The sequence below is a fragment of the Capricornis sumatraensis genome, chromosome 4 (assembly GCF_032405125.1).
Source record: "Capricornis sumatraensis isolate serow.1 chromosome 4, serow.2, whole genome shotgun sequence".
In the NCBI taxonomy this organism is placed as follows: Eukaryota; Metazoa; Chordata; class Mammalia; order Artiodactyla; family Bovidae; genus Capricornis; species Capricornis sumatraensis.
In genome coordinates, this window is record NC_091072.1 from 79,870,442 (window position 1) to 79,942,530 (window position 72,089).

General features: G+C 40.1%; 1 protein-coding gene across 1 annotated transcript; it reads left to right on the forward strand.

The window, feature by feature from the left end:
* The first annotated feature begins 9,828 nt into the window (after positions 1-9,828).
* DBX2 (developing brain homeobox 2) lies at positions 9,829-45,893 on the forward strand. The gene is made up of 4 exons (XM_068969705.1): positions 9,829-10,228; positions 26,661-26,756; positions 38,050-38,237; positions 45,555-45,893. Exons 1-4 carry the CDS (start codon positions 9,829-9,831, stop codon positions 45,891-45,893), a joined length of 1,023 nt encoding a protein of 340 aa, XP_068825806.1.
* The last annotated feature ends 26,196 nt before the right edge of the window (positions 45,894-72,089 follow it).

A 72,089-nucleotide genomic window follows, 5' to 3' on the forward strand; every position in this document is an offset into this window, starting at 1 on the left:
AACGAATAGAACACAGCAAAAGTGATATTTCTGAGATTAGATTACAAAAGGCTCTGGTTTCCAACTTGCTGAATTTCCCTCATTTGCTCTTTATTTTGATGGAAGCTTTCTGCCATGTTGTGAACTTCCTTATCTAAAGGCCCCTATGGTTAAAAAAAAAATTTAAACTAAAAGAGGTCTCTGGACAGCAGGCAGTGAAGAACAGAATCCTGCCAACTACTACTGAGTGAGCCTGGAGGCAGACCCTCCCAGTGAAGTCTTTCAGTGACAGCCTCAGCCAACACCTCAGTGGCAGCCTGTGAAAGACCCCGGGCCAAGGACTCAGTTAAGCTGAGCCTAGATTTCTGAAACACAGACATTGCGAGAAAATAAATATATGTCCTTTTAAACTGCTAAATGTTAAGGTAACATGTTGCACAGCCATAGATAACTAATAGAGGGGAGTTTCCCTCAGGGTTCAGCGAACTACAGCAATGGGCCAAATCTAGCCCACCACTTGCTTTTGTCCTATCTGTGAGCCAAGGGGCTTCCCAGGTGGTGCTGGTGGTAAAGAACCTTCCTGCCAATGCAGGAGACCTAAGAGGTGTGGGTTTGATTCCTGGGTCAGGGAGATCCCCTGGAGGAGGGCATGACAACCCACTCCAGTATTCTTCCCTGGAGAATCCCCATGGACGGAGAAGCCTGGCAGGCTACAATCCATACAGTGGCAAAGAGTTGGACATGACTGAAGTGACTTAACACATACACCCACGTGAGCTAAGGATGGTTTTCATATTCTTATATGGTTGAATTTGAATAAAAAGGATAATAATATTTCATGAATTGAAAAGTTACGTGAAATTCAAATATGCCCATAAATAAAATTTTATTGGAACATAGCTACATTGTCTGTACTGTCTTTGGTTTGCTTTTGTATTGGAACTGCAGAGTTCAGTAGTTGCTCAATGACTTGAAGATAAACTATTTACTATCTGACCCTTAACAGAAGACATTTTCCACTCTTTTTCTATCTTCTTTGTGGCTCCACCCCTTCTGGTTTATCTCTAAATGTTGTACTCTGTCTCCATCTCTCTTTCTATACACACACACACATATAGAAATATTATGCATATTATAACATATGATAACATTGTATATTAAACATATAAGATGTTATATATGTTACTGTCTTCCTATTTGATGCTTGTGCTTCTGTATCTAATAAGCTCCTCAAACTTAACATGTCGAACATAGGAGCCCTCTGCTGCCAGCTACCTCCAAAAGTTGATTTTCTTCTATTCCTCCCCATCTCAGATGATGACATTATCATCTACTAATCTGATCTAGATAGACATTGAATGACCCTTGATTTCTCTCTGTTGCTCATTCTGTACATACAATCCAGCAATAAGATCTATACATTTTATTTCCAAAATATATTTTGGAATATATTCAGTCCCTATCAGTTAGTTCCTTAAACACAGCATCCATTTCATTTTTTCTTATAATTTATCAATGTGCATGTGTGCTCAGTCACTTCAGTGGTGTCTGACTCTCTGCAACCCTGTGGGCCATGGCCTGCCAGGCTCCTCTGTCCATGGGATTCTCTAGGCAAGAACATGAGGGGTTGCCATTTCCTTCTCCAGCAATAAAGTATGAAGTGAGTGAAGTGAAGTCGCTCGGTCGTGTCTGACTCTTTGCGACCCCATGGACTGTAGTCTACCAGGCTCCTCCGTCCATGGGATTTTCCAGGCGAGAGTACTGGAGTGGGGTGCCATTTCTTTCTCCATCATTTATCAACAGTATATACTTATTTTACTTAATTAATAATGTATTTTCTATCTCTTTAACTAGAATTTAAACTCCCTGAGGAGAGACCATCTCTGTCTTATTCACTATCATATCTCTAGGGCGTCGTCCACTGTAAGTACCAGGGCAGTTGATAAATGTTTTTTAATATATAAAGTGGGAGATACTTGCTATGTGGCTATAGTTCAAAAGGGCATCAATTCACCTTTAAAAAGTTGTACTTATCTTTTGGTTAACTATAACTACATTTAACAAAAGCAAGCAAACAGCTTCAAGTCTTAAAAAATGGGTAATGCTATGAGGAAACTAAAATTGAAAAAGACACATGTACAATAATGTTCTTTGAAACATTATTTATAATAGCTAGGACATGGAGTTTGATTCCTGGGTCAGGAAGATCCCCTGGTGAAGGGATAGGCTACCCACTCCAGTATTCTTGGGCTTCCTTTGGGCTCAGCTGGTAAAGAATCTGCCTGCAATACGGGAGACCTGGGTTTGATCCTTGGGTTGGGAAGATCCCCTGGAGCAGGGAAAGGCTACCCACTCCAGTATTCTGGCCTGGAGAATTCCATGGACAGTCCATGGGATCGCAGAGTCAGACACAACTGAGTGACTTTCACTTTCACTTTCAGGACATGGAAGCAACCTAGATGTGCATTGACAGATGAATGGATAGAGAAGCTGTGGTACCTTCATACAATGGAACACTACTAAGCCAGAAAAAGGAGCACACTTGTGTCAGTTCTAATGAGGCGGATGAACCTGGAGCCTATTATACACAGTGAAGTAAGTCAGAAGGAGAAAACCAAATATCATATATTAGTGCATATATATGGAATCTAGAAAGATGGTACTGATGAATCTATTTGCAGGGCAGCCTTGGAGACACAAAGAAAACTGACCACAGACACAGGCAGTGGAGAGGAAGGTGAGGGTGAGATGAATGGAGAGAGTAATGTGGAAGCATATACACTACCGTATATAAAATAGATGGCCAATGGAAATTTGCTGTTTGACTCAGGAGATTCAAACCAGGGCTCTGTAACAACTAAGACAGGTGAGAAAGGGTTGGAGGTGGGGGGTGGGAAGGAGGTGAAAGAGGGAGGGTATATATGTACACCTATGGCTGATTCATGTGATGTATGGCAGAAATGAAACCAATATTGTAAAGCAATTGTCCTTCAATTAAAAGAAAAACAGTGATGAGGGGAGAAGATTGTTCCTCTATTTTTAACTAGAGTAGTTCACTACACAACATATTTTGGGAGAATAGTTATGTTATCGTAATGACTGAAGAAGTAAAGACTGTAATTTATACAGAAACATTTGTGCTACTGTTTCAAATGTCTAAAAATCGGATGTCAGTGATCTGTGCCATACAAAAACATCACTAAAAATTATTCAGTGCTATCTCAGTTTAACAATTATATTAGGCAAAGCAAGAAAAATCCAGATAATTAATAGAAATAAATGAAAAAAGCTGCATGGGTATCTAACTAATAATTGCATTGCTATGAGGTTTTGTTACTACTCATACAAATCAAAGATAATTCCTTCTATGGTCAACTGAGTTTATCATATTTTCTTTTGATTTTATAACCCAGTAGTAGTAGTATACGTATGTTTTGATTTCTAATTAATGCAGAACATTATATGATTAGGATACTGCAGTGTACCTTAAAACTATTCACATGTGCGCACTGTCTCTCCTTACAGGAGGATTTCACTTGCTCACACTACTGAACACAAGCATGGCCACGACTCGCTTTGGCCAGTGAAAAGTGAGCAGAGGTGACATGTGCCCCCTTTGAGCAGAAGCTTTAAGAGTCAGTATATGCTGTGCTCTACTTTCTTTTCCTTCAACCAAAAGGCCAGAAATACTTCCGATGGAGGTTGCTCTGTCGGTTTGAATTCTTGAAAAAATTCTACGTGGAGGACAGCTATGGCCCACCAGAAATGGACATAAACTTTCACTGCTCTAAGCCATTACAATTTTACAGTCATGTGTTAGCAGAGCAAAACCTAACCTACCCCTGTCTTTAAACATTATATACATTTGTAACAAATACAGTAAGATCGTACATTGACAGAGTGTTGCCTGGGAGAAGCCATTTTGGATTCGTAAGAAGTCAGAGCTATAGAATATTTTAAAGAAATCGAAACTCATTATTTCCAAATCTAATATTAACCTAACTAGAAGACTAATTAGTAGTTACACTCTGTTAAAAAGGTGAGACTTTGGCAGAACCTGTTTAATCAAACAATGCAATCTATAATGAAATATCGCAATGCAAGAAGAAATGAAAGACCCTCGTGTGTCGTTTAGTTAAGCGATGTGCCATTTCACAAGTTTATCGCTGGTCAAAGTGTGTAGCTAAAGAAAGAACGTGTAGCTAGAGCAAAGGTGTTGGATTGGGGCTGGGGGTAATTAGTAGATGGAATGATGGAGAGTGCAGGAACTTGAAAAGCAGGGAGGGTACTGAAGTGACATAAGGAACATCACTGGAGAATTATACCATGTGATTTATATGGTTGACTTTCAAGCAACGCTTACTATAGAAGCTTTGTAATATTACTCTAGTTTCCAAATAAATCAAAGCTATGGAACTCAATAGAGGACGGGCGGGAGGCTAGAAACAAACTCTAGGGATTAATTTTTGTTTACTGACCTAAAACACTTGTTATATTTTGCATGAAACAAATTCTCACCGGAGAAATGACACTCTGAAGGCAAGGTAATTAACATATCTAAATTTGGTTCAGAGAGCCTGATTCATAGCCTTAGAGTGGAGCTTCACCAAGGGATTAAATGCTCTGTGTGTACTTCATAATTTTGGTAGTAAATGCAAACAACTTAATATTCATTGGAAGGGACAACTGGAAGGGACTACTGTGGTGTAAACATTGGAGAATATGACAAAATTCACCATGCAGGGTGCATCCATCCTTTTGTCCAAAGCTGTAATTCAGGGCCAACCAGAAAGCTTTGCAGGATTTCAATATGAATAAGAGGCACCTGTGACTGTGAGGACACTGAGCTAATGAGAGACGGTTGAAAAGCTGCTGCTCAGCAGCACTCAGGGTAATTTCCTCAAAATCTTTCAGTGGTTCTCACATTTCACTTCAGGCCAAACAGTACAAGCGGAGATGTGGTTAGAAATGATCAATGAGCGAGGAATGCCAGAGAAACTGAATGGCCTGGAAAGAAACTGGGAAGTCTCCCAGTTACAGAAGAAAGTCAGTAAAATAGAGCTTGGAGGTAGAATGCAGGGCACGGAGATGAAAAATGCCCGAGGCATGGCAAAATAATATACCAATGCCAACACAGCCGGCCAGGAAAGACATGTGCAGGAAAAGCAGGACAATCAGAACACGAGTCCTGCCAGATCAACACTGAAAACATATTTATAAATCTGTGCCAGACTTTTAGAATTTATTTCAAGGATCAGAGAAGTGTAGAGGAATGAGATGGGGTGGAAGGAGCGGGAGAATATTTAGAATTCAACTGAGCAGTGATTATTGAAGTGGTTGAATATGCCTACCTCTTAACATATTCCTGTAGTTTTCTTTAAAATATTTTTTCCCTCTAACTCAAGGATTAGGATGTAATCTGTCCAAGGCTCTGAGGCAGGAGTGGGTATTGAGCTACAGTTGGCAGTTACTGGGGAAAACCTGTTTCTCCCTGAGTAAGCTTGTACCAGCGAGGTTTTCAGGTTACTAAAAGGGGTACCATGGGTTCCTGAAGCTTCCTTTTTGAGAACAGAATCTAGCTCCTCACCGTGACTTTTTTTTTTTGCTTGCACCACGTGACATGTGGGATTTTAATTTCCCTACTAGAGATCCAATCTGTGTCCCTGTATTGGAAGCATGGAGCCTTAACCACTGGACCAGCAGGGAAGTTCCACATCTGTTTAAAGATGTTTGATTGTTGGGAGTGGGTGCTCAGAGTCTACCAATGAGAGGTCAGCAGTTCATCCTAGACTTCACCATATCTATGAAACAGCTATGAAACAGCTTCTCTTTCCATCAAGCACAGAGATGCTCCTGCTCAAAGGGAAGAATTCTTCTGATTATGGAGGGATGGGAAGAGCTTCTTCAGATGCCATTGCAGAGGTCCAGGTCTTAATGGAGCTGTTGTAAACATGTGTTTAAAAGAAGAGATTTACCCATTTGTTGTATTTGTTTACTACTTAAAGGCTTTGAGGAGACAGACTAAATGGATATACATACCACAGAGGAATTTAATTAAACAAAAAAGATGTAAAGTGAGCTAAGGAGAGGATGGAGATGAGGGAAATGCAGGCTAAGAGAGTTACTGCCATTGAACTCTAAAATTAGCTCAACTTCTTGGCATTGAAAACACATTAGGAAACACAATGGCTATATAGTTCTCACGGTCTGATAAAACTAAGCACACTGGTTCCTTACAAGAGACAAGACTTCTTCGGGCTTTATATTCACAGGTACCTTCTAGATAGCCCTCAAATTCTCCTTCTTTTTATCATCATTGCCACAAACCCAGCCCAAACTCCTGATTGAATTACTTTAATCATCTCCAATCATAGTCTTCTCCAACTCTTAGCATAGCCTCCATATCACAGAAGTGGTCTTTTTAAATGCAAATAGGAGACCACTCCTCATTGCTTTTTAAAAACTGACATACAACGTTCTGTTTTAGGTGTACAGACATAATGATTTGATATAGGGATATACTGCAAAATTATTACCATGATAACTTTAGTTAACATCTATCATCACACAGTTATGATTTTTTTTCCCTTATGCTGCTGCTGCTGCGGCTGCACCTCATTAACGACAAAGTCCAAAATCCCGAGTGCTGCATAGAAGACACAGTCTGGCCCTAGCCTACATCTCTAGTCTAATGACAACGTAGGTCTTACTTTTCCCTATGAACTCTCTCCCCTTGTTGCAGCCTTCTTTAATAGACAGGTCATACTCACTATTTTACACAAGGCTATCGTATAGGTTTTACCCATCTGAACTTGAAAGCATTCAAGTTCTTTTTTTGGACCAGATTTCAGCATAGGCCAAGGTAGTTCTTTAAGGAATGACAGCTCTGTGGCAAAATGGCTGAGACTCAGTGCATTGTCAATTATTAGGTTTTTTTTTTTTTTTCATAAATATCAGTAGCTTTTAAAAGCTACATGGGCTTCCCTGGTGGCTCAGATGGTAAAGAATCCACCTGTGATGCCAGAGACCTGGGTTAGATCCCTGGGTTGGGAAGATCCCCTGGAGGTGGGCATGGCAACCCACTCCAGTATTCTTGCCTGGAATATCCGTATGGACGGAACCTGGCGGGGTACAATCCATGGGGTCACAAAGAGTCAGACACAACTAAGCGACTAAGCACAATAGCTACTTAAGCAAATTAAGGAATATAGAGCCATTCCCATAACCTCACTACCACCATATGTGAAAGCAAGAGTCAGACTGAATTCTACGACACACTTAAACATTTATGTGCAGGCAGGTACAGAGATAGTCACATAGTATGTTTTGGAAGCTCAGTGATGCCAGCTCTTGACCCTTTCAATTTCACATTCTCTAAGAGAGATTTGCTTGAGGAAATGTGACAGTGTTCTAGTCCTGGGATGCTGCTAATCTTAGCTGGGTTTGGGCAATACGTTCTCTAAGTTAGTGGCTGAAGACAAGACTGGTTCAGAATTAAGCCTTACACTCCATTCTGGAGGTTACAGGCTTTCATGTAAAGGTGTAAAGGATTCCCTCCACATCTTAAACACTACTTATTGATCTCCTGAAAAATAATTTGTGATATCCATTGTACTAACTAAAAAAAGTCTGGTGTTAATTGAAGATAAAGATAAATGTTGGGAAAGGCAGTCTTTCATCCCCCACTTGGCTGCATAACAATGGGCCTGGGGCCTGCAGCACTTCTTTCCCAGGAGAGAAAGAGCCCACTCAGCCTGTGCTGGGCTCATCGCCTCTCTTGGCTCCATCAAACAGCCCCATCTCTTTTTAACCTTCAGCCTCTTGTCCGTAGCACCTCTTTTTTCTCATCATATAGACATAGTCATCTCTTCTTTTAACCCATGACTTTCTTTAGCTTTTCCCCCATGTTTCTTCAATCTCTACTTTCTTATTTTCTTATTTTTTTTTTTACTTTCCTATTTTCTATGGACCCTCAATCATCCACAAACAGGCTTCTGCCTCTCTTTGCTCTCCATGAAAAGCCTCTTGCCCAAGTCACTTAGAATCAAGTTATTTTTTTGGTCTGAAGCAAAGAGTTCAAGTTTACAGAGTTGCATATTAACTAAGGTAGGTGAGGATTTGCTGTGGAAATCAAATCTTTAAATTTTAAAGGTATTACATAGTAAAGATTGATTTTTTGCTTAGTAAAAGAATCCACCTACCAATGCAGGAGATTCTGGTTCAGTCCTCGAGTCAGGAAGATGCCCTGGAGGAGGAAATGGCAACCCACTCCAGTATTCTTGCCTGGAGAATCTCATAGACGTAGGAGGGGTGGGCTGCCGTCTATGGTGTCGCGCAGAGTCAGACACGACTGAAGCGGCTTAGCAGCAGCAACCAGGCTTGCCAGTAATCTCTCTATGTGGCAACATGTGGGGCTGTGGGCCTTTAAAAATCTTTGGACATACCAAATGTAAATGAAACACAAATCAACCAGGTGAATTTTCAAGAAGAAATCTATGTAACAAACCTGGCCAACATTTTAGGGACAAAATTATTCTCAGGGTAAAAAGTAAAACAATACATATTATCCCAAACTTTGAAGACATCCTTTAAAAACCACATTTTAAATAAATGCATCTAAATTGGCACAGAAGAGAAGCAGTGGGAAGTATGAATTGACAGAAGTCACAGTTTGAACTTATTATTATCAAGGTAAGATAGTTTCCAAAGTGAAGCTGCCCTGTGGCTAACTAGAACATTTAAAGACATACAAGCTTTTTTCATCTGTCCAGTTTCTATTTAGCAGACTATTAATAAATTGAAAAATACCCACATTTCTAGGAAAAAAAGAAAAAAAAAAAAAAAAGAGTAGCTGTAATCCTAAGGAATTCAGAGTTCTCACCCTGGTCTCTCTGAAGAGTCCCTGGCCACCTTTGCTTTGGTGGTGGCTTTCTTCCTGGAATTTTGACCCAAGCACCTATTTGCCATTTAATCAACTCCAACTAAGATCCCCTTTCCTAAATCAAAATTTATTAGATCACCTCTTCTAAAGTGACTCCTAAATCAAATCTTACCAAAAAAGTGACTGGAAATGAATGCTGGAAACAGAAATTTTGTAAGAGTCTTCCAAAAACACTCATTTCCTTTCCTCTTAAAAACAAACAGGGGCCACATTTCATACACAAACAACGCCTTCTTTAAAACGCGCCTTTTCATCTGCAAGTCTCAGTAACACATGTGACTTTCTCTGATGGTTATACCCCTCCAGGACACTAGTGACTTCCATTCACGTGTCACGAGTCACTGGTGGCCCCGAAGTGACGTCAACCCGGGAGAGCCAGGGGTCGTCCAACAGGTGGTCTGCCGAGCGCTCTCCAAATGTGAGCGCCTCCTGCGCTCTGTGCCCGGCTCCACGCCTCTAGGGCTGCGCAGGCTCGCGGACTATGGCCCGGGTCCCCTCGCCCCCGCACCCCTCCTCCTCCCGCTACCCGTCCCCTCCCCTCGCCAAAGCTCGGACTCTCGGGTTGCCCTTATTGTTGGCCGCGTCTGTCACTTTGTGGGCTGGGTGACACGAATGGATGGGTTGGACACACCTTCCAGCCTACTAGAAAAAAAAAAAAGGGTCCGGATCTGCATAGACAGCGGGAGGGACTCCCCCAGCGCTCTCAGAGCCTACGCTGCGGACCGGGGAAAAGCACAGCTCCCCCTCCCACGTTCACTCCTCCCCGCCTTTAAAAAAAAACAACGCTCAGCGCAAATAAATAATACCGTTCCCAGCCCGCCAGGGTCCTCGGTGTCCTCGCCTCCTCTGCCGGCTGAGCGCGCTCCAGCGCGGCGGGAGGCGAGCGCGCAGAGGCCCCGGCGCGCATCATGCTCCCCAGCGCCGTGGCGGCCCACGCCGGCGCCTACTGGGACGTGGTGGCTTCCTCCTCGCTCCTGAACTTCCCCGCCGCGCCGGGCTTTGGCAACCTGGGCAAGAGTTTCCTGATCGAGAACTTGCTGCGGGCTGGGGGCGCCCCGCCGCTCGGACTACCACCGCCCCAGCACCACGGCTCGGCAGCGGCTCTCGGCGCAGGCGCGCAGGTCCGGCCCCTGCCGGCCAGCCCGGTTCCCCTCAAGTTGTGCCCGGCGGCAGAACCAGTCAGCCCCGGCGGGGCGCCCTACGGCACACGGTGGGCGTTTCAAGTGCTCAGCCCCTCGGCGGACGGCGCTCGGCTGCCGGGCCCGGCTCCGGGGGACCCGGACTGTGCCTTCCAGCCACCAGCCCCAGGTGAGCCCGTTCTCCCCTCCCCAGCCGCGCGCTGCGCCTCCCGGGCCGCGGGCCCACCCGCCCCAGTGATCAGGAATCCGCCCGGGCTTTGAGCTTCCGAGAGCATCTCGAGCATCAGTGGAGATGCGGCCTCGGGAGTGAGGAGCGTACCACCGCTAATCATGATGTTCCTTCCCCATCTCATCCCACCAGCTTCCTCTTCCCCTCTTCTTTCTACAAGCGGTAGGGCTACCTTGAATTTCAGGCCTTTCAGTAGAAATCCTGAAGTCACCTCAGGCCTTAGCCGAAAGCTCAGCCCCACTCCCGAGATCTCTGGGCTCGCTGGACCAATTCCACTGGGTTTCCAAAATTCAGCGTCTCTACCCGCCCGCTTCTGTCTCGGAGGCCGAGAGATACCCGCTCCCTGGAAAGTTCTTGGCTTGAAGAGCCTCGCGCTCCCGCTTTGGGGGCTTTTGCCTCTCAAACCTTAGCGTCGGTCGGGGCGGTTGGAGAACACGCGCAAAGGTCTTTGGAAAAAGAGTTGCGCCAAGTTTTGGCTTTCTCCACTCTTAAATTTTGGATCGCTAAGGCGCAAGAAAATCGACGCCGGCTTTTTCTTCGGGCTGAGCTAGAACAGTTGAATTGGCACCTGGAGTAGGAAGTTCACCAAATAAATGAGAATTTACCCCCAGCTGTTTTGGTTTGCTTGTTTTAATTCCCGCATAAAACCGAAGTGTTGTGACTGGGAAGAGAATGCGGACAGTTTAATTCTATGTTAGCTAAAACTTACGGAGGGGCTGCCGAAGTTGGCCTTGAGAAAGGGAAAAGCGTCTTAGTGACTCAAAAGCTGAGATCCAGTCGGATTAATTTTTTTTTTTTTGGCTGCTTCCTTAGACGATCTTAATTCATTCTTTTAATCCTGATGGGTTTGTCCAGAATGACTAATCGACGCTTTTTCAGCAGATTTCATTGTCCCAGCAAACTGCCAGATCAAATTTATTGCTAATGACTTTATAGAACTGAACATGTTTAGAACCTGTCCTGGTCTTTCAGTTTAAAATGGTTACTAACAGAATGGAACAAATATAATTATATGAGCACCGGTCTCATTCACACAGTGTAAAACCTAAATTCTAAGCCGCATTTTTGCACCCTGGGAGAGGAACAAAGACAGTTAAAGGCAAAGTTTATGTGCCTTGGAAATCTGGGCCACTCTCTCCTTTTTGAAGTATTCGGAAAATTAGAAACGTATATAGCAAGTCCGTTTAAACAAGCACTAGTAAATAATGTCTCATAAAAGTAACATTTTCAAGAAAATTTAGTGATTTCTGTGGTTTCTGATGGCTTGGCATTATGTTCATAGAAGTTACTTTTCAAGGATTCTTAAGTTGCTCTTGATCATGATTGGCTACTCCAAAAAGCTAATTTCAACCTTTGTAGATTTTACAGGTTAGATTTAAGTAAACCAAATGCAAAGCAAATACAGATATTTCAATAACTCTGAGAAATTATTTTGTATACCTGCTCTTTCATTCAGAATATTGCAATTATTCAGTAAAGGGTATAACTACATTCTTTTTGTTTTCAAGAACATATTCATTCTGTACACTTATTGAAACATCAAAACGCAAAAATGCTTTTTGGAATAATTGAGAATGTGAGAATTTAAATTTCACTTTGAAGTATTTTAATATAGCTCTAGGCCCATATATCTCCTAATATTTTATTCAGTCCTTATTGAAGATTTGATGCTTTCTGAGGTTAATTTTTATTTGAACAAATAACTTTTTATTTTAAAAAATCATTCTTGTAAAGAGTGGATTTAATTTTTGAAACTCGAAAAATATCTTAAGAAGAAAATTAAAACCCTGTAAATTTGTGTCCACGAATATGCTTAAAAACATTTTTAAATAATTTGACAGAGAATACAGTTTTGTGCATTTTTTAATATTTTGACAGAGAATACAGTTTTGTGAGCACCACTCCAGTTTTGTCCTTCCAAATGACAGATTCTTGTCCTGCCAAATGTTGTGGGAATTCTTTTGTACTGTGTAGAATTATGAAGTTATAATGAGTGCTGACAGTGTTCGCTATCACCTGAAAATTAGATGAGGATGAAATAGTGATTGACGTCCTATAAAGAGTAGAAAGGAGATTTAGAAAAGGTACTGTTTTTAGAACGATAACAGTATTTCTTTCCGAAACATCAGTGAACAACTGGTTCTGATCTTCTGTGCATTAACTTAGTGGATCACTGCATGTGACTTTTAATGATTTCAGTGTATTGATTACCCGTTTTTTCCCTCAACCTTAATTTGTTGAGTGCACTAGTCTAAATATTGAGTAAGAAAGCCTCAGAGTTGTTTTTAAGTGCATTGGTGAAAGACAGCACCATTTAACTAGGGGATTTATGCCACTGCATGCATTTCTGCTTCATTATTTCTGTTACCCACTATTAATTATACCATATAGTTCATTCATTCAGCAAATGCTTACTGACTGTCTCCCATGTGTCCAGACTTTGTTCCAGGCCATTGGGATAATCAGGGAACAAAACAGATGACCGTCTCTGCCCCTGTGGAGCTTACAGTCCATGTTCTGTCCTACTTTATGGTTTACCAAGCATTTTCATAATTGTTAGCTGCTTTAATCCTCATAATAGGCCAATTTTTTCTACAATGATTATTCCACTTGCTAACTTTTTTTTTTTTTTTGGTCTGAAGTATCAATTTAAAAACCTGTGATCTTGTGAAAAAGAAAAATATTGCCCCAAATTCTGTGATCTTGTGAAAGAGAAAACTATTGCCCCAAATATTCCTTACACTAGTTTTTCACTGAATAGGAACTAATGAGGGCTTATGGGATAACCAATTACATGTATCTTCATAATAAATCAAATTGGGATGCTATATCAGAGCCCATAGGAAACTGGTCTTTCCCTTCGTCTCGTTATGTGTCTGAAAGATGGTGACAGTTAAACAGTAACACAGATTTACAGATTATGAATGAAATTTAGCTGTCTGTGCTTCATTCCTAAAAATTGGCAAGTCTTTAAGTATTTAGAGTTTAAAAAAAAGGAACACTCCATAGCTATATGTTGTCAAGTTGTGTATATAGTTTAAAAACTTTAAAAATCAGAGCACATTCTCCAAGATTTGAGAGGGACGTGTTTAATGTGATAACAGGTAGTGAGTAGATTCACCTCCAGACGTTGTATGTGAAAAAGAGAAGCTTGGATGTCATAGTGTATTGGTGGAAATCAGGTTTGTCAAGTAAATCCTAGTAATCATCAGAGATCCTTCCCCAGAAGTTCGTTAATGTCATCATTTGGTGGCTATTGTACTAGATTCAGATATCCATGCTTTTGTATATTAAAGAAGGTCTTGAAAATGTAAAAATCTGAACAATTTAAATTTTCTTTTAGTTATGCAACTTATTTTCTTCAAAGTGGAACAAATGGCCTTGCTTTTCAGTGACATTTGTTATTTTAAACATTTTAGATAATGTTTGAAATAAAGATAATTTCCTGAATGTAATTTAGTGATTATTAAATCTGCTTCTTGTGCTGCATATAAAAGGATTAGAAAGCAATTTTTTATTCTGAAGAGTTGAGTTAAACTGTCCTTTTTTTAAAAGTAATTTTGTCCAATGGGTTGTACCATATAGTAGTACAAGCATGGAATCAGATCCATCTTATTTTTTCTGGTACCCTATTAAGTTTCTTATTACTATTAATACCTCATGTGCACTCTGATTTTCTTGTCCACCTCACAGTCCCAGCTACTATTTACTTATTAATCTTGACTCTGTCTTAAACTACCCACACTTGTATTTTGTGTCCCAACTGGTAGTTTTTTTCCGTTTTCACTGAGATATAGTGAAAGTGTGACATAAAATAGCTTCTCTTAACGCCTTAGGCACTTTGAGGAAGGAAGAGAAAATGGAGCATCTTGTGTTCTAGGTGGGGATTCTAGTCCAGCTGAACATTTTGTGATCTAATTATGAAGCTAGAGTTTGTTATTTATTTGAGCTAATGCTACGCTCTAGCTTTGTTTTGGCAAATTAAAATCACGGAATCTTGACTGTTGATAACGCTGACCCAGAACCAAGACAAAGGCAAGGGGGATCCAGAAGAGGACAATGATGGGGCCCATGCTAGTAGCTCCTTGCTCAGACCATCCTCCTAAAAACATCCTTTGGTGGAATTGTAGATAATACCCAACAATATTCTTATTACACTTGTATTTTTTAAATAAGCTGCTTAACATATTTGGATTTATATTAATATATTAATATCTTTTGCATAGTTTATAAGGAATCAGCTCTGAATAAATTGCTGTATGGTCCCAATCTTCATAACCTTCTTCAGGTTCAGGAAGGTTTTGCAGTTCAGAGGACCAGTTGTACTAATAGACAGTCTTTTTACTTCCAGCTTTGGATTGAGAAAACCACACTGCCTCTATGTCTTGAGCCGGAATTACAAAATGGTAGCAATTTATGTGCATCTTATTTGCCTCTGACAGTAGTATCTGTCCCTCTCCCAGTCACTAAAACATGCTTCTCTACTTTGCTTTAAAAGCAAGAAATCTCAATCTGTTCACATGTATGGAAGCTTTATTATTGAGGTTTAATAATAAAACAGGAGTAAATCCAGGAGGCAGGTAGGAACATTTTAGAATTTTCCCTTTACCTCTTACTCACGTTAGGGATTTGGGGATTATTTTAAGAGGCACAGTGGCTTGAATGCCCAGAAAATTGTGTATGGATTTAAGCAGAAGTAATCAGAGGGTCTAGAGAGTTCAGAGTCATCAGGATGCCAAAGGGTGCCAAATGTTGTTATATGTTGCAGATGTATGACACCATATGTTCTGGACAGTTTAAAGGAATTGTCAACCGTGATTTTAGCTATGTTTGTTTACCATCAGTGTGGCTCAGATACTGAATCCAACACTGTACATTAGAGTCCGGTGTATTGCTCTTGGAGTGTGCCACCTCTTTCCTCTCCTTGTGCCCAGCAGAAATAGTCTCTTTTTGCTGTACAAAAACATCTCATGGGTAGTTTTGTCATTGGACAGTGATAGAAATTGTAGCAACTCGAAAGTAAGGGAACCAATATAGGTAATAGCTGCATTGGTAAAAAACTTCGAGCTTCTTTGCTATGAAAGTTTTTACAGAAGCAAAAATGTTATCATCTTTCAAATATTTAAACAAATGTGTTCTTATGTTAGAATTGGGAGGTAAATACCTTATTTACTCTTCAACCTACCTTCTGCCATCCTATTTCCTTTGTTGATATCATCCATAACTTTTGAATCTATCTTATTCTATCTTTTTGGGGAGATTTGATTTGTGGTTCTTAAAAATAGTATTTGTCCACTTAATCATGGGCTAACAGAGGCGCCAAATAAAGTTTTGTTTTGTTTTTTTTTTACCTTATTACTGTGAATTTTTTCCACAGTGAAGGTACATAATTTTTAAGTCAGTTAAAGAACTTTGTTTTCATTCAAATACACCTGGACTCTGTCAGAAACAAAAAGGCAAATTGTAAAAAGAAACAGCACGATTTCTATGTAGGAATGCTTGTTAGAATTTCTCCTTCTTTAAGACTTCATTAGATCATGCTTCCATTTTACACTCTCTTAGTAAAAAATTGGATTTTTGCCTTAACGTCTAATGTGCTTACCAGACCCTTGTATATTTTATTCCAAAATATTTTTATTTTACTTTCAGTAATGTTTCCACTTTTAATGAAATCTCTCCCTTTCATTCCTTTTAGCCTCCAGTCAGTACCTGATTTGGCAATGCTGAGTGATTTATCACTTTTATATAAAGTTACCATAACTGATTTTATTTTTAATAGCATTATTCATTTTGTCAGCCAGCTATTAGTTGGGAATATTTCAGGGGCACACTCTTTCTGTGAGTTACATGAACAGTAAACTTAAGGCACTAAAATTCTCTCTGAAGTCAGAGATCAAAAAGTCTCTATAAGTTTTTAAACTTTTGTTTGAGAATCAAAGCATCTGGGAAAAGGAAAGGGAAAAGAAATCAGGTCTTTTTTCTATATATTGCTAAAATATTTAATTGCCTTCGTGTTCTTAAATATTCCAAAGATGAACTCGGTTTTTCCCTTTTCTTCCACATGTTCAGACACCCTGCATGCCATAACCACCTGGATTTCATTAATTCTGTGGCCATCAGAAATAGCATGTACAATATATACATGCCTAACAGTCCTCTTCTTGCTTGGAGAATCCCGTGGACAGAGGAGCCTGCCAGGCTACAGTCCATGGAGTCGCAAGAGTTGGATGCAACTAAGCACACACAGCATAGCAGTCCTCTGGAGAGAGCTCAAAATTTCTTGTTCCTTAAAATTAGTTCCTCTAATACTTTTAAAATTAAATTATATGAAGGAAATAGCTATTCTTTGAGAAGATTTATGTACATTATTACTCCGCCATTAAAAAGAATATATTTGAATCAGTTCTAATGAGGTGGATGAAACTGGAGCCGATTATACAGAGTGAAGTAAGCCAGAAAGAAAAACACCAATACAGTATACTAACACATATATATGGAATTTAGAAAGATGGTAACGGTAACCCTGTATGCGAGACAGCAAAAGAGACACAGATGTATAGAACAGTCTTTTGGACTCTGTGGGAGAGGGAGAGGGTGGGATGATTTGGGAGAATGGCATTGAAACATGTATAATATCATATAAGAAACGAATCGCCAGTCCAGGTTCGATGCAGGATACAGGATTCTTGGGGCTGGTGCACTGGGATGACCCAGAGGTGGATGGTACGGGGAGGGAGGTGGGAGGGGGGTTCAGGACTGGGAACACGTGTACACCCATGGCGGATTCATGTTGATGTATGGCAAAACCAATACAGTATTGTAAAGTAAAATAAAGTTAAAAAAAAAAAGGAATAAAACCCATGAAGGCTGGTGAATTTTTTTTAAAGATTTATTTGTTTGGCTCTACTGGGTCTTTGTTGCTGCACGTGGCCTTTCTGTAGTTGTGGTGAGCTGGGCTACTCTCTAGGTGCTGTGCGCAGGCTTCTCATTGTGGTGGCTTCTCTTGTGGAGCACGTGGACTCTTGGGCTTGTGGGCTCAGTAGTTGTGGCGCACAGGCTCCAGGCAAGAATACTGGAGTGGGTTACCATGCCCTCCTCCAGGGGCTCTTCCCAACCCAGAGATTAAACCCAGGTCTCCCAAATTGCAGGTGGATTCTTTACCAGCTGAGCTACCAGGAAAGCCCATATTGAACCTACTCTAGAGTTACATTGGGTCTGAAATCAAAAGACAGTCTGATTCTTCAAAGCAGGAAAAGAGTCATTTCTGTTTGGTTATTTTTTCTTCTTTTTTTCATTTCTATAGGTGCTTTTGCACTACAAATTGAACAGATGCAGCAGAGACCACGTGACCTGCAAAGCCTAATGTATTTACTCTCTGGCCTTTTAAAGTAAAAGTTTGCCAAAATTTTCTCCAAAGCAAAAATGCATATTGAGTCAATTTAAAAATAATATATAGTTTTCTGAGCTGGTTTTTCAGCATTTCTTTAATTTTAAAACCTAGATTCAAGTCAGGATTTTTAAATGACTGATTATATGATCCTAAGCAATTCATGTAAATGCTTTGAGTCTCATTTCAAAGTGAGCACAGGTGATAGGCTCACCATGGGACTTTCAGCCACACATCTCAAAAGCCTGTTGGTAACATACAGGGAAAGATGTAAAAAACAGATTTCCACCATTCCGCCACAAACAAAATGCATGCTGGTGAAAGGTGTATTGCTGTGTAGGAAACCATCTCAGAACTTAGAGGAACAATTGATTATTTTTGCTCACGGTTTGTTGGGCTGTCTAGGTTCAGCTGGGTGGTTCTCACTTGGAATCTCATTGCAGTTAGAAGTCAGCTGTGGTCATCTGTGGGCTCAGCTGAGCTGGATGTCCAAGATGGGTGTCCATGGACTCATACAGCAGACAAGGATGCTGGCTGTTTATGGGGTGCTCAACTGTGAGCTGTTCTAGCATCCTTTGATGATTGCAGTGAACTGTGATTTCAGGGTACCCCAGCTTGACGAGAAGCCAGACTCCAGACACTTGTTGGCGTTGTGAGGATAGTGGAGAAGGTGCCAGTGGGAGTGTCCAAACAACTGGTCGTTACTTCTTGCCACAACATATGACCACAGCAGGATCCTTCCATATAGTCCCTTGTTATTCCACCACAGCTCATCCACCATAGTTAGGTGATTTTTTTTTAAGTTGCTCTGATTGTATCATCAAGTTTATCCCTATCTGACTATCAAATCAAATAAAAATATTCAGTTTTTCCTTTAAGACCTTCTTTCTATCAACTGCATTTAGCTCCTCCAACCACATTCCTTTTTTCAGTTATACATAAATATATATTTATATATATCTTGTTTCTCGTATTCTTTCCCATTATAGATTTTTATAGAACATTGAGTATATTTCCCAGTGAAGGTCCTTGTGGGTTATCTGTTTGTGGATAGCAGTATGTATCTGTTAATCCCAAGCTCCTGAGTTATTCTTCCCTACTGCTATCCCCTTTGGTAACCATAAGTTTCTTTTCTATGTCTGTGAGACTATTTCTGTTTTGTAAATAACTTTGTATTATTTTTTTTAGATTGTACTTTTAAGTGATATTATATAATATTTGTCTTTGTCTGACTTCACTTAGTATGATAATCTCTAGGTCCATCCATGTTGCTGCAGATGGTATTATTTCGGCTGAGTAGTATTCCAGTGTGTGTGTGTGTGTGTGTGTGTGTGTGTGTGTGTGTGTGTATAGCAGCCGACTCTAGTATTCTTGCCTGGAAAATTCCATGGACAGAGGAGCCTGGGAGGCTACAGTCCATAGGGTTGCTCAGAGTCAGACACAACTGAAGCAACTTAGCACAACACACACACACACACACACACACACACACACATCTTATTTATCCATTCACCTGTCGGTGGACATTTAGGTTGCTCTCATGCCTTGGATTTAGTAAATAGTGCTGAAATGATTGTTGGGGTGTCCAACCACATTCTTAATGCTCACACCTTTGACCTTGGTCCAGCAGTCAGGCTGATCTTAACCCGCCCTGTGTGTCACCATCATCCTTGCCTTCTTTTATTTTTTTCATGCCACCTTTCTCTCCTGGAATGCCTTATTTCTCTTCTTATGCCATTCAGGTACTTTCCCAGTCAAGTTTCCAGATGAAGATGCTTTTCCTGCTTAAAGCCTTCTTGACAGAGGCTTCCTGACAATTCTCTTTTCTTTTTACCTGCTAATATGTTTTAGTGCAGGTCTGAACCATGCTGCTTCTTTTCATTTGTTGTCTTAGAATCGATCCCAAATTGTGTAATAATGGTAGGAATAAAGGCTAACATTTATTGAGTGCCTGCTGTGTGTCAGGCATTGTTTTGTGTTCTATTCAGTGGTCTCATGATGACTATACATTGTAATCATGTGTGGAACTTTTGAAAAAATATTAATAGTATGTTGGGGGACCCACTCCTACCAGCCTGATTTAACCCAATTGCTGTGGGGTTTGGGCTCTGTATCTTTGAAAAGCACTCTAGATCATTCTCATGTGTATTCAGGGTTGGCAAACAGTGGTTAGGGGAACACACGGTACTATTTTTTTTTTAAGATCTTATGGCCATGGGAAATGCCTCAGATTTTATAGAACAAAATTGAATTTGGAGTATGGAAATATTTGTATTTCATTTATTTGATCAGCAGATCCAAATCTGTAAGTTATGGGACATTTAAAATTAGAAATTCTTCCAGGGAGGGAAGCTACCCTATTGTAATCTTTGTCATCCCAGCACACATGCGTTATATGGCACTTGATAGATAGTAAATATTATTTGCATGGGATTAAAAGGACAGAATCAAACAAGTAGACACTGCACTTGATTATTTTCTCATGAACTGTACCAGACTATTAAGACCTTTGCTTTCTGTCTCTGAAATACTCAAAGCAAAAAAAAAAAAAAAATGGCCTTCTGTCATTTCTTGATGAGCAGAAAGGTAAAGGATGACGTAACGTGCTTTGTCTTGTGATGGAAGGCATGTTTGCATGTGGATCACATAAATGAATTACTTCCAGCTTGTGTGATAAAATAAATCATACGTTATTCAATAAGTGATATTTCTTAGGTTTTATAACTCATGACAGATAGTTGTCATTCTTTAGAGATTTTTTGGGGGGGTCCTCTTAAGATAGTCTGTTCAATTGTGTCATATGTAAAGGTCAGAAGTTTAGATTTCTTTATCCCCAGTACCCATATGCCCGGCAATTGAAGGAGGTCATTAAAATCATCCTTTTGAAATTATTTAATTCCCTGTTATTCTTTCCCAGAGGTATGTTTTGATCCTTTGGTTGCCTTTGTAAGACATCTTGGAACCTTGTCTCTTTTTCTTGTCCTTCTTCAAATGTTCTGCCCAGTCGGCATAGCATCACAGTGGTTCCTGAAATTTATTTGAAGGTTTTATTAGTGGTCTTTAAGATTCTTCTTTTGAAATGTCAGCCTGCACCAGTTAGTACCACAGTTTGCTATGACAATAAAAAGAATGTGGTTTCACCCTATTTAGATACACTCTGTTCTCCATTGGTAAAGAAAGTGAAAATAAAAAAACAACAATAAAATGTTTTGCTTGCTTTCCAGACCACAGAATTTTGAAAATGATTTCTCTGTAACTAGGCTTGTAACCATCCTTGACTATGGGGTGCTTTTGTCACAGAACCATCTAGTTAGGTTTAAAAAAATCAGGCCAGTTCACCATTAAGTTGGCTCTAAGTTCCCATCTTAATTAAACATTCAAAATAATTAATAGTTTGATTCTGTGTTTTCAGATAAGTCAGAACATGTGATTAAGAAGTGAAAAGTTCACAAAGTTTTCTCTGCATAAGCGAGTTTAGTCATTTGGATTCAGACAGTTTTGTTCTAGAAATTTTAAATCATTTGTTTGTAACTTGAAACAGATTCCCACCGAACCCAGAAGGCAGATTTGTTGGCAGAATACAAAATTTGGAGTATCCTGAAGTGGTGTGCTCAGAGAACCTAGCATCTTGCTGCAGGACCCGACAGTGTGCATTCCCCCCACCCCCATGGGGAAAGCCGTTGGTTTTTCTCTTATGGAGAGCTGGGGAGATACAGAAATGTCTGCCTCTTATTAAGTAACTGCCAGTATGTGTGCCTGACGTCCTTCTCTCTCATGGCTAAGAACTATTAATACATATTATGCTAAAATACCTGTGTTTCCCTTGTCTGCTGAGAACAGTCATCGTCACATTCCAGATGCATGCCCATTTGAGGATGAATATTAATAAATGAAATAACAAGTGTTAACTTCATAGCCAGTCTAGTGCCTATGTGTAATAGGCATTCCTATCATATATATTGTTTGGTAAGCTTAAAACAAATTGTTCCTAACATGGTAAATGATAAAGTGAGTGCATCTAGATTGCACTGATGGGCTTTGAAATGCATATCATGGTCTTGAAATTGCCTTGTTTTCTGCCCATTTCAGAGTATCTCCAAAGTAGTTCCTAAATGGTTTGCTAAAGTTCTAACATATCTGTTAACTTGTCACTTTGTTTTTATCATACTTGAGTTTCCATTTTTGGCTCACTGCTTGAAAAAGTATGTGATTGACAAACATTAAAATGTAATATATATTTTTAATGTATTGGATTGTTTTAAATGGCTATTTCTTCACACCATTCAATATCCTGGCCATCACATACTCCGTTAGATTAACGTTTGACTCATGTCCAAGTAGGAGCATGTAAAAAAATGGAGCACTTAATTGAAATTCCACAGTGATTTCCACATAAACCAGCTTAAACAAGATGTATTTATGTGCAGAAATTAGGAATCAACTAATCTTCTGTGTAATATATGTGTGTCAATTAGGTGATTTTAAATGGTGAGAAAATACTTTACAATGGAACTTTAAGCCTGGTTATGTCACATGTAGTTTTTTAGCCACTATGGAGTTGCTACAGTAGACATAGCAACTGTCATTTTGATTACAGATTTACTATATTAAGATAGACTAGTATGGCATTATATAAAAAACTGTTCAATTAAACTTTTTCTGGTTAAATTTAACACTAAGAGCCTATATCTCAGAACCTCATTTATCACAATTGAATTTAATTGAACACTTGTCTCAAATGAACCGTACTGTTTTTTTTTAATTGGAGGCTAATTACTTTATAATATTATGGTGTTTTTTGCCACACATTCACATGAATCAGCCATGGGTGTATATGTGTTCCCCATCCTGGCCCTCCCTCCCACCTCCTTTCCCATCCCACCCCTTAGGGTCATCCCAGTGCACCAGCCCTGAGCACCTTGTCTTCATGCATTGAACCTGGACTAGTGATCTATTTCACATGTGATAATATACAGGTTTCAATCTATTCTCTCAAATCATCCCACCTCGCCTTCTCCCACAGAGTCCAAAAGTGTTCTTTATATCTATGTCTCTTTTGCTGTCTCACATATAGGGTCATCATTACCATCTTTCTAAAATTCCATATATATGCATTAATATACTGTATTGGTGTTTTAATTTCTGGCTTACTTCACTCTGTATAACAGGCTCCAGTATCATCCACCTCATTAGAACTGATTCAAATATATTCTTTTTAATAGCTGAGTAATACTCCATTGTGTATATGTATCAAATGAACCATACTTTAAAAAAATTCTTTGTTTTCATTTGTAGGGCTGTAGGATTAGACTGAGAAATGTTTTGGCTAGAATAGTAAAATTTGTAAATTGTACCTATTGTGCATTGTTGTATTGATATCAATAGTATCACCATATCATACTTATTTTCTACACTAGATATTGAGCAAAAAAAAATTTTGTGTGTGTTTCCAACTATTATGATAGATGCTTACGTGCACATATGTAAATGCAACATGGCTGAGCCTTTTTCTTTTACCTCAACTCACAAAATGCCAAGCAGCACAATAGCTGTAACTTAAAATACCTCTGGAGTGCTTAGTTTGAGGTGAAGTAGGTTAACAGAAATACTTGAGAATAAACATGAGACAACTTTTATTATATATATTAATATCTACTTTTCAAAGTGCTTCATATATTCATAGAAACATTAAAAAATGTAACTCTTAACTCTGCCTGAACAATGCCATATTATTATACCATTGTTGCTATTTAGTTGCTAACTTGTGTCAAAACTCTTTTGCAACTTCATGGACTCAAGCCCACCAAGGCTCCTTAGTCCATGGAATTTTGCAGGCAAGAATACTAGAGTGGGGTGCCATTTCCTTTTCCAGGGAATCTTCCTGACCCAGGAATCAAACCCACCTCTGCACTAGCAGGCAGATTATTCTTTACCACTGAACCACCTGGGAAGCCCTATGCTTATAAGATGTTAAGTTCAAATAAAGTGTTGTATCATTTCTGTGATGGTTTTTCAATCAGCATTAGAACAACTTATGTTAACAATGACAATTTTAAAAAAGTTTTATAGAACTTCAGTTCAGTTTAGTTGCTCAGTCGTGTCCGGCTCTTTGCGACCCCATGAATCGCAGTATGCTGGTGGGCTGCCGTCTATGGGGTCACACAGAGTCGGACACGACTGAAGTGACTTAGAAGCAGCAGGCCTCCCTGTCCATCACCAACTCCCGGAGTTCACTCAGACTCACGTCCATCGAGTCAGTGATGCCATCCAGCCATCTCATCCTCTGTCGTCCCCTTCTCCTCCTGCCCCCAATCCCTCCCAGCATCAGAGTCTTTTCCAATGAGTCAACTCTAGGCATGAGGTGGCCAAACTACTAGAGTTTCAGCTTTAGCATCATTCCTTCCAAAGAAACCCCAGGGCTGATCTCCTTCAGAATGGATTGGTTGGATCTCCTTGCAGTCCAAGGGACTCTTAAGAGTCTTCTCCAACATCACAGTTCAAAAGCATCAGAACTTACTGAATACCAAAATGGATCTCTTTTTCATACTTTGGTTAGTTGGCATGTTTTCAAAGTAGCATTGACATTTTATTACTTGAAAATTCAGGTATTAAAAAACTAAAACCATTGACATTGAAAGCTTTTCATCATATTGTGACCCCATGGACTATAACCCCCCTGGCCTCCCTGTCTGTGGAATTCTCTAGGCAAGAATACTGGAGTGGGTAAGCCATTTCCTTCTCCAGGGGATCTTCCCAACCCAGGGATTGATCCTGGGTCTCCCATATTGCAGGCAAATTCTTTACCATCTGAGCCACCAGGGTAGCCGTATTATAGAAAAGACCCTCCATTATGGTTAATTTGCAATTTGACAGCATTAAGGACCATGAGACCATAAAATTATTTTATGTACTTATATATTTATTTTGACATGTCCCTCAAATATCTTGGTAAAATAAATGAATGCTTCTCAGTTGGTTAAAATATGAGTCTGAAATTACTCTGTTCTTGAAAAAGGCATGTGTTTGCAGCAAAATTTATATTCACTGTATATGATTAAGAAGTGAAAAAAGTTTCCATTGAAAATAAAGGGAGAATAGTAAAAATATTTATTTTCAAGTCATCCTCTAGATGTAAAAGTTATCTGTTACAGAAGATACTATGTTTCAGAGTGTCAGGGGAACAGGGAAAAGATTAATTCCTGATTTCCTGTTTCTTAGTTTTAAGATTATTCATTCATTTATCAAAAATCTATTGACTATTTAGAATGTGTCCGACACTGATGGTTATGTGATGGTAAAAGCAAGTTACCCACCTACGGAAATCTCACCTGTGTTTATATTATATTAAACCCTACTGTACAAAAGGACATATTGTATTTAAGGTACTACACTTAACCAAAGCCTGGCATATAGTGAGTGAAAGTGAAGTTGCTCAGTCGTGTCCGACTCTTTGCGACCCCATGGACTGTAGCCTGGAAAATCCCATGGACGGAGAAGCCTGGTAGGCTGCAGTCCATGGGGTCGCTAAAAGTTGGACACGACTGAGCGACTTCACTTTCACTTTTCACTTTCATGCATTGGAGAAGGAAATGGCAACCAACTCCAGTGTTCTTGCCTGGAGAATCCCAGGGATGGGGGAGCCTGGTGGGCTGCCGTCTATGGGGTTGCACAGAGTCGGACACAACTGAAGTGACTTAGCAGCAGTACTGTAGTGGGTTGCCATTTCCTTCTTCATGGAATCTTCCCAACCCTGGGATCGAACCTGGGTCTCCTGCTTTGCAGGCAGACAGACGCTTTACCGTCTAAGCCACCAGGGTATATAGTAAGTGCTCAGTACAGGAGAGCTACTAATATTCTGTGACATCCTTTATAGCCATTTTTCATCTGCTGAGGAACAGAGTTTAAAATTTCTTTTATAAGATATATCAAGTAATGATAACTATTCTGTATATAAGTATTAAAAATGTTCTGAATAGCATAGTTTAATAAAGTGAGCAGAGCAGAATTGTATGGCAACTCCCTATACTATAAACACACATGCTTTCAGGTTAACTAGATATCACTTGAGATTAAATGTTGTTACTATTCTCAAATACTTTTAAGCATGTAAAAGTGATCAGAAAAAGCACTGTTGTCATTGAGTTACTCAGTAAATTAACTGTTTTCAACTTTGGAATCCAGCTGTCTATATATTTCAAAGCACCTTCTGAAAATAAAAAGTGGAGTAACATAATCTCTATGGAAACTAAACTGAAGTGTGTAACATACAAGTTGTTTCTTGGTAAGTTTTGTATCTAGAACTGTGCTGCTCAATGTGTTAGCCCCTAGACAAACAAGTCTATTTAAACTTTAAAAAACTGAAATGAAGAATTCAATTATGCAGACATACTGGCCACATTTCAAGTGCTCAGTGGCATATATGACAAGTAGATACATAACGGACACAGAGAGAGAGGATGTGTCCATCATCACAGAGAGTTCTCCTGGGCAGTGTTGCTCTAGGCAATTTTAAATAAAGCACTATTTGATATTTACTATGTATAACCATACAGAAAATGAACAATTAAGTTTGGTTTTGATAATTTGAGCATTTATACCATAACGTCCAAAACATGATTAAGTTATTCAGCAAGCTCTGACAGATGAAGACTACTTTCTTTATTTACTTTTAAACTTTATGTATTTATTTATTTTGAAGGATCATAGCTTTTCAGTCTTGTGTTGGTTTCTACCAAACATCAACATGAATCTCAGCTGTAGTTTATCCATATCCGCTCCCACTTAAACGTGCTTCCCACCTCCCTTCCCATCCCACCCCTCTAGGTTGTTAAGACTACTTTAAAATGACTTAAATTCCAGTAAAAATTGTAGCTAACTAAACACTCCGAAGATGTAGGGCTTTACCCCGCGACTTTGGGAAAACTGGGATTTTGAATATCGTCTAAAAGAAATGGCTAATCAATGCAATCAATGCTTTTTCTGCAGCGCCTTCCAAGCCTTTTTTTCTGAGCGCCCCGCCATTCTACTCGGCGTGCTGCGGTGGGTCCTGTCGGCGCCCCGCATCCCCCACGGCTTTTGCAAGTAAGTTTTTACGCTTCATCAGCAATGCCTCAGTTACTCTGTAAACCAAAGCAGCAGGATTTAATGTGCTCTGGAAAACTAATTGGGAATGCAATGACAAGGAGCTAATTCCTCGCTGAAAATCACAGCGTTCCTATTTACGAGGTTTCCAGAGATTTATCAGACCTCAGTACACTGTGCGATTGTGAGCGGTTTCTAACAGCATTGAAACCCAGGGCTGACGCATCAAGGAAAGTGACTTGTTTTCCATTGGATATAAAAGATCTTGGCTCTTGCTGAAACATGGAACGATGCTCATTTAAAGAAGAAAAAGGAAAGGAAGGAAAACTAAGAGATTGTGTAAAAATTTCCATTCGGTTTAAAATGTGACACAGAAAGTCACTAGATGTCCATGGAAAATAATCCAAAATTGCCAAGATTGTAAAAGGAGATAAATACCATCTCTTATGATCTTGAAGAAAACCAACCAGGGTTGTAGGAAGTATTTTCAAGAGAACTTTTCTTCAAACATTACATCATTTTAATAGTGTCTGAGATAGAGGGAGAATGACAACCTTTGAAACTTGAAGAGCACGCGTACGTTCACATGCACAAAGGGGGGGAAAAAAAGTCTAAGTGAAAATGAAAAGAAATAACATTCACAGTGCTCTTGAGATTTTTGGTCATCTAAGAATCCATAGGCAGGAGGACTCACGTTTGTGATAAAGAAGTCCAGCAGAGGGGTACGTGGATTTCTGCTGCCGAAGAGCAAACACTGATTCAGGTTAACAGCTCTCTCAGGTGAAAAGTGAGCTAGAAGTCGAGGCAGGCTGAAGTCCAGAGCTGTATCATGGTTGAGTTCAGATCTCTGTTGCCTCTCTGCATGTGTTTTATGAATGTTTTAGGAGGGCAGTTGCTCAACAGAGTGATTCCTGACAAGTGAGGCAGCAAATGCTGGCCGTTTAATGCGCTGCAGGCTTCTGAGCATCTCTTTAGGGGGCTGATACTTTCCCACAGGGCACTTTACATGGCCAAGACCCGGCCACAATGGGTGACAGACCCGTGACCAATCGCCACTTTCACTTGACTCATCCACACGCGACCTCACCACGATTTTTCACTGTGCAGATGAACTTTCGGAACCATTGCACAGGGGAAAGGCTCGGGCAGGGGTCAGTTGCCCTTTTGTATGGTCATAAAGTGAGGCTCTGTGTGTCAGTCTTTTCTCCTGTCTCACATTCCAAGTGAATTTCTGGACACCATTTAAAGCACTTGGCTGAAAAATAAAGCAGTGAATGAAACTGACTTTTATAGACTCATTCCAGCTCATCTTCCCATATAACCCTGTCCACCTGAAAGGGGATTTAGTGGATGAGCTGAGTGTATACAGGGCTTGCTGAATACATAGGGCCCATTATCCACTGTGGGGATCGTTTATTAACCAGGACTGATACACTACTATTTTGGAAGTGACCTATTAATTGTTCATTTAACTAGAATGTATTGATTCAAATAGAAAAATAGAAACCATGACTAAACCTTTTACTCGCTCCTTCAGGGTGGTCTCCTGTGAGGGTAATTGAAAAATGTTGTACAGATTAAGGAAACATTTATCACCATATATTAGAGTATTGGGAAAGAACAGCTGGAGCAGAGACTTAACACTCCAAACATCTGATACCTCAGCGTGGTGTCATCTCTGTGGAATTAATCTTTAGTCTGGTATCCGAGGGGTGAAGATTGAAAGAGTTCCCACACCTAGTTTCAGTGATTTCACCTTGGTATAACACTCATCTTCTACTTTAGAAAATCTCTGGCAGTGTAGTTTAGGTAGGAGGCAATGGGCCAAAACATTCCATGTGACAGGTGGACATTCATGTGTGTGTGAGTGTATTCATTATATAGTAGTGTTTTAATAAGAGTTTCTAGGCTGTAAAAGTATTCTGGTGCCCAGGCCAGTTTAATAAATAAAGCCCATAAAAGTGAGTCGAAAGTTATTTCCTAGACAACTCCATCTTCTCGATTGTTTGAGAAAAAATCACTCTAAGCAAGTCTCTTTATTCTCCATCTGCTTCTCGGCCCTTCCCACTTTGTGCCTTTGGTATGGCTGTTGTAAATTGTGGTGTTTATTCCTGGAAGCTTATAAAGCCCTGTGTTTATCTCTTTTATTTAATAAAACCTACAAGTGGAAAATCAGCACTGCTCAGACTGACATTTGTCTCCATTTCTAAGTTGCCAATTTAAAACAGCTTAGAGATGTCACCAGTGCTCTTAATGAAAAGGATGGCATCTCATTAGTGATAAATCTGAAGTGAATTTCTTATGTTCTTATGTATAATATTCATTGTATTGGGAGCAAGTATTAATTAAATGGTAGATTTTGGCTGTCAGTAAGAACTTTACATAAATACTCATGATACCAAGGAACAGTTGATAAGGCTTACAACTGCCCAGTAATGTTTTTATTTAAGGCATTTTTTGGCTTTTCTTCTTCTTGTTTTTAATAAGAATGACTTAATGCCCAGGAATTTTTTTTTTCCATTTGCACAAAAGAAGGAAAATGAACTGTCCAAGTAATTTTGTATTTAGTTTCAGCCGGGACAGCCAAAATTATGGTTTATACTAAAAATTTCAATAAGTAGTTAAATCAGTGGCTCTCATCATTGTTTCATAATATTGATTTCACTATTTCTAAAAGTTTAGGATCAGATCAACACATCCATAGCAAGAGAAATATCTTTTTGATTGTTTACATGATTTACTTGTTTAAAACTGAGTTAGTTCTTCTTGTTAACCTGTTAGATTTATGATTGACTTGTTGCAATGTGGAAACAATCATTCATCCAGTGTCCTTCTCACATATAATAAATAGTTTAATTAGCTATTTAAGCACAATCCTTATAGTGGGGAAAAATTAAAAGGCAGTGGTAAATTCTCTTCTTCCCCAAAGCAGTGTAAGGAAAGTCTTTGATAGTGTATTCATAAGGTTCCTTTCAGAATAGCATACAGCTCAGCTAAAATGAAATGGAAAGTTGTAGAAATTATGCAGAGAATGACTTTAATAAAAAGACTACATGAAAATGTGTAGGTGTCTTAATTATGTAGAATATCTCATTGAATTAATCAAATCATTATTTCTTTGTCTTTGAGTACCCAACTTGAATTTAACCTTTCAAGAATTTTATGCATTAAAAAACAAAGCTTAAATTTGGAGCAGCATTATGAAGATATCAGTGAGGAAATACTATTCTAGAATAAATTGTTTTAGCTTTCTTGGTAGGTGAACTTAGATTCTGCATTTAGAGAGAATTTTACTATCTTCCCTTCCCTGTTAAAACCTAAAAGAATGTAATATACTCTTGAAATTTGAATTTAGAATTTTGTTGAAGGCAGCAGGAAAGGGACCTTGTTATTATTGTAGGTTGGTCCTAAGAGTGTCACTTTCAAAGGTGGTGATGCTCTGTTGGGCATACACCTTGATAAACTCACCTGTCCTGGCTGTGTTCTGCTCTCAGCTGGAGTGGTCAGTAGGTTTAGGGAACTGAACAAGACCTATGCATGCATGCTAAGTTGCTTTAGTCATGTCTAACTCTTTACGACCCTACATGCTATAGCCCACCAGGCTCCTCTGTCCATGGGATTCTCTAGGCAAGAGTATTGGAGTGGGTTGCCATGCCCTCCTCCAGAGGATCTTCCCGACCTAGGGATCGAACTTGCATCTCTATGTCTCCTGCATTAGCAGGCAAGTTCTTTACCCCTAGCGCCACTTGGGAAGCCCCAGCAAAACCTATGGAAATCCACAAAAGGCTGCCTGAGAGCTTCTTTTATAAGGATTTATCTTTAGAACTCTTAAGATTTTCAGAAGGATGCAGAATTTTTGTGATAATAGATAAATAGTCTAGTTATTGTGCTGAACATGTAAATGATTGTGTGATGAGTTGAACATAGGTTTTGACTTCTCGATAGTGAAGGGAGAGTACTCTATGGTACTCTCTAAATGACACTCAGTCAACCAGGAAGGAGGTTTAAAGGAGTCAGAGACTCAAAGACAGTAGCTTTTCCAAGTTGATGGCTCTATTCAACCACTCCACAGAGGCAGTGAAAGTATTCAAGTAACATTTCTGGAATGGAGTTTTCTTTCTCCCCAAATGTTCGTAAGTAGCAGTAGTAGCCTACCCTGGGCTAGACAGAGACCTCCACCAGTTTATCCACTGCATGTTTCTCTATTGTTCACCACCCTGTATCATCTACATACAGCACACCTCCATTTGAAGTGTCTTTCATAAGGCTCACGTCACACAGGGGTTCCCAGGGGGTGGAGGTGGTACAGGGGGGCCGTCGCAAGATGCTGGGAATTATACCTTTGAAAACTTTGTCATCCTAGGTCATTCTGCCATTGTAATGACTCTCCCCACCTTCTGACCTCTTTCCATGTCCATCTGTAACTTTGACAATCTTCAGTATAGTTTTAAAGAGTGTTGGATGGCCTCACTCTGCTTGCATGTGTGGTCTCAGTTGCAGAAGTTGTCTTTCCAGAGCCTCCGTTTTTTTTTCCTATGGAAATGAAGATGCTAATATCTTCCTCTTTGGATTATGGTAAAGATTTCATGACACACTGCTTATTGTTGGCACATACAGCAGCACATACTGAGCCCCAAATATATATGGAAGTCACACTATAAAATAATATACTGACATCTGCAAATTGGCAGAGTCTATAGCACCTTGAGTTGATGGCCCTGGCTCCTAAAGCCTCTTATCTAGGCCTGCTCTAATCTCTGCATCTGTTCATTGTTACTTTATAGTATTTATTTATTATTGTCACCTATAAGTTTGCATAAAAATCAGATTTTTGTCATGAATTTAGGAATAATCAAAGGTATTTGTTGCTTGTAACTTTTTGATAGCTTCTGAGAGACTTTTAAATCACCAGCAAGTTCTTGAAGTCCCTATGTTTGTTTTGCAGGTGTAAATTTGAGCTCATATTCCTAGATTTAGAAGGTAGGAAGATGGGCTAAGTTCATCATTGGTTTATGGTTCGATCCAGAGAGAGCCCACAAAAGACTCCCAGGGGAGGCGTGGAGAGGAGCAGCGGTGGTGGAAGGCATCTCGTTCTCATGCTTCTCGTAGGAAACTGAGCCACGGCAGTTTATGAAAACAGTGACGATTCATGTATTGAGAGCAGAACTTTGGAAAACCAAGCAACTAGCAGACAAAGGGAGAAGGGAATATTCTTTATATTTGCTGTGGCTTTTGTTTGTCCAGTGGTTGTATTTTTGCTATAGCGCACCGAATCCTGAGGACCAGACCAAGGAGTTAACCCTCTGATCCTCACAACTACTCCGAAGTTCTCTCTTTTAGAGATGAGGTCTGGTCTGTCTGTTCTCACCCTTCACACTGGTGAGAATATTGTATTTGTAGATCTCTTTGATGGGGCTCTTCTTTCTGTTCTTAACATAGCTCAATGCTCAATAGAAAACATAGGAAAATCTGTGGGTTCCTATCAAAAAGTCTTAGGGGCATTTAAAAGTGTTACCCACATTGCTTTATGTAAACATTTAGATTTTAGTGAAGAAAGTACTAAATGAGTAGAATTATGACCCCTATGTACAAAACCTTGATTTAGAAAAAATGTAGGAAAAAAATTTAAATTAGCTTATATTGGGCCATAAATTTATTTGTATTTTTATATAGGTTTAAGAAGTTGTATTATAAAATATGGGGCTTCCCAAGCGGCTCAGTGGTAAATAATCTGCCTGCCAATGCCGGAGATACAGGCGACATGGGTTCAACCCCTGAGTCGGGAAGATCCCCTGAAGTAGGAAGTGGCAACCCACTCTAGTGTTCTTGCCTAGAAAACCCCCTGGACAGAGGAGCCTGGCAGGCTACAGCCCATGGGTTACAGGAGTTGGATATGACTGAGAGACTGAGAATACACACACACATATGTGTGTACATATGTATATGTGTATATATATGTATATATGGGCTTCCCTTATAGCCCAGTTGGTAAAGAGTCTGTCTGCAATGCAGGAGACCGTGGTTTGATTCCTGGGTCAGGAAGATCTGCTGGAGAAGGGTTAGCTACCCATTCCAGTATTCTTGGGCTTCCCTGGTAGTCAGCTGGTAAAGAATCCACCCACAATGTGGGAGACCTGGGTTTGATCCCTGGGTTGGGAAGATCCCCTAGAGAAGGGAACAGCTACCCACTCCAATAATCTGGCCTGGAAAATTCCATGGACTGTATAGTCCATGGGGTTGCAAAGAGTCGGACACAACTTAATGACTTTCATTTCAGTTATGTGTACATACATATGTGTGTATAACTGAATAATTGTGATGTACACTGTAAATCAACACTGTAAATCAACTATACGTCAGTTAAAAATAAATAAGAAGTTGTATTAACTCAGAAAGTGTTGGCCTTCTGAAATGCAAGGTCCTCAGAAGACTTTTCACTGTGGCAAGTTATATCCTAAATTTGTTTCAGTCACTCCTGGTCCTGCTCTACCTGCCAGCTAATGTCCTGTGTTCTTCCTGCTCATCCTTTGCATCCTCTAGAAGTACCAAGCTCTGTGAGCTTCCTGGATTCACCATGTCTCCACCACACTCAAGCTTCTGCAGATGTCAGTTGCTCTCCCTGTCTCATCGTCGAGGTTTCCCACAAGAGGAATTGCTAGTCTTTTGGTAGCACGTCTCTCTCAGGACTTACTCTGTTGGCCTCCAAAACTAAAGGGCTTCTCAACTGGTGCTTAAAAGTTCTCTAGGCAGTGGTCTGTGGGTGTTTATCTCATTGTACTATGTCTGATCCTATCCTTTTCACATTTCTCCTTATCAAATCTGAACATCTGGAGGATGGAGTGGGTTCACCTTCAGTTGTCACTCAATGACGATTCAGTTACTTGGCTAGATTCTCCCTCAAAGGTTGCTACAGTGTTTGCTTGTTCTCCTTATAAAACTGAATCAGAGGTAAAGTGTAGAGTGGAGATGCATTATTTGTCTATAACGGTATGACGATAGCCTCTCTTAGTTTTTATTTTTGCTCTATCAGTCTTTTTTCCTCTGCATTTTTACTTAGCGTGAGCATGACATGTATCTTATAAATCATATAGTGTATTTTTCTTGCTGCTGCCTGATCTTCCTAGTCATCTTTAATGGTTCTTTAAATTTTTGCTTAGTAGGTATAACATGATGTGCTTATGCATTTCATTACCTTTGGGTATTTAAGTTTCTTTCCCTAGTTTTAATATGTATGGCTAGAATAATGGTAGATTGGATACATTTATAAGTTAAGAATTCCAGATCAAAATATGAAGTGAGAAGGGCATGGTGGAATTTGAGGACACTGTTGCCAGGCTGTATTGGAGATGCCATGTGGTCCTGACCAAGGGCAGGGAGCAGAAGCCCATAGTCACAAGCAGGAGCTCTGGCTCTGTTCATAAAGGTTTCTTTCTTCACAATCTTGACCCACCAAGAAACAGTGGGGGACAGGGGAGGGAGCCAAGGATTTGGATTCAAAAAGTCTTGCTACCATTTAATTCTATCTTTCGTGCCAGTGCCACACTGAACCTTAACTGCTTTGGACACTTTTTCATCTGATCAGATGTCTTTAGCATATGATGATCCTTATTGTGGGCTCAGCACTGAAAGTTGTCTTGTTCTATTTTATCAAATCCTTAGAACAACTCTGTAAAGTAAGCTGAAAGACTGAGTAACTCTCCAAATCACACAGGTATGTGCCAAGGTCTAAACCTAGTTTTCCCATCCTTCAGAGTCCTCTGTCCTGAGGCTTCCTAGAGAGACACCATCTCAACAGATGAATTTGTGCTCTGAAATAAAATGCAGAAGGCTAATTCTGTGATATCTATACCAAGGATAGTTCAGAGAAGAAAAGCATTTAGAAATATATGAACAAGTTCATACTATTTTTATCGCTATTATTGACCAATATTGCATGTGTGTGTGTGTGTGTGTGTGTGTGTGTGCACACTCAGTCATATCTGACTCTCTGTGGCCCTATGAACTGTATAGCCCACCAAGCTCATCTCCATGTCCATGGGATTCTCCAGGCAAGAATACTGGATTGGGTTGCCATACCCTCCTCCAGGATATCTTCCTGACTCAGGGACTGAACTGGTGTCTCCTGCATTGGCAGGTGGATTCTTTTACCACTGAGCCTTGACCAGTATTCCATAAAACTATTTAAGCCTCTGAGAAAGAAATAGTGAATCCAGTTGCCAAAGCCTGACTTTAAGATGTGACCTTGGTGTGAGGCAGGCAAAAGTAATTGGTTCTATAGATGGAGAATTAACCAAGATCCCACAATTGGATAAATCAAAAAGGCATCAGTAAAACTAGAACTTGGTAAAGAATTGGGCTTCATTACATCCCAAGGATTATGACATTTCTATGGAGATTTCTACAAGTGTTGTAGAACTCAAAGAAAGAGAGGCCAGTGTTTCTTCTGGGAATGTCAAGATGAATGAGAATGAGACGTAACCCAGAGCTGAGAGACTAGCTGGAAGTTGTTTACGAATCTTTTAGACAAATAGGAAAGAAAGCAATTATATTACAGAGGTAGAATTGACAAGATTTATCCATTTATTGACATTTTTCTTCTAAAATACAAGTCAGTATTGTGTCAGTACTGTGTAGGGTTAAGAGCATTTGTTTTGGAATAAGTCTTTGGACAAAGTTCCTTAAGCTTCCTAAGCTTCCTTTTATTCATCTTTAAAATGTGGAGAATAATAGTAGCATTCATGGCATAGTTAGATTGGCAGAATTAAATGCAATAATGCATATCAGCAGCTTAATACAGGGCAAGTATGAGGACAGAGGAAGTGCTCAGTGTATGTTTATTATTATCATGTCACATCCTGCTTAAACATATTCTGTTGATCTTCACTACCTATTGGATAACATTCCAGACCCTTGTAGTCCTCTTCAGACTGATTCCACTCCATTCCACAATCTTTACTCCACAGGTCCAGATGTCTTCAAGAGCCTAACAGGTAAAAAGCAAGTTAACAAGGCTATGGCAAACTAGGGACCACATGCTTCCTATAGGGGGCATCTGCCATTCTGGTAACTCTTTGCTCTGTGGGAAGGTAAGCTCAGTGAGGTTACCTTTGAAGAGATGTTGAAAGCCTGAGCTTCAGAGGAAACCTCCCAATTATTAATTATGAACAGCTAAATCAGAATTTTTTACCAATAGTCTAAGACCAAACAAAGTGCACCTCCAGGCTGGATATGGTTTCTAGCTTGTACCCTCTGCTTTATGCCATTCCTTGGCCTTGCTGACTGTTTGCTTTTCCTTGTTGTTGTTCAGTCACTAAGCCACGTCTGACGCTTTGTGACCCTGTGGACTGCAGCATGCCAGACTTCCCTGTTCTTCACTGTCTCCCGGAGTTTGCTCAAACTCATGTCCATTGAGTCAGTGATGCCATCCAACCATATCGTTCTCTGTTGTCCCCTTCTCCTCCTGCCCTCAATCTTTCCCAGCGTTAGAGTCTTTTCCAGTGAGTCAGCTCTTTGCATCAGGTGGCCAAAGTATTGAAGCTTCAGCATCAGTCCTTCCAATGAATATTCAGGGTTGATTTCCTTTAGGAGTGACTGGTTTGGTCTCCTTGCAGTCCAAGGGACTACTTTTCTTTGGCGACACTTTATTCCTTTGTACCTTAGTACTTTGAAGCATGCTGGTCATTCTGCCTGGGTTGGCCTTAGTTCCTTTTCTCTGGAACTGAATTGTTCTTTTAGACTTGACTCAGCCTATTTTCTCTGAACCCATCAGTTCATTTTTTGTAATGCCAGAGCATTTTTGAGATCATGCTATTCTAGTACTTAAGACATTCATTTGCTTCTTTATTTAGAAATAATTATTAAGCACCAAAATGCATACCAGCTACAACTGTGAGCTGGAGTCCCCGCTCTCCTAACGCTCATATTCTGGAGTGATGTTCATGTGTTGGTCCTGCCATGAGAAGGTGAACTCCTTGTGGCAGGGACCATGTACTTTTTGTCTGGTTTCCTTGGCAGTTAGCCCAGTGAGTCTGATACCCAGTGTATTAGTGTCTTCTTGCTGCTGTAACAATTCCCACAAACCTACATCTTAAAACAACACAAACTTACTGTCTTACAGTCACAGAGGTCAGAAGCCTGAAATGGGTCTCACTGGATTAAAATCCGGGTGTCGGCTGGACTGCATTTCTTCTGGAGGCTCTAGGGGAGAATTTGTTTCCTTGCCTTTCCAGTGACTACCTGCATTTCTTGGCTTATGGCCCCTTCTTCCGATATTCAAAGGAAGAAGTGTGACATCTTCAAAACTCTCACTGTGACTTCCTTTTTTCTCTCCCTCTTCCACTTACATTGGACCTACCGTGATTCTCCAAGATACTCTCCCAATTTCAAGGTCAGCTGATTAGCAGCCATAATTCCATTTGCAACCTTAATTTCCCCTTGATATTCAATGTAGCATATTCATGTGCTCTGAGGATTAGCACATGGGCATCTTTGGGAAAGACATAATTCAGCCTACTACTACTAGAAAGCTGAATGAATGAATGAATGGTGAATGATGAATGAAACTCACAGAGGCTGGGAACCAGTATTGTGCCAGCCAAAAAAATGCAGAAAAAGTAGTGTCTCTGCCCTGAAGGAGTTGAACTGAGAGGGTAGGAGGTGATTGGAGGTCTTCCAAACCTTCCTTCTCATATTAAACATCTCCGACTCTTGCACGCTTTCCCTGACATCCCAGATTAAGGTTAGACCCATTGTTTTGTGTTCCTAAGGCACCCTCCTTAGAAATACTTGATCACACTTGTGATGCTAGCTCAATAAATGCCTCCCCCTTGATTTTATAGGTAATGAGTATGATAAAACATATGTCTTACTTCTCATTGTGTAGTATTGAGCAGAGTGCCTGGCATATGGTAAGTGCTCGACAATTTGAGACAATAAATGAATGAATAAATAAATGAAGAATTAGAGAAAATTACGTATTTAAACCATCTATCACTTTTCTACATTGGAGCTTTGTAACCTGGGACCATGGACTGACATGGCATGCAAAATTGGGAAGGCAAGCATCTATCTGTATGTTGGTTTTTTCCCCTCAGTGGGGAGCAAAGAGCTTTTATCAGATTCTCAATGGAGTCCATGACCAAAAAGAGGTTACGAAGCACTCTGTGTGTGTAGAGTTCAGAGATGAGATAATTTGGCCATGGCAAAGAGGTGGAGGATACGGTTCTGGGGAATATGAGTGGAATTCTCCTCCCAAAGCTAACGGGGCTTTTTGTATTATTTTTTCCCCCTCTAGGAGAAGAGAGTGTACTGCCTCTTCTGACCCAAGAATCTACTTCCAAAGCTCGGAGGGGCATTTTAAGAAGAGCTGTCTTTTCTGAGGACCAGAGAAAGGCTCTGGAGAAAATGTTTCAGAAGCAGAAATATATCAGCAAAACAGACCGAAAGAAACTTGCCATCAACTTGGGACTAAAAGAATCACAGGTACTGATGAGCAGGAAGATGTGTGATCAGCACACAGCTCCTGATTTCTGAAGGAATCCAGTGAAATCCATTCATTTGGCAACTGTTCCTTGTGCTAAGCATAATACTGGACCCCGAAGCATTATTGAAATGATTCTCATAATTTTTTAGTGAGTGGAAATATGTGCAACAATTCCTGTTTGGAAATTGGTCCATTTGCTAAGAAGTCTAGGTTTTTGCCTGATTAATTCTTCCCAAATGAAAAGCAAAGGCTGTGGCATTTACATCATTACATTGTTTGCTCTGTTTTCAGAGAAACTGGCTGCATAATTGCCTCCAAAAGCAGGAACCAATTTTCCTGTCTTTTTCTTCATTTCCAATCCAACAGTCAAGGCATAAATGAATGACTCATTAGTACCTCTTAATAGATGTCATTATTTTGCACTGTGGGTTTATATCAAGTACAGTTAAGTAACTTCACGTTTGCAACCTTTACAAACCTTTCTTGTACAATGACGTTTCATATAATTTTGAAAGAGACTTCCTGGCCTTTGGGGAAGTGCAGCATACTCCATTTAAAGATTGGCCTACTTATAAATAATTAACAGTATAAGGCACTGGCATTTTCCTATTTAATCCTTGTTATGAAATATCCCCATTTTCTAGATGAGGAAATGTAGAGGAGTAAACAGAGATCCAGTGTCACAGAGTGAAACTGCTTTGGAGCTGGGCTCCCCACCCCAGGCAACCTGATTCTGGAATCTGCATTCTCTTTAACCTGGAACTACCATGTACATTTGTGCAGGCTGTTCACTGCACAGGGGCACTTGGCTCATGGGGATGGCAGCAGCTGAAATGCAGCAGGTACTCTGTCTAACTGGCTATCCTGGTGCAGGGCTCCATCTACCTGAATTTTTTGAATCAGCATAAAAGCTTTAAAGGGCTAGCAGAGGCTCTGTGTTAATTACCGTGTCCTTCTGTACTTCCCCTCAACACAAATGAGCTAGTTTCTAAGTAGATGTTATTAAACTAGTTGTTTTTGGATGAAACCTTTCTTAACCTTGCTTCCTTTCCCCAGGGAAGTAATCTGTCCCTCTGACCCCTGACTTTTTGTAGTCATAGGAAGCAGGACAAGGTGTGGTTGAGGGTAGTGGGCCTAGATCAGCCAGGATGTGTTTTCCTCATGTGTTTTACTGGTGAGCCCATACCCTTAATTGACTGCTCTGTGCCTCAGTTTTTCACTTTTATGTAAGACTCAGAGCTTCCCGGGTGGCTCTCATGGTAAATAATCTGCCTGCAATGCAGGAGACACAGGTTCAATCCCTGGGTCTGGAAGATCCCCTGGAGAAGGAAATGGCTACCCACTCCACTATTTTTGCCTGGGAATCCCATGGACAGAGGAGCCTGGTGGGCTACAGTCCATGGGGTTGCAAAGAGTCAGACATGACTGAGCAATTAACACACTCTGTGCTAGGTAAGAGGGAATATTGATAAGTAATGATTCAGGTAACACTCCTTGGACCCCAGGAATGTTTACATCCAACTGAGAAGTCAAAACAGAAGCTTACAAGCAATTAGATAAGAATATAAAACAATAATATAGGAAACAGCACCTGGCAGGTTAGTTATACTGCCATATGGGAGCTGGATCAGTAGTTCTTCTAGAACTTATATGTCTCTCTGGAGCCTTATACTAATTCCCGCCTCTGGAGGGGATGGTCATATGACTGGTCCATATATCCTTGGGGAGTCTAGTGATGGGAATTTTCTGGTTCTCAGAGGAATTGTTGGGTCTGAGAAAGGGCCACATGAGGGCTCAGTAGGCCTAGCCTGCATTGCATTGGCCTGGATAAGTGTGTAGTTTTGTAAGTTTGGGGGCCTCTGGTTGAATTGGAACTTGAGACAGGTGTTGTTTAGTTGTCAAGTCACATGAGACTCTTTTTCAATCCCATGGATTATAGCCCACCAGGCTCCTCTGTCCATGGGATTTCCCAGGCAAGAATACTGGAGTGAGTTTACATTCCCTTCTCCAGGGGATCTTCCCCACGCAGGGGTCAAACCCGTGTCTCTTGCAAATGTATTGGCAGGCAGATTCTTAGGTGTTAAAGAGTAAAAATGGCTAAGATTAATCTGACAGTGCCCTGAGAAAGTGCAAATCCATAATAGTATATAGTATCTTCTGTAAAATGAACTATTGAAAAAGGATTGCATCAAGCCTATTCAATAATATTTATGAGGAGTTGACTGTAATATTTCCACTCTGAAAAATAAACTGTTTCCATATTTTCATGTTATCTCTCAGTTCTTATCCATAGGCACATAGCTGTACATAGTTGATTATATTGGTTTTAAAATTCAAATGCCTCAGGAAAGAATGTTTTTTATCTCGTTGAATTTGGTGAACAGCTCAGAAGTAGGTTAACATTTTCTTATTTCATATGTTGTCGTTGTTGTTGTTTAGTCACTAAATTGTGTGCGACTCTTTATGATGCCACGGACTCCAGCATGTTAGGCTCCTCTGTTCTCCACTATCTCCTGGAGTTTGCTCAAATTCAGGTCCATGAGTCAATGATGCCATCTGACTTTCTCATCCTCTGTCATCCCCTTCTCCTGCTGCCCTCAATCTTTCCCAGCATCAGGGTCTTTTCCAGTGAGTTGGCTCTTTGTATCAGATGGCCAAATATTGGAGCTTCAGCTTCAGCATCAGTCCTTCCAATGAATATTCAGGGTTGATTTCCTTTAGGATTGACTGATGTGATCTTCTTGCTGTCCAAGAGACTTTCAAGAGTCTTCCCCAGCACCATAATTCAAAAACATCAATTGTTCATCTGTCAGCCTTTTTTATGGTCCAACTCTCACATCCATACATGACTACTGGAAAAAACAAAGCTTTAACTATACAAACCTTTGATGACAAAGTGATATCTCTGTTTTTTAATACACTGTCTAGATTTGTCATTGCTTTCCTTCCAAGGAGCAAGCATCTTTTAATTTCACGGCTTCAGTCACTGTCCTCAGTGATTTCGGAGCCCAAGAAAATAAAATCTGTCATCGCTCCCACTTTCTCCCCTTCTATGTGCCATGAAGTGATGGGACTGGATGTCATGATCTTAGTTTTCTGAATGTTGAGTTTTAAGCCAGTTTTTTTTTTTCACTTTTCTCTTTCACCCCCATAAAGAGTCTCTTTAGTTCTTCTTTGTTTTCTGCCATTAGAGTGGTATCATTTCCATATCTGAGGTTGTTGATATTTCTCCTGGCAATCTTGATTCCAGCTTGTGATTCACCCAGCCCAGCATTTCTCATGATGTACTCTGCATATAAGTTAAATAGACACAGTGACAATATATAGCCTTGTCATACTCCTTTCCCAAATAAGCTTATATATTTTTCATATATGCATGAACACATAAAAAATACATGCTAAGTCGCTTTAGTTGTGTCCTACTCTTTGTGACCCTTTGGGCTGTAGCCTGCCAGGCTCCTCTGTCCATGGTGTTCTCCAGGCAAGAATACTGGAGTGGGTTGCCATTCCTTCCTTCAGGGAATCTTCCTGACCTATGGATTGAACCAGTCTCTTACATCTCTTGGATTGGCAAATGTGTTCTTTACCACTAGTGCCACTTGAGAAGCCCTATTAAAAAAAAAGATAGACTCTTGCATAATGATTACCACATCCCCTGACATTTGATGTCATTTACATATAATAAAATAGCTACTTCTGCTATTTCTGTTTTACAGATGGAAGAAGCTGTGACCTAGAAGCACATATATGTATTTTTAGGTAAAAATGGGATCACACTCTACACATATTTTGATGTTTTCCAAAGGACAATACGAACCACCTGTGTAACCAGCACGCAGCTCAGGCAGTAGAACTTTACCATGGGGCCAGGTGCCCCCTGCACACCCGCTCCCAGGCGCTACCTGCTCCTTCCTGACTGAACTGTGTGGATTAGTTTGCTCATTTTTGTGCTCTGTATAAATAATATCACTCAGTTCCTATTCTTTGGTGTATGGCTTCTTTCACTGACCATACATTGTGAGATTCAGCCATGTGGCTGTGTTGTAGCAGTAGCTCATTTACAGTTATTACTGCTTAGTATTACAGGGTACACCATGGTTTATCCATTCAATGGTGGCCATTGGGATTGTTCCCATTTTTTGGCTATCGTGAAAATGCTGTTGCCAATGACTATTGTTTTACACTTTGCTTCCCCCCTGCCCCCATTCAAATGTCATGAGACAGATATCCTTGCATATCTGCATACATATTTACTTCATTTTTCTTTGGTGTCTTAGAACTGACCATTACATAGATATACTGTAATTCACTTAGCCATCTTCAGCTTTAAGTTACTTCCTAGTTTTTACTATTACATATCTTTATGCACTTTAAAAATATTAAAAGTAAGATAGGAAACTAGGAGTGGGACTTATAGGTTAAAGTTTATGTACATTTTAAATTATGATCAATTTAAAAATTCCTTTCCAAATATAATATTGTATCAAGATATTGAATTGTGTCAGATTTCACTCCTACTAATGAACAGTCCCCCTTTTTTAAATAGTCCCATTATTTAAATTTTTGAAAATGTTGCCACCTTCATTGGCAGCTTGTATTTGTTATTTTTTTCCTAGTTATCAGAACTTGGGAATCTTTTAATCATTTTACTGGTTATTTTCATCTGAATTTAGACTTCTCATGGCTATACCATTTCATTTCTATCATACTGTCTTTTTGTTGATGGATATGCAGCAATTATTTTGTCTGTTAATCAAAATATTTGAAATATTATGGTTAGTAACATTTTCCTGTTAACAGCTGTCACAGAAATCCCTTCCAAGTTTGTGGCTTTTTTTGTATGTGTGATAAAATACAAATAACATAAAATTTACCATTTTAACCTTTTGGCAGTGAACAGTTCAGTGGCATGAAGTACATTTACATTGTTAGGCAGCCATCATCACCATCCATTCCAGAACTTTTCTCATCGCTCAAAACTGAAATTTTGCACTCATTAAGCAATGATTCCGTGTTTCTCCCTACCCCAAGCACCTGGCAACCACCATTCTATTTTCTGTCTCTATGAATTTGACTACTCTAGGTACTTCATATAAGTGGAATCATACTGTATTTGTCCTTTTGTTACTGGCATATTTCACTGGATATAATGTCTTCAAGTTCCATCTGTATTGTAGCATGTGTTAGAACTTTCTTCCTTGTTGGGGCTGATGATATTCAGTTGTATATATAGACCACATTTCATTTATTCATTCCTCCATCAATGGTCATTTGAGTTGCTTCCACCTTTTGGCTAGTATAAATATTGCTGCTGTGAACATTGTGTGTACAAATACCTCTTTGAGTCCCTACTTTTAATTCTCCTGGGTAATTTGTGGCTTTTTCATATGTTTATGGTCATCTTTATTTGTCCAAAAGTTTCTCCTTTTTATGTAGTCAAATCTAGCTTTCCTTTTGTAGCCTTACTGTTTTGTGTCATGCTTAAGAAAACATTCATCTCCCTAAGACTGTAATGATCATCTCTTATATTTTCTTCTAGAACGTTTATAGATTTGTGCTTATGTTTAGCTGTTTTATCTATCTGAGATTTTTATGGAGAGGTAGAACTTTTATGCATATATGTGTGCTACGTTGCTTCGGTCATGTCCTGACTCTATGTGACCCTATGGAATGTAGCTCACCAGGCTCCTCTGTCCATGGGATTCCGCAGGCAAGATTAGTTTAATGGGTTGCCATGCCCTGCTCCAGGGATCTTTCTGACCCAGGGACTGAACCCAGGTCTCCTGCATTGCAGGCAGATTCTTTACCACTGAGCCACTGGGGAAGTCCAGAACTTTTATGATTTTCCCCAAGCACGTACATTTGTCCCAGTACCACTTATGGTACACTTGTCCCAATACCACTTTTGAAAAAACTTCTTTTATGATTTTCTTAAAATTGAGATATTACTCAAAAATTTTCTAGACAGAAAAGCTAACAGGAGAAGAAAATAATTGATGTGATGAAAAGGCAAGAATCACTAATGGGAACATATAATTGTCTTAGTAAAAACCCATTAGAAATACTTGGCAGATTTTCTGGGAGTAAATGCCTACTGCAAATAATAAATGAGTTTATGAACAGAACCAAGTGCTCTGGTATGCACACAGTAGTACTGTTTTCTTATGAAAAACCTTGTAACTGAGACGGCTGTGTTTCGGACTCAGCTGCCTGCAATAAGCTTCTTTTTGTAGCCATTTTGGACATTGCCACTCACTTTGAAAGAATGTTTTGCCAATCTGGAAAGACCGTCTAGGTTAAAGTTAGAGTTTTACATCATTGGGAGAAATATTTGGTTTGTACACTTTAATAATTATTTCTTTAGGTAAAAATTTTCCAGTTTTTGTTTTAAAAATAGAAAGCTACTCAGAAGGATGCAGTGTAATGCACAGGAAAGAAATGTGATTGACTTTTCAACCACCGGGAAACCAATTGTGATGTTTTCTGCTCAGTTAATTACATAGTAGGTAAAGAGGGAAGTTAGTAGAAAAGATGGGGGCAGAATGGCTCAGATTAGAAACTACCATCATAAGCACTTTAAGGTTCATTACAATCAGTTGTAATTTATTGAGCCTAATTCTTTGAAGTTGATAAGCCGTGGGAGTACTCGAACTTGGAAATTATATTAAGCCTGGAATTTATCTAAGCATTATGAAATATATTCTTAATTTAGTCTCCAAAAGTTTCTGATGAAGTTTGAATGTTTATAGGAGCCTCTGCCCTGGAGTGGGACTGTCACTGAGTCTAGTCTAAGTACTTCCATTTCACAAGCTGTTTGACGTTGAGCTAGTTCATTGCTTTGAGCCTCAGTTTTCTTATGTGAGCAATAAGGACTTGCAGTCACTGTGAGGATCAAATTTTAAAATCTATGTTGAATGCCTGGCTTGACACCTGGCACCAAAAAAAAAAAACAAAACCCAAACCACTCAGATGATATTACCAGCTGATAACATTTCCTTTGGATAAATAATTTAGCATAGACTAAATGAGGTTTTAAAATATTGAAGAGAGTTAAACCAGTCTTGAAAGATGTCTGACTTATAGGATGTCACCAACTTAACCACAGTTGTTTTGTTTCATAAGTGTGTGTGTGGAGATGTTATGTTAAAGTAATTTCTCAGATATTTCTGGACTGAAAAACTACAAGGACTTTGCTAGGCTGGCTCTCATAATAAGGCATTCTGTGGAATGAACAGTGGGAAAAATTACAGTTTAAAATGCTGAAGTGAAGTAATGTGGAGTTAAGTGATCATTTTGTTCAATTACTTTATTACTAGGTGAAAATCTGGTTTCAGAACAGAAGAATGAAATGGCGGAATTCCAAAGAAAAGGAAGTACTTTCCAACAGGTGTCTCCAAGAAGTAGTCCTTCAAGAGGACCCCCTCTCGCGATCGGCTCTAGGTTTCCCTTCTCCGTGTGCTTCACTCTGGGAAGTCTCCCAGCAGCGCTCGAGTCCAGGATGGAGGGAGAATTCACCTGAACCTTCAGAGAGACTAATCCAGGGGAGTCCAGGGGCAGAGGCACTGCCCCCAGATGCAAAGTCACTGCAAGGTGCCTTGTATTTGAGTTCTGAAGAGGACGCAAGAGACAAGAGTGTACTTACTGGCACAGTGTGAATGGACACAGTCTGCCATGTTAACTTAAAAGAACGCTTGATTAATAACATTTGGGCTTTAAAGCCTGCTAGCTTGTGCCTCATCAGTGCCTAATGCCTAATACCTTAGGAGTGAAACATGGACTAATGTTTTAGGAAGCCCTCTCCAGTGTTCTCTTATTTGGGTCCTAGACTCAGATTTAATTTGTAAGTGGAACAGAATCTCCTGGAAATTGCGATGAAGCTTAAAAAACAAAACAAAACAAGAATGATAGTTGACTGTCGCTGCTCTGAGATTGTGCACATAATGCTTGTGTCTCTATGTGTGTATATGTATATAAATAGTCATTAAAATACATTAGTAGAAACTAGTTCCTTCCTATATAGTGCGTTGAGCAAATTCACTTCCTTTTATATGAAGAAAAACCAACGATGGACTGAATGTTTTTAATTTTTTAAAAATTCTGTGAAATTGGACTTCAGTGCAAATTTTCGTGTCAATAGAACATGTTTTTAAAAATTCTCTATATTTTCTGGCTTCTTTCAGTATCCAGCTATAAATGATTTTTAACAACTCAGCTCAGCAGTCCTAATCAAATGTGCCACTGTTAGGAATATACATTGAAAGTATGTCTTTAAAATTAGTCCAGTAGGCAAACTAGAAGAATTTCTGAATGTGACTGTTAGTATCTTTAATTTTCCAGGCTCTGGACTTCAGGCTGTCAGTGATAGAGGTACCTGTTTAACTGCTGTTTATCATATGATCTCTTTTCTGTAATGATGGGCCTTAATCAGGGTTTGCCAAATAAAGTGCCTTTAAGGGCATGTCAGGAAAATAGAGGGCATGGCCCACCTAAAGATCTGTGAGTTTAATAATTGTTGAAATACTGTGTTGGTTGAACAAACATCTGTGCCAAGTGGTCTATGACCTCTGGCTAAGACTTCAGTGTCACTGTTCTTAAATGTTCCCAACAGGACTTCAAAACCCAACACTGATGGAATCTGTAGTGACTTCTATTTGCACTTCTGGTCATAGACTAAATTTTCCACTTAGGTGGTGTACACGATAATATTAGGTTATTTTTATGTATTAACAAATACCACACAGATGTTTTATGTTTTTTGAATACTGTGAAATAGTATTATTATAAAATTTCATTTCTGGTAATAATTTGCTTAGTTCAGCTAGAATTTTTTATTCTAGGTCCAAGAAAAAATTATGCTTCACTTTGAAGGAAATGAGGCAGAAAAAGGAAATGATGTGATTTTGAAGTAGGTTATTATAATCTGTGGACAAGAAACATTATTAGAAGTTCATGATGTGGAATTTTGTTAGAAAGCTACACAGAGAGAATGACTTCTAATTTGCTTACATTCTTAGCTATTGGCTTTGAGGATTTAGAGTTTTTAGCAAAGGTAATATTTCCAAAGATAACAATTTTGTCAACATGAGGAAATTATTTTGTGTGAATGGAATTTGATTTGGTGTATGATAGCTTATGCCTTTATCTTATGCTTGCAAGTCATCTCAGAAGACTCAATCCTTTGTGGGAAGTGAAGGCAGAGGTCTGCTGTCAACAATTTCAATTTTAAAACCTGTCTTAAAATGAGTTATAGAATGATTTCTTTTATTTATATAATGTTAACCTCATTTACATTTATTGGGTCCTTTCTATGTACTGGAGACTGTGCTAAGCCTTTAGGGTGAATTAACTCATTTAATCCTCATGACAATGACCTAGTGAAGTATAGGGACTATTACTGTTAGGATTCTTGTTACCTAGACAAGGGACCTGGAGCAGTATGGTTAGGATAATTTACCCAAGGTCATGAGGTTAATAAACGGAATTTGACCCCTGGCAGTCAAGTTTCAACTCTTGAAATTTAACCAACCATCTGGGGTTGTATACCACTGTGAATGTATTCACCTAGTTATGGGATGCATTGTAAGACATACATTTTGAAGACTGAAGTGAAATTTATTAAAGAAATTCAGAAACACACCATACTTTGTTTTTTCACACCATACTTTTAAAAAATATTTATTTTTAATTGGAGGATAATTGCTTTACAATATTGTGTTGGGTTTCTGCCATATATGAACATGAATCAGCCATAGTTGTACATATGTCCCCTCCCTCTTAAACCTCCTCCCTACATCTCACCCCTCTAGGACATTTTACTTTTTAGTATCTTACTTGGGGAATGTTTTTCTCTTCAGTATCTTCTCTATTAATTTTGAAATGTTGGGAAAGTAAAGAATCATGAACGCTTTCAGTTATGAAGCCTCCTCCATAGAGAATAGTCTCATAGGAGAACCTAAGTGTGAAATGAAAGAGTATTTTTCTCTCACTCTTTGCTAGAAATCATAGACAGCTTATCCATGGATAAGCTGTTTCCATGGATAAGTGTTTCTTAAGAATAACTTGAAAATCAAATGAAAGCAGCCTACGTCCTGGCCATCCAATTACCCAAGTTTTAGAAGTGGGCCTCTTGGGGCTGAAATAATCTTTCCCCATGGTTTCACCTCGAATTCTGAGACCCAGTGGGGGCTCTATCTGTGTGATTGGCCTGATAATCATATACACGGATGCATCTTTTAATTGTTTTCTACCTTGGATGTGTTAGGGGCTTCCTTGGTGGCTCAGATGGTAAAGAGTCTGGCTGCAGTGCAGGAGACCTGGGTTCGACTCCTGGGTCAGGAAGATACCCTGCCTAGAAAAGGAAATGGCAACCCACTCCAGTATCCTTCCCTGCCAAATTCCATGGATGGCAGGCTACAGTCCCTGGGGTCACAAAGGGTCAGACACGACTGAGCAACTTTACTTTTGGATGTGTTAAAGGCTTAGGAAAAGAATATCTTGGATGAATATGAACATAAAAGTGTTAGTTGCTCAGTTCTGTCTGATTCTGCGATCTCCTAGGCTAAGCCCACAAGGCTCCCTCTGTCCATGGAATTCTCCAGGCAAGAATACAGGAGTGGGTCGTCATTACCTTTTCCAGGAGATCTTCCCAACCCAGGGATGCAAGCCGGGTCACCTGCATATTGGCAGATTCTTCACAGTCTAAGCCACCAGGGAAGCCCCTTGGATGAATATATTAGGGATGTTTAGGAAACATGCACAAACAATACAACTGGTCCACAGGCATATGCTTGTTGTACCTTGACTTTGCCTTCATTTACCCAAATTGTTAGAGAGGAGTGCTGAGCTTCTTAGTCTAATTGACAAGGGTCTCCTTTCTCCTTTAACTTGTGCTTAACCAATGTTCCCTCCACCTACAGTGTTCTTACACATGTATTGGGTTGGCCAAAAAGTTTGAGTCTTTCTGTAACCTCTTATAGAAAAACCCAATGAACATTTTGTCAAACCCAATATTTTCCTCTGCTTTCAGAATTCAGACTACTTTTCTCCACATGGTCACATATGAGTATTTTCTCTATCTGCCTCCTAGACAAACACTATTCTATAAAATACCAGGAAAATAGAAGCCTGAAGGCAAGAGTATTTAAAAAATTTTTAAAACATGCCAAATTACCTTAAGTGGAAAAGAAGAAAAAATTATAAACACCATCCTTCAGCTTTTATGAAGAAAAATATAAAGCTAACTATAAAGAGTTGGAAGTATGCAGATTAGGAATGGTCATGGGATCTGGAGATAGTGAAAGCCATGATCACTATATTTAAAAGGCAATTCTGTTTTCTTAGTACTAAAGTGGTTTGAATGGGTAGCCTGGTTATTCAGGCCAGTGGTTCAGTCTTTAAAAATCCATACCTGTGAATGCCATACCTCCCAACCTGTTTTCTATATGTGCTCAGATTGAAATATACTTCATACATGCTCTTCAAAAGCACCCACACCTCCCACTCCATCTGCTGAAAATCATACATATACTTAGTTCACTTTTCAAATATAAGATCCTAAAAGTATGTAAACCACACATGTCATTTTTGGCCTCCTGTATTCCCCATTCTGATGCATGCATCTTTTGCAAAGGTACATACTCCCCAGCTTGCTCTGTGACCCATTCCTTGACGAACAGTGATTTTATCAAATTCTGCTGATCTTTAATAAAAAGTTCCTTAGACACTGCTTCTACACTCCTTTGAAATCCACAAAAATATTTTTTTTCTGGATCTTATACTTCTTAGGTATTATGTATGAGGCACTGTCTTCAGCTGTATGTAAATAAATATGAAGGAGCTCATGGTCCTTGCCCTCAAGGAAACTTTAGATCTAGTCTTCTTGCCAAACCTTTTTTTAAATCTTCCATGTTACCAGTGACTGGATCCAGTAGTTTTGGGGTAAAAAATAGTCTCCTCCAAAACCCTATCTGTCTATTTGCAGGAGTAGTGGCAGTTTTGTTATTCACTTGCTCAGTTGTGTCCAGCTCTTTGCTACTCTGTGGACTGCAGCACATCAGGATTTCCTGCCATTCACTGTCTCCCTGAGTTTGCTCAAACTCATGTCCATTGCATCAGTGATACCATGGAACCATCTCATCCTCTGCCACCCTCTTCTCCTCCTGCCTTCAATCTTTCCCAGCATAAGGGTCTTTTCCAATGATCAGTTCTTCACATCAGGTGGCCAAAGTATTGGAGTTTCAGCATTGGCATCAGATCTTCCAATGAATATTCTGGGTTGATTTCCTTTAGGATCGACTGGTTTAATCTCCTTGCTGTTCAAGGGACTCTCAAGAGTCTTCTCCAACACCACAGTTCAAAAGCATCAATTCTTTGGCCCTCAGCCTTCTTTATGGTCCACCTCTCACATTCATACATGACTACTATAAAAACCATAGCTTTGATTATATGGACTTTGGTCAGCAAAGTGATATTCCTACTTTTTAATATGCTGTCTAGGTTTGTCATAGCTTTGTATCCAAGAGGCAAACATTTTTTTAATTTCATGGCTGCAGTCACTGTTCGCAGTGATTTTTCAGCCCAAGAAAATAAAATCTGTCATTACTTCCGCTTTTTCCCTTTCTATTTGCCATAAAATGATGGAACCAGATGCCATGATCTTGGGTTTTTTAATGTGGAGTTCCAAGCCACCTTCTTCACTCTCCTCTTTCACCCTCATCAAGAGGCTCTTGAGTCTCTCTTTACTTTCTGCCATTAGAGTGGTATCATTTCCATATCTAAGGTTGTTAATATTTCTCCTGGCAATCTTGATTCCAACTTGTGATTCATCCAACCCAGCATTTTAGATGATGTTCTCTGTATGTAAGTTAAATAAGCAAAGTGACAGTATAGAGCCTTGTCATACTCCTTTTTCAATTTGGAACCAGTCAGCTGCTCCATGTCTGGTTTTAACTGTTACTTCTTGACCTGCATACAGGTTTCTCAGGAGACAGGTAAGGTGGTCTGGTATTGCCACCTCTTGAAGAATTTTCCATACTTTGTTGTGATCCATACAGCCTAAGGCTTTTAGCATAGTCAGTGAAGCAGATGTTTATCTGGAATTCCCTTGCTTTCTCTATGATCCAACAAATGTTGGCAATTTGATCTCTGGTTCCTCTGCCTTTTCTAAATTCAGCTCATACATGTGCAAGTTCTTGGTTCATGTACTGCTGAAGCCTAGTTTGAAGGATTTTGAGGATAACCTTGCTACCATGTGAAATGAGTGCAATTGTACAGTAGACTGGACATTCTTTGGCATTGCCCTTGTTTGGCATTAGAATGAAAATTGATCTTTTCCAGCCCTGTGGCCACTGCTGAAAAGTGAAAGTGAAAGTTAAGTCGCTCAGTCGTGTCTGACTCTTTGCGACCCCATGGACTGTAGCCCACCAGGCTCCTCTGTCCATGGGATTCTCCAAGCAAGGATACTGGACTGGGTTGCCATTTCCTTCTCCAGGGGATCTTCCTGACCCAGGGATCGAACCCAGGTCTCCCACATTGGAGGCAGATGCTTTAAACTCTTAGCTACCAGGGAAGGCCACTGCTAAATTTTCCAAATAAATATGCTGACATATTGAGTGTAACACTTCAATAGCATCATCTTTTTTGATTTTAAGTGGCTCAGCTGGAATTCTGTCACCTCCACTAGCTTTGTTTGTAGTAATGTGTCCTAAGACCTGCTTGACTTCACACTCCAGTATGTCTGGTTCTAGGTGAGTGACCATACCATCGTGGTTATCCTGGTTACTAAAACCTTTCTTGTGTAGTTCTTCTGTGTATTCTTGCCACCTCTTCTTAATCTCTTCTGCTTCTGGTAGGTCCTTACCATTTCCATTCTTTATTGTGCCTAACCTTGCATGAACTATTCTGTTCGTATGTCCAATTTTCTTGAAGAGATCCTAGTTTTTCCCAGTCTATTGTTTTCCTCTATTTCTTGGTATAGTTCATTTGAGAAAGCTGTCTTATCTCTTCTTGCTGTTCTCTGAAACTCTGTATTCAGTTGGGTATATCTTTTCCTTTCACTTCTCTTCTTTCCCAGCTATTTGTAAAGCCTCCTCAGAGAACCACTTTGCCTTCCTGTATTTCTTTTCTTGGGGATGGATTTGGTCACTGCCTTCTGTAAAATTTAATGAACCTCCATCCATAGATCAAAGGTCTGGTAGACAGAGTGCCTGAAGAGCTATGGACGGAGGTTCGTTAAATTGTACAGGAGGCAGTGACCAAAATCATTCCCAAGAAAAGAAATACAGGAAAGCAAAATGGTTCACTGAGAAGGCTTTACAAAGCTGAGAAAGAAATTTTCCCTGGTAGCTTAACTGGTAAAGAATTTGCCTGCAATGAAGGAGACTCTGGTTCAATCTCTGGGTCAGGAAGATTCCCTGAAGAAGATATAGGCTATCCACTCAAGTATTAGAAATTTTCCCTGGTGACTCAGATGGTAAACAATCTGCCTGCAGTGTGGGAGACCAGGGTTCAACCCCTGGGTAGGGAAGATCCCCTGGAGGAGGCAACCCACTCCAGTATTCTTGCCTGGAGAATCCCCATGGACAGAGGAGCCTGGAGGCCTGCAGCCCCTACAGTTGCAAAGAGTCGTACACGACTGAGCAACTAAACACAGCACATACCTGAATGACCTAGTGGTTTTCTCTACTTTCTTCAATTTAAGCCTGAATTTTGGCAATAAGAAGCTCATGATCTGAGCCACAGTCAGCTCTAGATCTTGTTTTTGCTGACTGTATAGAGCTTCTCCATCTTTGACTACAAAGAACATAACCAGTCTGATTTCAGTGTTGACCATCTGGTGATGTCCATATGTAGAATCAGAGCTCGTCACTGTGACCTGTTCATCTTGGGTATTCGTGCACTCCATGACTCATAGCTTCATTTAGTTATGCAAACCCCTTTGCCATGACAAGGCTGTGGTCCCTGAAGCAGGGTGGTGGATTGCGGGGTTGTTATTGAATGCTCCAGTTTTCCGAAAAATACAAGCTACTTGGCATTGCTGATCTTCTGTGCTCTTTCTCTTCCATTTGGGCCACATTGGTCCCAAGAGAAGACAGAAAGAATCTAAGGAAATAATATAGTGACTTTTTGTTTATAGTGCACCCTACCCTCTACTTTCTTCTTTCTACCTTCTCAGCCTCAGATCAGCTTTCAACCGTGATGAATAGGAAGAGTGAAGAAAAAGCAAGTAGCACAAGTAAGGCGAAATCAGGAGTATTCGCCTGGTGAGTATGGTGAGTATTCTTGAACATATTGGGAAAATCTTGCAGAATTAATTTACATCCTTTATAAACCAGTTCTGAAATAAGCACCTACAGGAAGGACAAAATGCTAGCCCCCCCCCCCCCCACAATGGTTCTGAGCTTCCAGCTGTTAGTTGGGTTCCATTACATTATTATTTTTGGTTATAAAAGCTATACATGCTCATTATAGAAAGCACACTGGAAAATATAGCTGACAAAGAAAAATTTATGTGTAATTCTACCATCTGGAAATAGCCAATTTAGCTCTTTTGTGAAAATGTTTCACTTTTGAATGTGTTTATATGTAGATGTGTGTGTGTCTAAACAAATTTGGATCATAGTGTATGTCTAGGTTATCCTGCTTTTTTTACTCAGCTTTATAGAAAATAGTTTCCCATGCCATTAGAAATTCTTTAAACTTTTAATGACAGCTGTATGGTATTATTCCTTTAGAATTCCTTCACTTCTTGAGGTAGACCAAGGGATGGGGCCAGGAGATGGCAGGTAATGGAAAGAATGATCATGGGCTCTTGTACCAGAAATTTACTTAAGAAAAGCAATCTGATGCTTATTATTTCTTTTAACTATTAATAAACAAAAGCCCAGCAAACATAAGACATAGAATGAAAATCAAGGAGTTAGGGCTTATGCTTTCCGTGGTCTTTAACATCAAGGAGTATCAGATATACCAAGTGGAGAGCCCCTTCCGAAAAGCCACCATGATGTTTATCAAAATGTCCTCCCATCCATGCAAAATCCAAGGGATTGTTTGCACATGGGTTTCAGCAAGTAGCCAGCTACAAATATAACTAATATAAGGTAATAGTTTATCTCTCTTTAATCATGTTTTATAGTCACACTGATACATTATTTAACTTTTTAAAGTACATATTTTTGCTCACAACATGGGCAGAAGCCAAGTCAGCTGATAGGTATCTGACATGTGTTACCATTTTGAAGGCTTAGATGATAAGGCATTTGCCTGTCTAGTCTAGAATCTCCTAGCTCTCACAGCTCTATGAATATTCTCTCAAACATGCTTGAATAACAGAAATTATGGAGAGACTCATTTGAGGTCAGAACAGTCCAAGGTTAAAAGAGAGCCTTGAATGTTATTTAAACCCAAAGCAGAACCATCAAGTGCTTGATGCTAATCAAAGGTCAAAAAATTAAGCATGTTAAATCTGAATAAAGTACAGTGATACAGTTAATTCATAATATACATCTAATCCTATTATAGGAGTTTCCCTGGTGGCGCAGTGGTAAAGAATCTGCTTGCCAGTTCAGGAGACATGGGTTTGATCCCTTTGATCCCTCCAGGAAGATCCCCTGGAGCAGGAAATAGCAACCCACTGCAGTATTCTTGCCTGAAACACCCATGGACAGAGAAGCCTGGTGGGCTACAGTCCATGGGGTCACAAAAGAGTTGGACATGACTTAGTAACTAAGAAACAACAACAATCCCATTACAATGGATTCCCATTGTGGTTTCCTAGAGATGTTGTAACAAATTACCACAAATCATAGCTTAAAACAAGAGAAGTTTATTCTCTTGGAGTTGTGGAGGCTAAAATCCAAAGTCAAGATGTCAGCAGGGCCTTGGTTTCTCAGAGGTTTTAGGAAACCACCTCTTCAGCTTCTGGTACCTCTACGAATTCTTGGCTGGGGCTGTGTGACTTTAATTTCTACTTCTGACTTCTTGTGGTTTTCTGTCCTATGTGTTTGTATCACAAACTTCTCTTAGTCTTTCTTTTATGAGGACACTTGTCATTGGATTTAGAGCTGAGGTTCAGGAACATCACATCTCAAGATCCTTAACCTGCATCTGCAAAGCACCCCCCCCCCCGCCTCCCCCCCCTGCCGCCGCGTTTTTTCGATTAAGGTCACATTCACAGGTTTCAGGAGTTATGACATGGGCATATTTTTTTTGGGGGGAGCTACTATTCAACACACTGGTCCTCCCAGATGGCTCAATGGTAAAGAATGCTCCTGCCAATGCAGCAGACAAAGGAGACGTGGGTTCTATCCCTGGGTCTGGAAGATCCTGGGAGGAGAAAATGGCAACCCACTCCAGTATTCTTGCCTGGAAAATCCCATAGCAGAGGAGCCTGGCAAGCTGCAGTCCATGGAGTTGCAAAGAGTCGGACACGACTGAACAGCTGAGCACATTCAACCTACTACATCTACATTCCACAATATCCCAGCATAAGATCTAGAATAAATAAAAACAGGAGACTTGGACTTCCAGCTTCCCTGATAGCTCAGTCAGTAAAGAATCTGCCTGCAATGCAGGAGACCCTGGTTTGATTCCTGGGTTGGGAAGATCCCCTGGAGAAGGGAAGGCTACCCACTCCAGTATTCTGGCCTGGAGAATTCCATGGACTGTATAGTCCATGGGGTTTGCAAAGAGTCAGACACAACTGATCGACTTTCACTTTCACTTTAGACTCCTGTGGCATCACCTATAATGGAATTTGACTATATTGCTTTGACGTAGGCTTTTGTATCAACCAAAGCAAGGATATTTGTGGCAAGGAAATTTTAGTAAAAATTGCCTCCATTTTGAATTTCTTTCTATACTGGGAAAATATAAGAAAATACAGCACTAATTTTTTTAGAGCCCTCACATGGATTCCAGATGTTGACCATTTAATCCAAGAAGGTGTTTCCTTATTATATGGATGTGGTGCACATCAAAAAATTGGCATTGTTTAATTTATGACTCACACGTGAACCATTGTTTTTTGTGATGTAGTTATTTTAAGTGATTCATAAACTAAACAATGCCAATATTTTGGACATGTACCATATTTGTGTAATGAGGAAACACCTTCTTGCATTAAATGGTCAACATCTGGGATCCATGTGGAAATTTCTTTGAAATTTTAAGTCAAGATAAATTAGCATGGCACACATTTTCTCAGAGATGCAGCTAGCTTGTAATCAAAATGCAGAGTGAACTTGGTACTATACTGTGGTTAAGAAAATAGGAATGTTTTTGATAGAAAACCCAATGTTGTTTTTACAGCATTATTTTGAGGATGGTGTATGGAGGTGTGGAGTAAAATACAGTATGGGCAGCATTGAGTCAGCAATGAAAAAATCAACTCAGATGTACTTTCTTAGTTGGTGGCCCATTTGGTAACACAAAGTTGTTAAATGAGCATACCTTTTGACCAGACAATTCCACTTACTGACATTTATCTTATGGAAACAGTCAGAAATGTGTAGATTTGCATACAAGGATGCTCATCATAATACTGGACTTTATGTTTTAGAGCCGTTTTGGGTTCACAGCAGAAGTGAGCAGAAGGTACAGAGATTTCCCATATGTCTCCTTCCCCCACATATGCACAATCTCTCTTACTATCAACATCTCACACAAAAATAGTACATTTGTTACAATGAAAGAATCTACATTGGTACACCATTATCACCTAAAGTCCATAGTTTACATTAGAGCTCATTCTTGGTGTTGTACATTCTATAGGTTTTGAAATATGTGTGACATGTAACTACAGTTATAGCATCATACATAATAGTTTCACTGTCCTTAAAGTCCTCTTATAATATGTTTTGATAGCAAAAGCAATTTGATAGCAACAGGGGATGGTTAAAATCAGTTGTAACAAATTTATGTAATGAAATCCTAAGCAGCCATTGAAAATATTGTTGAAGAACAATGATTAATAAAAATGGCCATGATTCATTATTAAAGGGAAAAACAGATTACAAAACAATACTTTAATACCAATTTGCTTGTGTTTGTGTGTTTAAAGAAAAGCCTATACATCCATGTTTTAACTGTAACTGTCTCTGAGTAGTGGGATTAAAGATGACATTTGCTTTCTTTTTTTTTCGCCTCCATTTTCCAAATAATCTACTACAAATATATTACTTAAAAAAAAACTTATTCGTTATTTAAAAAAATCTTTAAATTTATTTTTGGCAGCAGCCCATGGCATGTGGGGTCTTGGTTCCCAACAAGGGACTGAACCTAATCCCTTTGTAGTGGAAGTGTGGTGTCTTAACCCTGGACTGACATGAAAAGCCCCCCAATCACATTACTTTTAAAATTAGAAAACACATGTTGACTTGAATGTCTCGTAGACATCTCAAATGTCAACATGCTCTTCTATCACCTCAAATCTTTACTGGTATTTCCTTCTTTTGGTGATAGTAAAATAGGACAAACAGTAGCTGAATTCAGCAGCTTGGGAGTCAGCTTGACTCTTTCCTCCCTGCTCCCCTCACATGTAATTAATTACCCAGTTCTGTGTATGCATTCTCCTAAACATCTCTTCAGTTTGTCCCCATTCTAGCCATCTCCATAGTCGCAAATGCATCCCAAATCACCAGTCCCTCTTGTTTGCACTCGTTTCCTAGATGTCTCTTTGTTTTTCTTCTAGCTCCTTTCCAACTTCTTCCTCAGGCTGTAGTCAGAAGGATCCTTTTTAAAAGTATAATCAGACTGATTGTGTTCTTTGCAGCCAAAGATGGAGAAGTTCTATACAGTCAGCAAAAACAAGACCAGGAGCTGACTGTAGCTCAGACCATGAACTCCTTATTGCCAAATTCAGACTTAAATTGAAGAAAGTAGGGAAAACCACTAGACAATTTAGGTATGACCTAAATCAAACTCCTTATGATTATACAGTGGGAGTGACAAATAGATTCAAGGGATTAGATTTAATAGACGGACTGCCTGAAGAACTATGGACGGAGGTTCATGCCATTGTGCAGGAGGCAGGGATCAAGAGCATCCCCAAGGAAAAGAAATGCAAAAAGGCCAAACAGTTGTCTGAGGAGGCCTTACAAATAGCTGTGAAAAGAAGAGATGTGAAAAGCAAAGGAGAAAAGGATAGATATACCCATTTGAATGCAGAGTTCCAAAGAATAGCAAGGAGAGATAAGAAACCTTCCTCAGTGATCAATGCAAAGAAATAGAGGAAAACAATAGAATGGGAAAGACTAGAGATCACTTCAAGAAAATTAGAGATGCCAAGGGAACATTTCATGCAAAGATGGGTTTAATAAAGGACAGAAATGGTATGGACCTGACAGAAGCAGAAGATATTAAGAAAAGGAGGCAAGAATACACAGAAGAGCTATACAAAAAAGATTTCCACAACCCAGATAATCACGATGGTGTGATCACTCACCTAGAGCCAGACATCTTCGAATGTGAAGTCAAGTGAGACTTATGAAGCATCACTACAAACAAAGCTAGGAGAGGGGATGGAATTCCAGTTGAGCTAATTCAAATCTTAAAAAGATGATGCTGTGAAAGTGCTACATTCAATATGCCAGCAAATTTGGAAAACTCAGCAGTGGCCACAGGACGGGAAAAGGTCCATTTTCATTCCAATCCCAAAGAAAGTCAATGTCAAAGGATGTTCAAACTACTGCACAGTTGCATTCATCTCACACGCTAGTAAAGTAATGCTCAAAATTATCCAAGCCAGGCTTCAACAGTATGTGAACCATGAACTTCCAGATGTTCAAGCTGGATTTGGAAAAGGCAGAGGAACCAGAGGTCAAGTTGCCAACATCTACTGGATCGTTGAAAAAGAAAGAGAGTTCTAGAAAAACATCGACTTCTGCTTTATTGATTATGCCAAAGCCTTTGACTGTGTGGTTCACAACAAACTGTGGAAAATTCTTAAAGAGATGGGAATACCAGACCACCTGACCTGCCTCTTGAGAAACCTGTATGCAGGTCAAGAAGCAACAGTTAGAACTGGACCTGGAACAACAGACTGTTTCCAAATCGGGAAAGGAGTATGTCAAAGTTGTATATTGCCACCCTGCTTCTTTAACTTATATGCAGAGGACATCTTGAAAAATGCTGGTTTGGATGAAGCACAATCTGGAATCAAGATTGCCGAGAAAAATATCAGTAACCTCAGATATGCAGATGACACTACCCTTATGGCAGAAAGGGAAGAAGAACTAAAGAGCCTCTTGATGAAAGTGAAAGAGGAGAGTGAAAAAGTTGGCTTCAAACTCAACATTCAGAAAACTAAGATCACGGCATCTGGTCCCATCAATTCATGGAAAATTGATGGGGAAACAGCGTCAGACTTTATTGTTTTGGGCTCCAAAATCACTGCAGATGGTGATTGCAGCCATGAAATTAAAAGATGTTTACTCCTTGGAAGGAAAGTTATGACCAACCTAGACAGCATATTAAAAAGCAGAGACATTATTTTGCCAACAGAGGTCCATCTAGTCAATGGTATGATTTTCCCGTAGTCATATATGGATGTGAGAGTTGGACTATAAAGAAAGCTAAGCACCAAAGAATTAATGCTTTTGAAATTGCAGTGTTGGAGAAGACTCTTGAAAGTCCAAGGGACTGAAAGGAGATCCAACCAGTCCATCCTAAAGGAAATCAGTCCTCTGAATATTCATTGGGAGGACTGATGTTGAAGCTGAAACTCCAATACTTTGGCCACCTCATGCGAAGAACTGACTCATTTCAAAAGACCCTGATGCTGGGAAAGACTGAGGGCGGAAGGAGAAGGGGACGACAGAGGATGAGATGGCTGAATGGCATCACCAACTCAATGGACATCAGTTTGAGTAAACTGGGAGTTGGTGATGGACAGGGAGGCCTGGCGTGCTGCAGCACATGGGGTCACAAAGGGTCTGACACAACTAAGTGACTGAACTGAACTAATTCAGGCCATTTCTACCCATTAAAATCTTTCCATGGATATTCCTTAAGCTCAGGTGAAGGCTAACCTTTCTCTCATAGTTACGATGTTCTCTGAGATCAGATTTCCGCTCATCTGTCTCCACTGCTCCTTTCCTAAATTCCAAGCATGCTGGATTTTCTTTATCTACTTCAGTGTGTTCAGCTGTCATGACTCTCCCACATCTTTCCTCAAGCTGATCCCAGGCTGCTCTACTGCTATGCTCCCCACTTTTCTCGCTACATGTTCTTACATCTGCTCATTTATCTGGCGGCACTGGGTCTTGGTGCAGGATCTTTCACTGCTGTGTGAGGACCTCTCTGGTTGCAGCGCATGGACTTCTCGCTAGTTGTGGTGTGGGCTGTAGAGCGCACAGGTTCAGTCATTGGGGCACGTGGGCTTAGTTGCTCTGTGGCATATGGGATCGAGTTCCTTCGCCAGGGACCGAACCCACAATCCCTACATTGGAAGGTAGATTCTTAACCACTGGACCACCAGGAAGGTCTCTGCTGTAGTTTTCTGAAGTACAGTCTTTTTCTTCTTGAAATGTATAACTGAGCACAAACTCAATTTATGGAGGAACTTGTAAGCAATTAGTAACATAATAATAGCTTTCTGATAAAGGCAAATTGGAAAGATTATTTGTATTAGACAGCTTAGGCTATCATAACAGAATACCATGCTGGATGTCTTAAACAGCAAAAATGAATTTCCTCACAATTCTGAACGTTGGAAGTTCAAGAGGAAAGTACCTGCAGTGATGGTTTTTGGTGGGGCATCTCTTCCTGGCTTGTACATGGTCAACTTTACACTTTGTGCTCATAGGGCCTTTCTTTTGTGTCTGTGCAGAGAGAGAGAGAAGTGTCTGGAGACTCTTCCTTTTCTTATATTTTTTTTCTAAAGACTTTGAAAGTCACTCAGTTGTGTCCATCTCTTTGCAACCCTATGGACTATACAGTCCAGGGAATTCTCCAGGCCAGAATACTGGAGTGGGCAGCCTTTCCCCTCTCCAGGGAGTCTTCCCGACCCAGGGATCAAACCCAAGTCTCCCACACTGCATGCAGATTATTTACCAACTGAGCCGTAGAGAATGGGTTTAATGGGTTTAATTAAGCCATAGGTTTAATGCAATGGGATGTATCATTATGGGCTTCCCTTGGTAAAGGAACCCTCCTCCCCAACCACTGCCACTTAACGGCCTCATTTAACTTTACTTCATCTCCAAATATAGTTACCTTTAGGGTTAGGGCTTCAAGGTAAGAATTTTGTGGGGAACACAATTCAGTTCTTAACAATATTGCCTACGTCCCATTCTATTCTATATTGATAATATTAAAACTATTTTAACATATAGAAGTATATAAAATACTTTCAAATTATATTCTTGTGGGTGCTGTAATAAGATATAACTGCAAACTTGGTATCTTAAAACAGCAGAAATGTATTCTTTCATAGTATTGGAGGCAAGAAGTCCAAAATCAGTATTAATAGGCTGAAATAGCAGCCTTGGCAGGGCTTGATTCTTCTGAAGGGCCTGGGGAGAATATGTTCCTTCCCCCTTCCAGCTTTTGCTGCCTCCCAGCTTTCCTTAGCTTGTGACTGTACCACTCTCATCTTCCACCACAGTCGTGTGGCCTTGTCTTGTCTGTGTTTTCTCAATTTCTGACTGTGTCAGATCTCCTCTGCCTCCTTCTTGTAAGATTACATGTGATTGCATTTAGGGTAACCATAATTTAGGATAACCTCCCAGTCTCAAGATCCCTAAGTCAGTTACATCTGCAAAGACCCCTTTTCCATATAAGGTGAAATTTACAGATGCTAGGAATCAGGATCTGATATCTTTGTGGGGAGAATTTCTCAGCCTGCCATAACCAGTATTTTAAAATATCCTAGTCTTTTACAATTCAGTTCAGTTTAGTTCACTTGCTCAGTTGTGTCTGACTCTTTGCGACCCCGTGGACTATAGCATGCCAGGCCTCCCTGTCCATCACCAATTCTGAGTCCACCCAAACCCATGTCCATCGAGTTGATAATGCCATCCAACCATCTCATCCTCTGTTGGCCCCTTCTCCTCCTGCCCTCAATCTTTCCCAGCATCAGAGTCTTTTCCAATGAATCAGCTCTTAGCATCAGGTGGCCAAAGTATTGGAGTTTCAGCCTCAAAATCAGTCCTTCCAATGAACACCCAGGACTGATCTCCTTTAGGATAGACTGGTTGGATTTCCTTGCAGTCCAAGGGACTCAAGAGTCTTCTCCAACACCACAGTTCAAAAGCATCAATTCTTTGGTGCTCAGCTTTCTTTATAGTCCAACTTTCACTTTCATACATGATTACTGGAAAAACCATAGCCTTGACTAGACAGATGTTTGTTGGCAAAGTAATGTCTCTGTTTTTTAATATGTTGTCTAGGTTGGTCATAACTTTCCTTCTAAGGAGTAAGTGTCTTTTAATTTCACGGCTGCAACCACCATCTGCAGTGATTTTGGAGCCCAGAAAAATAAAGTCAGCCACTGTTTCCACATCTATCTGCCATGAGGTGATGGGACCAGATGCCATGATCTTAGTTTTCTGAATGTTGAGCTTTAAGCTAACTTTTTCACTCTCCTCTTTCATGTTCATCAAGAGGCTCTTTAGTTCTTCTTCACTTTCTGCCATAAGGGTGGTATCATCTGTGTATCTGAGGTTATTGATATTCTCCTGGCAATCTTGATTCCAGCCTGTGCTTCCTCCAGCTCAGTGTTTCTCATATGTACTCTGCATATAAGTTAAATAAGCAGGGTGACAATATACAGCCTTGACGTACTCCTTTTCCTATTTGGAACCACTCTGTTGTTCCATGTCCAGTTCTAAGTGTTGCTTCCTGACCTGCATACAGGTTTCTCGAGTGTCAGGTCAGGTGGTCTGATATGCCCATCTCTTTCAGAATTTTCCACAGTTTATTGTGATGCACATAGTCAAAGGCTTTGGCATAGTCAACAAAGCAGAAATAGATGTTTTTCTGGAGCTCTCTTGCTTTTTCCATGATCCAGAGGATGTTCATAAATTGATCTCTGGTTCCTCTATCTTTTCTAAAACCAGCTTGAACATCTGGAAGTTCACGGTTCACGTATTGCTGAAGCCTGGCTTGGAGAATTTTGAGCATTACTTTACTAGCGTGTGAGATGAGTGTTTAAAGTAGTTTCTTTTGGTCAAACTGTATTTTTATATTGTGGGTCTGTCAACATACAAATCTTCTTTATAATGAAGAAACTCAAGTCATAAATGTCAAATCAGAATCCCTGAGACCATTATTTTAAATAGGATATGATTGTCTTTTCTTTCTCTCTCTCTCTCTCTCTCTCTCTCTCTCTCTATATATATATATATATATATATATATATATATAACTTTTAAATTCCTTTCATGTAAGTAATACAACTGGCCATTTAATTGCTCATTTGTGCTAAAAATGTCAGGTAATAAAATTCATGTGCCCTATATACAAGGAGGCCAAACAAACCAAAATATCAGAGTTTGGAGCAGAGAAAGGTTTATTTATTGTAGGACCATGCCAGGAGCAGGGAGTGGGACCTGGAGGTCATTTCCCACTCCCCCAAACCCCCCAACTACCTGAAGGGTTTCAGGAAGGCCTTTTTAAAGGCAAGGACTGGAGAGGGGCATCCCAGGGTATGTGATCAGCTTGTGCACAATTCTCTGATTGTTAATGTTGAGGTAATAGGGCAGTGAACATTATCAACCCTTTGGCACCAGAAGGTCTGGGGGCTTATGATCATCAAGTAGTTCATTTGTTCCATTTGATGGTGGTGTGCAGTATCTGAAGAGCTCAGGAAATATGCATGAGATGCTATCATCTGGGTGCTTCGGAGAGGAGCTACAGCAGAGGATTTGGGGGAGTGGGCTGCCCTGGGAAGGTCCCATAAGGTCCTGCTTCGTTACAAAAGGGATTATACGTTCACTTTAAAGGTTTTCTCCTTTCTTTATCATCTTCACTTATTTTAAGTTCAATTCCTGTTTTATTGTATGATCTGAATGATTTTCTCTAGGTATTTTGAATCACTACATTTCTGAAGATTTTATTCCTTTTTGCCTAATTTCATGTTATTCTCTCTTCTTCCCTTGTGTGAAATGTCCATAGTAACTAGACTGTATTCTACTTATTTATGCATATTTTTTCTCCTTTGTAAGATTTGTCTTGACTAATTTTTGAGAATTTACATCTTAGGGTTTTTTTTTTTTTTTACTTTTATTTCAGCAATGGAATTAAGTTTGAATTATGAGTTCCACAACTATATGTTAACTTCATGTTTCATTCAAGACCAGTTGTATCTTCTGCTCCAAGCGAGCACAGCTTCAGACTCGACAGATGCACTGCTTTTATCTAGACATCTAAATGAGAAGCCTGCGAGTAACCCTGGATATTTGTCTACCTGGCTCTCTCTCTCAAAGTACAATCAACTCCAAACATGTACCCTATATCTAAACATCCTAAACATGTATTTACTTCTCTCCATACCACATTCTTTGTTCCATTATAGGACACCCTCTCTTACCTGGAATAACTTTATAATTTGTCTCTCCATTGCCAACGAAGGAAGAGACTAACTAGCCATAATCTGTTCTTCACATTTCACTTAGATCTCTCTAAAACTAGATCTGTTACCTTGACACTATGAGCATTTGGGGCTAGATCATTCATTGCTGTGCAGGACCTTATAGGATGCCATCAGCAGCCCCAGTCTCTACCTACTAGCAAATCCTGTTCCTCCTCAAGTCATGACAATAAAAAATATCCAAATGTCCCTGGGGGAGGGAAGATTCCCCTCAGTAAAGAGCCACTTTCCTAAAATATAAATTTTATCATGTCACTCCCCTCCAGGTATGTCACTGATTGCTTATTTAATTTATTTAAAAAAAACAGTATTGCAAAGTAAAATAAAGTAAAAATAAAAATTAAAAAAAAATAAATTAAAAAAATAAAAAATAAAAAAAATTAAACAAACAAAAACCAAAAACCTATGTGTTTGCAAGTCTCTGCCCTAGATAAGAATATCACGGTGAGCAAGTTAAATGTGGTCATTGCCCACACAGCTTATATTCAGTTTCACTGAATGATCTAAGTCAATAAAAAAGAGTAAATTATAAGTTCTAGAAAGGAAACAAAATAGAGACGGCACAGACTTTACCCCGGGTGGTAACATTCCAGGTACATTGTGAAAGATAAGAAATAGTTAGATGTGCAAAAAATGGCTGGAGAAAGGTTCTTGGCAGGCGAAAGATCATGTGCAAGTGGTTTGAAGCAGAAAAACCTGCTGTGTCTGAGGAACTGGGGTAGACTCTATGGAGACAAGCACTGCAGAGAGGAAGCGTATGTAGAATTGGGCGGGGACTAGATGAAGAGGAGTTGCATAAGACGTGTTAAGCAGTATTCTAAGTGCAACAAAAGCTATGCAAGAGTGAGGGAACAATTATTTTTTAAAAATCACTTTCTTGTGTATGGAGAGTGGAATGGAAAGGGATAGGCAAGAGATTAAAAAGTAGGCAGAAAGAGGAAGGGAGGAAGGAAGGAAGAAAGGGAGAGAGAGAAAGAAAGAGAGGAAGTGAAACAGAGTCCCCTTAAAACTGAGTTTCCTTGCTGAGTCTATGATTAATCTATCTATAACCTTATTCCCTCCTTGTTTTGCCCCTGTTCCCCTGAAAAAGGGAGACTGAAATCAAGCAGGACCCTTATGGGTCCTTCCCAAGTACAAAAGCCCCTTTGTGTTCCCTGTTTCTTGTTTTTATTTAAAAAAAAAAAAAGGCTTTAGTCTCCTAGACTTTCCCTGAGTTCCAAAGAGCAGGTTCAAGCAGTTAATGATTAGGACAATAGGGTCACAGGGCTCCTAGTTCCTCCTGAATATATGTATATATATATATATTATATATTGTTATATATATGTAACAATCTAGATGCATATTTTTGAGTTGTTCTGTAGGAACTAGGACCCTCTCCCCCCACCCAGGTGAATACATGTTGTGATCACACATGCTACTAACCTCTCCCTTAGCTCTGTCTTTAAACACCTTTGTCTGAAAGCCATTGGGGTATTCAAGTGTCCTGAGCATGAGCTGCCGATTCTCCTTGCTTGACTCCCTGCAAATAAACTCTTATTTAGCTGCAAACATCTGCTGTCAGAATTTGCGCTTGGGGCACATGAGCTCTTGCTCTGTAATCGAAGAAGGAAGGAGGAAAGGAAGGAAGGAAGAGAGGGAGGGAGGAAGGGAGGGGAAAAAGGAAGGAAGGAAAAGGCTATTTAGTAGACTAAATGGGAAATGAGGAAATGATGGTGGTATGAACAAAGCTGATGGCATTTTATTTATTCTATTATTATTGGCTGTGTTGGGTCTTCATTCTTTTCACAGGCTTTCTCTGCTTACAGTGAGTGGGGGCTACTCTTCATTTCAGTGCACAGGCTTCTCTTGTTGCAGCTCACAGGCCCTAGAGCATGTGGATTTCAGCAGTTGCAGCACACTGACTCAGTAATTGCAGCATACAAGCTCAATAGTTGCAGACTATGGGCCCTAGAGGAGAAGGCAATGGCACCCCACTCCAGTACTCTTGCCTGGAAAATCCCATGGATGGAGGAGCCTGGTAGGCTACAGTCCACAGGGTCGCAAAGAATTGGACACGACTGAACGACTTCACTTTCACTTTTCACTTTCATGCACTGGAGAAGGAAATGGTAACCCACCCCAGTATTCTTGCCTGGAGAATCCCAGGGATGGAAGCCTGGTGGGCTGCTGTCTATGGGGTCGCACAGAGTCGGACACGACTGACATGACTTAGCAGCAGCAGCAGCAGCATGGGCCCTATTGCATGCAGGCAAGTGGGTTTGGTAGTTACTGTTCATGGGCTTTAGAGTGCGGGCTCAATAATTGTGCATGGGCTTAGCTGCTCTGTGGCATGTGGAATCTTCTGGGACCAGGGATCAAACCTGTGTCTCCCATATTGACAGGTAGATTCTTATCCACTGCACCATCAGTGGATAAGATGTCCTAATGGTTGTTTTTTTTTTTTTTTTTCTGATGGCATTATAAATGGAAATAAATTGATATATTTGAAATATGTAGTGAAACCAGAGTCAGTGGGACTTTCCAATGGATTAAATGTGATGAATGATGGAAATGAAGAGGTCATGAAGATGCTGAGGTCTGTGGGTTGAGCAGGGAGATGAACAATAAAGACATTTACTAAGGTGGTGAAAGTATGGGGAACGAGTTTGAACTGGAAATTCAATGTTGGGCTCATGAAGCTGATGAGTCATTCAATAAACATTGTTTGAAGGTGGTTATAGGTAACTGGGCTTGAGAGGTGACATCTATACTGGAGATACCAATTATAGGTTAAAATATAGGTGGTGGGAAACTACTGGGTGGGAGGAGTGTAGAGAGGAAACAGAAGAGGGCCGTGGAGTAACTCTGAAGAATGCCAGCAAAGAGTTTGTGAAGGAGATAGCCTGTTGTAAGAGGGAGCAGGCACTGAGGTAAGAGGAAATGAAAGAATGCATTGTGTCAGGGAGCCAAGAGAAGATTATTGTAAGGAAGAGAAGGCTAACTGCCTCCTCAAATGCTTCTGAGAGGTTAAGATAAGGACAGGGAAAAGTTCTTTGAATCCGACAACAGAGTATGAAAGTGACATTGACAAAAGTAGTTTTAAATGTAACTGAAAGCGACTGGAGCACACTGAAGATGTTGCAGACCCAGGTTTGTTGTCATAGTGAGGCCAAACAAAACCTTAATGTTTGGAACAGACAAAGATTTATTGCAAGGGCCATTCAAGGAAAATCAGGACCCCTGTGGCTCAAAAAAACCTGAACTCTCCTATAGTTTTCAAGGAATGGTTTTTAACAGCAAAATCTGGGGTGAGGGCTGCAGGGTTTGTGACTTTCTTCTGATTGGTAGGTGAGGAGGTGACAGGGTAATGTAGGAATCTCAGTCACCAGCCATCTTGTTCCAGCCAGTCTAGGGTCCACATACTTGCGCTCAGCCTGAAGTTACAACCCTCCACCTGGAGGGGGCCCCAACTCCTGTGTAAGAACCAGTATCCGATCGCTATGCACGTCCCCCGAGGAGGAATCAGGCCACTTCCCCATGGCTGTACAATTGATTCTCCGTTTCTTGACTGCCTTTCCTTTGTCTCTATATTCCCTCGCTCTCCTGATTAGTAACTGAATCTTCCCTCCTGAACTCAGTGAAGTTCTGGAAGGCTGAAGCCTTTTTCCTACAAACAAGAAACAGGGGACATGGAAAGGGTTTTGTACCCGCAAGGGTCCTACAGGGTCCTATCCAGTTTCAAAGAGAGAAAATGTTTGAAGCAGTTTTGCTGTGATGGGGATGAAAGGATAGGGTGGAGTGTGGAGGGGCATATACAATGAAGTGAGGTCCTTTTCTTTGAAGTCAGAACTACTAGCGAACATCAGGGTCACAGTGGAGTGCTACGGCTGAGAGGGAATGTTGACAATGTAGGAAAAGGAAGGAAGGAGACAGTCTTGATGACAGCAAGAGGGTTTGGATAAAGGGCAATGGGTAGAAGAGGGGCCTTCCTTCCGGAGGGGAGAGCACTTTCTCCACTGGGCTCACAGAGAAGAGCAGTGCTGAAGCATATCTGTGTAGGTATGTGGGACCCTTTCAAGGTCCGAGAGTGGGCACTTGTCTAACACTCGGAAATGAATTGTTCAAAGAAAACACATCCTGACAAAGCAAAAGAATTTACTGGGAAGGTGCACCCAGACAGAGAGCAGGAGAACTGCTCTGCCACGTGGCTCACAGCCTCAGGTTTAACGGTAATGGGATTAGTTTCCACGTTGTCTCTGGGCAATCACCTTGCTTGTTCCCATATTTGGTCTGACTTGAGGTCCTGCCGGGTGGCATGCCCATCTCTCAGCCAAGATGGATTCAGCATGAGCATTTCTGGGAGATTAGCAGGCAGCTCCTTCTCCTTGTGGCCCCTCCTCAGTTCTTCCAGCTAATTTTCAGCAGCAGCAGGTGTTGCTCAATGGGTCCTCCCATTGTGAGACAATTCATGCAGTTCTTGTCTAGCTTGGCTACAGTGGGCGTTTTCCGTCAACAGTTCCCTAACAAAGTCTTTAATGGCAAGTGAAGGTGAAGGATGAGGGAGGGTATGGGAGGTTAGAGGACAAAGGGAACAAAATAGGGAGATTGAAAGAGGGGATGGGGAGGGAATCTATCAGAGAAACAGAGTAAGGCATCTGCGTCTTTTTTGTGTACTTGTTACCGAACTCAAGTTCATTAGTGTGCCCATCGCACAGAGAGGCCAAACCAAAAAGTCGGAATTTGGAGCAGAGAAAGACTTACTGCAGGGCCAAGCAGGGAGAATGAGTGGCTTAAGAACTCCAAACTGCCTGACAGTTTTGGGGAAGAAGTTTTATAGGAAAATTTGGGGTAAGGCTGAAGGGCCTGTGACTTCCTCCTGAGTGATTAGTGGTGAGGTAACCGGGTGGTGTTCCAGGAATCTGTGTTTAGCCTAAGGTTAACCATCCTCCATCTTGATGGGGGTTGATCCTTTAGAAGAACTCAAAGATTTTGTTCTGTATGGTCCTTTAGGGGGAACCAGCATCCTGCTTTAATACTGACTATTGTTTCTTGATTTCTCCTCCTCTGTTTCTGCATTCCCTCCCTTCCCCAATTACTGTTTGATTCTGCCCTGTGGTATTCAGGAAGGTCTAGGAAGATGAATGAAACCTATTTCCTACAAACAAGAAACAGGGCAGGGGACACCACAGAAAGTGTTTACACCTTGAGGACCCCACAGGGTCCTGCTGAGTTTCAGTCCGTGATATGAATTTAAAGAGAAACAAGGAAGTTTACATATATGATTTTTCTTTACCAATTTTCAGATGCCAGTGCATGTATGAGAAAGGCAGATTAACAATCAGGGTTTTGACAAGAGTGTAGTATGGAGGGAGAAAAGCATAAGAGAGCTCGGGGTCTTTGGAAAGAGTGTGATTATGATGGTCGATCGTGATCTATGCTAGATGAGGGACGGGCTGAGGAAAGGGCCGAGGGCAGAGACTGACTGTTAGAAAGTGGTGGGATCGAGGTAGTGGAGGTCTTTGTTGTTGTTGATGTTCAGTCCCTAAGTCATGTCCAACTCTTTGCGACCCCATATACTGCAGCATGCCAGGCTCCTCTGTCCTTCACTATCTCCCAAGTTTGCTCAAATTCACGTCCACTGAGTTGGTGATGCTACCTAACCATCTCATCCTCTGCCACCCTCTACTCCTCTTGCATCAATCTTTCCCAGCATCAGGGTCTTTTTCAATGAGTTGGTTCTTCACATCAGGTGGCCAAAGTACTGGAGCTTCAGCTTCAGCATCAGTCTTTCCAATGAATATTCAGAGTTGATTTCCTTTAGGATTGACTGGTTTGATCTCCTTGCATTCCAAGGGACTCTCAAGTCTTCTTCATAACCAAAATTTGAAAGTATTAATTCTTTTGGCCTCAACCTTCTTTATGGTCCAACTCTCCCATCTGTATATGACTACTGAAAAACCATGACTTTGACTATATGGACCTTTGTTGGCAAAGTGATGTCTTTGCTTTTTAATGTGTGTCTAGATTTGTCATAGCTTAACCTTCCACTACAGGTCATTAGCTTGGGAATACAGAAATGAGATCTGGTGACTGGAAAGTGTGTTGTTGTAATATTGTCTTATTATAGAATATTGAGCAGAGATCCCTGTGCTACACAGTGGATCCTTGGTGCTAATCTGTTAGTGTGTCCATGTCAATCCCAGACCCCCAATTTATCCCACCCCACCCTTCTTTTCCCTTTGGCAAACATAAATTTGTGTCCTAAAAAAATTTAGAAATAATGATGTTTCTAGTACTTATGAGATCTAGGTTGGAACCATGTGGATGGGTGGCTGCTAGGATGGAGAGAAAGCTCATTAATGATAAAGAAGTGAAGGAGCTGAAGATTCCCATTGCTTTTAGAATGAAGCTTAAATTCTTTAATAGGACATTCACAGGTCTATGTGAAATTATCCCTGCTTAATTCTCAATCTAAGCATCTGCTCACTCCAGACTTTTTACTGCATCTTGCTTTTCACACTCTCACTATATTCATGAGTGAGGTATGTAAGTAAATTATGTACACTTAATTGCGTATGTAATTAAGTAAATTACACTCTTTCACTCCAGGTGGACAGCCCTGCAATTCTTTCATCTTAACTAGACAACTATTTGTTGGTGTGCTCTCCCACTTGCTGTTGTGTTATTAGATATTAGATATCTAATAATAAACTTTGTACCTGCATTTACAATTTTGCCTCCATGAGAAATGCATTTTTCACTGGGGGCAAAGATCCAGGGAAAAATAGCTTCTAGACTCTAGCTTTTGCTGCTCTGGCGGCTAGGATACCTGGTTTTCATCCAGGCTATGCAGGTTCAATTCCTGGGCAGGGAATTGCCATCTTGCTTCATACCATGGCTCACTCCTGCCTCACTGAGATCAGTTTGGAAACGTGAGGAGAGCAGTGGACCATATAGATCAGTGGTTCTCCAGGGACATTGTAATATCTGGAGACATTTTTGATAATCATTATTGATGTTATGCTTGTGGCATCTTATGGACGGTGGCAGGGATAATGCTGAACATCAAATAGTGCATAGGATAGTTCCCACAGCATAGATTATCTGGTTCAAAATGTCAATAATTCTAAGACTGAGAAACTCTACCATAGATAAAGACATGTCCACATAGAGTCACAAAACTTTGAACACAATTTAAATAAAGACATGTCTACAAATACACATGGAATTTTGAACAAAACTTCAGGGGTTTCCTTAATAAACCAACTCTGAGTCAATTGTTGT

Coding starts and splice junctions, on each gene's coding strand:
- DBX2 (XM_068969705.1), top strand. CDS start 9,829: ATGCTCCCCAGCGCCGTGGCGGCCCACGCCGGCGCCTACTGGGACGTG. Junction 10,229..26,660: donor CTTCCAGCCACCAGCCCCAG/GTGAGCCCGTTC, acceptor CTTTTTCTGCAG/CGCCTTCCAAGCCTTTTTTT. Junction 38,238..45,554: donor TGGGACTAAAAGAATCACAG/GTACTGATGAGC, acceptor CTTTATTACTAG/GTGAAAATCTGGTTTCAGAA.